The sequence below is a fragment of the Oncorhynchus keta genome, chromosome 32 (genome assembly GCF_023373465.1).
Source record: "Oncorhynchus keta strain PuntledgeMale-10-30-2019 chromosome 32, Oket_V2, whole genome shotgun sequence".
Classification (NCBI taxonomy): domain Eukaryota; kingdom Metazoa; phylum Chordata; class Actinopteri; order Salmoniformes; family Salmonidae; genus Oncorhynchus; species Oncorhynchus keta.
The window spans coordinates 23,988,547-24,058,028 of NC_068452.1; the positions used below are offsets into that span (position 1 = coordinate 23,988,547).

Below are 69,482 nucleotides of genomic sequence, written 5' to 3' on the forward strand. Positions count from 1 at the left end.
TTACTGTCAGCCAGTAAGTTAGGAAGGAATAGTATGTTACCGTAGCGTATTTTACAGTATCCAATAATGTTACTGTAATTGATTTACAGTACCGTGATGAAGTTGGCCGTTACTGTGCACATGAAAAGGTCAGGAACAGTTTTACTCCAAAAATGTATTTTCAATAAATAGATAAATAAAACAACAGCTTATTAAAAGCAGGCTAAGAGCTAAAAGTCTAAAACAAAGATGAAAAGGTAAGAGCATCAAATCTAGAAGACATGGTCTCCTCTATCCTTGCTTCCAACTGTAACGGAAGCCTCCCTAGTGGTGGCGGTTTTATGACTAAAACACACAAATAGCGTTTACCAGCCGAGTGTCCTTAGCACCTCTGAAAGTCATTTGCAAACCTACTGCACACCGATTTTCCATGTAGAATCGGGTGAAAAATGTCGGCAGTCAGGTGTCTAGTGCCATGTGTGAGCCTTTGGTGAGGAGGCAACAAGAAGTGGAAGTGCAAAGTCCAGGTTGGATGTTTATTTACAGTGCAGGAGTGGCTCATTGGGATGGCAGGTATTCCCGAGCTGACAAGGTAAAAATCTGTCTTTCTGCCCCTGAACTAGGCAGTTAACCCACTGTTCCCCGGTAGGCCTTCATTGTAAATAAGAATTTGTTCTTTACTGACTTGCCTAGTTAAATAAAGGTTCAAAAATAAAAAACGCATATTTATACCAACAAAATATCAAAAATATCATAGACAGGTACATAACCTGGTAATAACTGAAAATAAATCAAATAAAGGATGAGCTCAATAAATCAAACAAACCACCAAATAATGTCAGCATGAAGTGACAGGGTTTAAATATAATCCCATCAGGCCTCACCTTGGACTGTACCATTTTCAACCAATCACAAATCAGTGTTACAATTATCTTCAATAAAGACATGAAATGCACTTGGGGCTATGTACTTTAACCCTCTGTAACTTTCTCACTCATCATTATTCACAATTCATTCAGAATGATCCGTAATCATGGTAGCATCCACATTAATGTAGAAGTATTCAGAAATATATTCTATTCTTATTTGCAATAAAAGTGACCCCAAAATGACACAATACATTATTTACCATTCATACCTATTGGGCCTGATTTCAGGCTGCAATTCGCCTAATTTCCACAAGGGGCCTGCGTTTTACATATAGCTGCTATTATATTTGTGCTTGGTTTACTTTTAACAATGGAAAATGATTTAACATGTGCCTTTCTGATTGTACATTTTTACTATAATATAAAACATTGTGGCCACAAACACAGCAATGCATCTAAAATAACAAGACAGGTACCAATTGACTAAGAATAAAATATGACATTGCTTCAGAGGATTTGCTTTGATTTTGTTGCCTTTGTGCTTTTCGTGGGACATTCTATTTTGAATATTCACAAATACAGTAAGTGAACTGCTACTGTGTTTTACGTAGCATTTGTTTTACAGTAATGTTCAAAATGTTAAATATTTCCTGGCTGTTTATTTTTTTCTCCACAATGCAATGTAATTTCAGGTAATCTACTGTATTCAACTCATACTGTATGTTACTGTTGATTATACCATTTTATAAACTGGGTGTTAAAACCCTGAATGCTGATATATCAGACCATATACCACGGGTATGACAAAACATGTATTTGTACTGCTCTAATTAGGTTGGTAACGACTTTATAATAGCAATAAGGCACCTCAGGGATTGTGGTATATGGCCAATATACCACGGCTAAGGGCTGTATCCAGGCACTCCGTGTTGTGTCGTGCTTAAGAACAGCCCTTAGCCATGGTATATTGGCCATATCCACACCTCTTTGTGCCTTATTGCTTAAATTTACCATGACAATTACAGGATTCCCAAATAATTGTGTACGGTACTACTCTGTATGAGTCTCTGTGGGTCCAGAGAAATAGACAGAACTCTGGAAAAGTCTTACTCTGAAATCCTACTTCCTACTCTGAGTCATCGACAGCTAAGCACATCCAGGAAGGGATAGGCAGGTATTTGAGGTAAGTGGAGCATTTAGAGAAAGAAACGACAAAAGATAATAGCCTCAGAATGCCTCGCTTTACAACGTTGGTATTTTTCTTCTGCTCTGCTTCACTAGAGCTCCAAAAGCCTTCTGAAATCAATCTTCCTCCTCAGCTCAGACTGACTGCGGAGTGGAACAAAATCACTGCAGAGGTCATGTGCATCTATCAGCCTGAGGATGTCTTGCCCTGTTTATTGCTGACAAACGTCATTAGCATTTCCTTCCCCTGCTGTCATTCATTCCCTTTCACAAACATCCTGCACCATTCACATTCCCCACACTTCAGATGCAGTGTAGCAGTTACAGCTTTGCTGCGTTGCTAGTTACTGAGACAGACCGTGCATAAGAACACAACTTCATGCAGGGGTAAAAAAAAAAGTTGTAAATGGTCAGATTGCAAAGATTCACTGCCATTCTCACACTTCCTGTGTTGCCTCTCTGCTCCTCTCCCTTTCTGTCCTGGTTCCGGACATACTGTATAGACACAACAGTAGAGTAGATACCACCTTTGAGGCCTTTATCCATTATGTAAAAGCAGTGGCGTGCCATGGGCCTGGGGCCTGGGGCCTGGGGCCTGGGGCCTGGTGCCTGGTGCCATGGGCCTGGTGCCTGGGGCCTGGGGCCTGGTGCCATGGGCCTGGGGCCTGGGGCCTGGGCCTTCAGTGAAGTCCTACACAGTCCCACCCAAATTAATCCACCTCTTATTACCATCATTATGATGCCATGGCTCTAGACACTATACATTTAGACAGAAACGCAGTATAACCAGACGTTGCATCACCTTGAAATTGACATTTTTATTCAGAGAATTGCAGGGGAAGAATACAATACCTTTTCATTGTGCAGCTTCGTTGCCCTGCGCGCTTGTTCGTTGAGCTGTAGATCCACTCGGGTGTCCCCAAAAGTTTTCAAAAGCACCATTGCTTGTAAGTGCCCAGCCGTACTTTGGTGTCTCGTTGCTGCCTTGGTTAGACAACTCAGGTTTGCAAAGCCAGTATGGCTCCAAACACCAAATCGATCACTTGCAAATAATAGGCATTCCCAACAGTACAGTTTGCAGTGCTTCTTGGAGCCTGTGAGCCATTGATAGCGCTCGTAGTTGGAGCTTTGAAAGTGGCGAACGAACCCCTTTCCCGCCTGTGACAGGCTTTGTAGGGTCGGCGTCAACCTCTCCTGAAAATGTCTAACTTTTCTTGAAAAGTTTGTCTTGAGAATGGCGTTATAATTATATCCTCGACCAAATCGATATCTTCTCCTTCCGCCATTGTGGGTTGAAAAAACAGCTTAGTAGTACGCAAATTAATTTGTTTATCAATTTCAGTTTCCTAGTTCTGAGACCTGCCCATATAGGACCTGCCTCTCAATATTGGTAATCCAATCAAAAGACGTGCACGCACTACGCCTGCTAGCTGGCTCCTGTGTAACACTGGAGCCAGCCAGCAGGCGTACAATAGCCAACTCTAAAGCTGATTGGTTGACACTAAATTGTAATTTCCATTCACTTTAAGCTACAAGCGCCCGCACTATTGATTCTGAAGGCCTGAGGGCAGATTTTAGACCCCTGGCAACACATGATGGCTGAATATGATTGGATAAGAGATCTAACATAAAGACCAGCCCTCCAAATCTCAACCTGAAGCAGTGCAACCAAGAGGAACGCTATGAAATGAAGAGTGTAACTCTTACTCTGGGGAATAATTTAATACATATTTGTGGGAAAATATATTTAAAAAGATATATATATTCTAATGATGTTTAGGCCAGCAGAGAAGGCCTTGCTGGCCCTGACGGCCCACCACTGTGTAAAAGACTGACAGCTTCTATCAAAAGCACAACTATTATGTTCAGCACAACGTGACAAATCAGTGCGTCTTGCTTTCTCAATAAACACACCATCACTGCTGAACAAAAAGCTTTTCTGTTTATCTACAGGGGCTTTCACATGGTTCAGCTATACATCAGCTGCCTATTGGCAAAATGTTAGTAATGTTGATGAAGTCTGAAATATTCAGAAGCCACGCTCTCTGTTGGGCTAATGAGACGCTAGTGGGGAAGCACTGCAGAACAGAATAAGTGAAAAATATCTCAGTTCCATATGGATGAGATGAGGAGGAAAACCAAATTATGCAATTGTCAGATTTCAGAATGAATTTGCAGAATTATAGCGGTAGTTAGCTAATCTCCATTAACGCTATAGCTTGATTTCCATTAAATAGCTTTGTTTTCCACAACAACATCAGAGAGGTGTTAAAAGCTCTGGCGGGAGACTGTTTATGACTCCTGTGTAAATTAACGCTAAATGCTCTCATGGCTGAGGAGTAGAATGGGGACATTTGCTGGGATCTTACATGTTCTTCAGTACTGAACCCATTACACTTATCCCCAGAACAACAAAAAAGGTCAAATATGTTTTTCTTTTCTTTCAGTTACTGTATCTGTATGTAACCAGGATAGTCCAATCAGCAACAATTATTACTGTTCTGTTGTCCAGGGGTTTGACAAACATGAGAGTTTGAGTATCTTAGTGACAAAAACCAGGCTTAGTATCTAATCTCTCATGGTGTAACGGCTGTTGGAAGGAGAGGACCAAGGTGCATCGTGGTACGTGTTCACACTTTTATTAATGGAACTTAACACTGATTAAAAAAACGAGAACGAACAAAACCGAAACAGTTCTGTCTGGTGCAGACACAAAACAGAAAACAACTACCCACAAAAACCCAGTGGGAAAAAGCTACCTCAGTATGGTTCTCAATCAGAGACAACGATAGACAGCTGCCTCTGATTGAGAACCACACCCGGCCAAACAACAAAACATTTGAAAAATAGAAAATGAACATAGAATGCCCACCCTAGTCACACCCTGGCCTAACCAAAATAGAGAATAAAAGCCTCTCTATGGCCAGGGCGTGACACATGGACAGATCTACATAAACATAACTGGTACCGTAGAATCTGTCGGAACTGAACAGGATGTGTAGGATAACGAGCAGCAGTACTTCCGGTGTTTAGGTTTTTCATCACTGGTTATTTTAGACAAATCTCATTTCAGAAGGGAGGGGACATTCAGCCCGTAACTTGCAAAGAGAGTAGGTGGAGCTCCTCGTTCTACCATTTCTTGGTCCTTTCCCATAACATATATGGACCCAGAACTAATTGAGCAGCTAGCCAATTACGCAATACTTTAGTTCTGGGTTAACCAAGATGACTTAGTATCAAACATTCACTTTCCATTTGTCATGGTTGATCTATTACTAATGGTGAGCTGCAGAGCTGCAGTACAGAAGAGAAGAGACATGCCACACTTCTCCAAGTGCCCCAGGTGAACGATGGACAGTTCATCTCTCAGAAGACAAGCTCAGTTCCCTTCCCAGACCACTCACTCTGCTCTGTCTAGGCTGCATTGCCACTGCCTCTCTTCTCTCCTGGCCTGGCTACCATCACTGACTGGATAACTGTGATTAAAGATGAAGGCCACAGGGTTTCATTAAAGTCTAATGAAAATGTTCTATAACTGGGCTTCTTGAGGTAATACTACCTCCTCTCCTCCATCACAGGACAGGTTTTCAAATCTCCTGGGCTAGCAGCTACAGTACTTTACTATGCTGAACAAAAATATAAACTTAACATGTAAAGTGTTGATCTCATGTTTTATGAGCTGAAATAAAAGATCCCAGAAATGTTGTCTCAAATTTTGTGCACAAATTTGTTTACATTTCTATTAGTGAGCATTTCTCCTTTGCCAAGATAATCCATCCGACTGACTGGTGTAGCATATCAAGAAGCTAATCATTACACAGCATGATCATTACACAGGTGCACTTTGTACTGGGGACTGCACATTACACAGGTGCACTTTTGTTCCTGAGTGGACTGCACAGTCCACTCAGGAATGTGCAGTTTTGACACACAACACAATGCCACATCCAGCTTCTTCAATCTGGGACCAGCCACCCGGACAGCTGATTAAACTGTGGGTTTGCACAACTGAAGAATTTCTGCACAAACTGTCAGAAAAGCTCATCTGTCTCAGGGAAGCTCATCTGCGTGCTCATCATCCTCACCAGGATCTTGACCTGACTATAGTTCGCCATCGAAACCGACTTCAGTGGGAAAATGCTTACCTTCGATGGCCACTGGCACGCTGGAGAAGTGTGCTCTTCAGAATGAATGCCAGTTTCAACTGTCTAGGGAGATGGCAGACAGCGCACAAGGCGTCGTGTGGGCGAGCGGTTTGCTGATGCCAACGTTGTAAACAGACTGCTCCATGGTGGGGTTATGGTATGGACAGGCATAAACTACGGACAACGAACACAACTATAAAGTAGCTCAGTTGGTAGAGCATGGCGCTTGTAACGCCAGGGTAGTGGGTTCGATTCCCGGGACCACCCATACGTAAAATGTATGCACACATGACTGTAAGTCGCTTTGGATAAAAGCGTCTGCTAAATGGCATATATTATTATTATTATATTATTGATGGAAATGTGAATTCACAGAGATACCGTGACGATATGCTGAGGCCCATTGTTGTGCCATTCATCCGCCTCCATCACCTCAAGCTTCAGCATGATCATGCACAGCCCCATGTCACAAGTATCTGTACTCAATTCCTGGAAACTGAAAATGACCCAGTTCTTCCATGGCCTGCATATTCACCAGACATGTCACCCATTGAGCATGTTCGGTATGCTCTGGATCGACATGTACAACAGCGTGTTCCAGTTCCCACCAATATCCAGAGGAGTGGGACAACATACCGCAGGCCACACTCAACAGCTTTATCAACTCTATGTGAAGGAGATGTGTCGCGCTGCATGAGGCAAATTATGGTCATACCAGATACTGACAGATTTTTTTATCCATGCCCCTACCTTTTTTTAAAGGTATCTGTGATCAACAAATGCATATCTTTATTCCCAGTCATGTGAAATCCATAGACTAGGGCCTAAGGAATTGATTTCAATTGACTGATTTCCTTATATGATCTTTAACTCAGTAACATCTTTGAAATTGTTGCATGTTGTGTTCATATTTTTGTTAAGTATATATGATCATAATCCTAGAAAAACCAAACCATGCTAGCTGAGAAACATCAGCTGATTCGAAGTGTATGAAACATTAAGAACACCTGCTGAGTTGCACCCCTCCCCCTCCTTTGGGTGTTTGACTTTCCTTGATACACACGGGAAACAGTTGAGCATGAAAAACCCAGCAACATTGCAGTTCTTGACACAAACTGGTACGCCTGGCACCTACTACCATACCCCTCAATTGTGTCAAGGCTTAAAAATCCTTCTTTAACCTGTCTCCCCCCATTCATCTACACTGATTGAAGTGGATTTAACAAGTGACATCAATAAGGGATCATAGCTTTCACCTGGATTCACCTGGTCAGTCTATGTCATGGAAAGAGCAGGTGTTCATAATGTTTTGTCCACTCAGTGTATAAAGAACATGTCTTCCCATTTGATGCTGATAGGCACTATAGAGGCATTTGAGCTTGTGACATTAATGTTCAGTCTATTGACACTGTCATGGAAAGAGCAGTTTGTTTTGTACACTTAGTGTATTTGTACTGTGACCTGGAGGACATTCTCTTCTAGTTTTCAGAGCTTAGGGCCAGTGAGTCAGAATGAGGCCCAAAGTAACCACCCTGTACTGAACACTTTATATGAGAGCCAGGCCACAATATAATACACACACACACAAACACACACACATACACACACACTAGACTGCGAGCCAGGGCTCAAAACAAATAAAGAGTCCTACTCCACAGAGAGAGAGAGAGAGAGAGATCCATTGAAGAAAAAGTGCAGGAGGGTAGTAATTTTTCTTAACCTCTTCACTTTCCCTTTTCTTGGAAAAAGTATTTGATAGTGAAAGTGTGTAAGGGAAAACTCAGCCGGGCCAGAGCCAGGGAGAAGGGAGTAAAACACCATATGCCAGAGAACTGGGGAGCTCTCTGAGATGTGCTTGACTCCCCAGCCGTTACACACAGCTTGCACATATACATAATCAAGAACGTACAGACTTGATTTCCTTGATTTCCAGTTAGATTATTTAGGGTAGCTCCTCCACTAATTTCCTGTTTAAAATGGTTTGCTATTGCATGAGAACGTCCTGTATGTTGCAACAGTTTCCCAGTAACCAGGGAGTAAGTAATTTACAGTAAGCAGTTGAAACACCTACAAATGTGTTCATCAGAATCCCTGACTCTCGCCATGAGAGATTTACCATCTCATATCTTCCATCAGGGAACAGCTTTGTTCGCCAGGTTTGTTTTCAGTAAATAGGAGCTGTCACCAGCCACCAGTGGCAGCCATGGGGACATGAAATATGAGCACACGTGCGGACAGGATCTAAACAGGACTTGGCAATCTCACCTACTCTGTAATGGCAACAGTTCCCTCTGTCACATACAGGTTGCCGACATTTAGTAAACCTTCACAGACATGGCATTTGATTGGTGCCTTGATGGTTATTTGCGAAATTTTTATGTTGACTTTATGTCCTTGAAAGGAAATGGTTATGTTTGGGTTTGGATCAAGAACTCTCAAGAGAAGCAATAATACTGTTGAAAATACTGTAGATGCAAAACCCAATATAGAACCATAGTTTAAAAAAATAATTAATAACGTTAAAAATACTTTCTTATGGTTTATATGATACAGTGCATTTGGAAAGTATTCAGACCACTTAACTTTTCCCACATTTTGTTACGCCACAGCCTTAATCTAAAATGGATTCAAATACTTTTTCGCCTCATCAATCAACACATAATACCCCATAATGACAAAGAAAAACAGGTTCTTAGACGTAGTTTCAAATGTATTAAAAATCAAAACCAGAAATACCTTATTTACATAAGTATTCAGACCTTTTGCTATTAGACTTGACATTCAGCTCAGGTGCATCTTATTTCCATTGATCATCCTTGAGATTGATTGGAGTCCACCTGTGGTAAATTCAGTTGATTGGACATGATTTGGAAAGGCACACACCTGTCTATATAAGGTCCCACAGTAGACAGTGCATGTCAGAGCAAAAACCAAGCCATGAGATCGAAAGGAATTGTCCGTATAGCTCCGAGACAGGATTGTGTCATGGCACAGATCTGGAGAAGGGTAACAAAAAAAATGCCATCATTCTTAAATGGAAGAAGTTTGGAACCACCAAGACTCTTCATAGAACTGGCCACCTGGCCAAACTGAGAAATCGGGGGAGAATGGCCTTGGTCAGGGAGGTGACCAAGAACCCGATGGTCACTCTGACAGAGGTCCAGAGTTCCTCTGTGGAGATGGGAGAACCTTCCAGAAGGACAACCATCTCCACAGCACTCCACTAATCAGGCCCTTACTCACCCTTGTCCCAGGATGGTAAGTTGGTGGTTGAAGATATCCCTCTAGTGGTGTGGGGGCTGTGCTTTGGCAAAGTTGGTGGGGTTATATCCTGCCTGTTTGGCCCTGTCCGGGGGTATTATCTGATGGGGCCACAGTGTCTCCTGACCCCTCCCGTCTCAGCCTCCAGTATTTATGTTGCAGTAGTTCATTTGTCGGGGGGCTAGGGTCAGTCTGTTATGTCTGGAGTATTTTGCCTGTCTTATCCGGTGCCCTGTATGAATTTAAGTATGCTCTCTCTAATTCTTTCTTTCTTTCTTTCTTTCTTTCTTTCTTTCTTTCTTTCTTTCTTTCTCTCTCTCTCTCTCAGAGGAGGAGGACCTGAGCCCTTGGACCATGCCTCAGGACTACCTGGCATGATGACTCCTTGCTGTCCCCAGTCCACCTCTCTAGAGACAACATTAGCGGTTGAGATACTCTCAATGATCGGCTATGAAAAGCCAACTACATTTACTCCTGAGGTGCTGACCTGTTGCACCCTCGACAACTACTGTGATCATTATTATTTGACCATGCTGGCCATTTATGAACATTTGAACATCTTCGCCATGTTCTGTTATAATCTCCACCCGGCACAGCCAAAAGAGGACTGGCCACCCCTCATAGCCTGGTTCCTCTCTACGTTTCTTTCTAGGTTTTAGCCTTTCTAGGGAGTTTTTCCTAGCCACCGTGCTTCTACACCTGTATTGCTTGCTGTTTGGGGTTTTAGGCTGGGTTTCTGTACAGCACTTTGAGAAATCAGCTGATGTAAGAAGGGCTATATAAATTTGATTTGATTTGTGGTAGAGTGGCCAGGCTGAAGCCACTCCTCAGTAAAAGGCACATGACAGCCCGCTTGTAGTTTGCCAAAAGGCACCTAAAGGACTCTCAGACCACAAGAAACAAGATTCTCTGGTCTGATGAAACCAAGATTGAACTCTTTGCCCTGAATGCCAATTGTCAAGTCTGGAGGAAACCTGGCACCATTTCTACGGTGAAGCATGGTGGTGGCAGCATCATGCTGTGGGGATGTTTTTTAGTGCCAGGGACTCGGAGACTAGTCAGGATAGAGGGAAAGATGAATGGAGATAAGTACAGAGAGATCCTTGATGAAAACCTTCTCCAGAGCACTCAGAACCTCAGACTGCGGCGAAGGTTCTCCTTCCAACAGTACAATGACCCTAAGCACACAGCTAAGACAACGCAGGAATGGCTTCAGGACAAGTCTCAGAATGTCCTTGAGTGGCCCAACCAGAGCACGGACTTGAATCTGATCGAACATCTCTGTAGAGAGCTGAAAATAGCTGTGCAGCTTCGCTCCCCATCCAGCCTGACAGAGCTTGAGAGGATCTGCAGAGAAGAAAGGGAGAAACTCCCCAAATACAGGTGTGCCAAGCATGTACCATCATACCCAAGAAGACTCGAGGCTGTAATCACTGCCAAAGGTGCTTCGACAAAGTACTGAGTAAAGGGTCTGAATACTTATGTAAATGTGACTTATGTCAGGAAACTAGGCGTATGTCGCGGGTTACTACTTCACACGAGAGCCATTTGAACATAATCTTTATTTTTATCAAAGTGTGTTTTTTTTGGCAGAAATGCCTTCTGGAACATGTGAACTGTCATGTGCTTTAATAACAAATGTGTATGCCATCTGTAAATGCTAATACAATTGTTAGATGATGAGCCTAGTTGGTTTAGCCACAGAAAAAGTCGGCAACCTTCCTGCTAGAAATGATTGGCTGAGATAATGAGAGGGCTGGACATGCCAAGAGATGAGTTTGGATTGGTCTGTCATATAGCACGCTTATGTCTATTTGAGCTGGTTTGTATGTGTAGGTAATCCTGTCTAAGTGTTGATCTCCACTTTCTGGAGGACCGAGTTTTGAAATCAGTGGAATTAGAGTACGATAAGGAGATGGAGAAAACACCTGTCGCCAGATTACATCTTCAAAATAAGGGCAACCATGGCATCCGTGACAGGGAGAAGCATCCAACCATGATGTATATGGGTAGGATAGTCTAGCTAGCTACATGTTCAGATATTACACGTTTCAAATTTTGACAAGTCGTTTTCAAGTTTCTACGTTAGCTGGCTCACTAGCTAAAGTGACGTGAATGATCTCATTATTCATTTCTCAGAGCCATTTGCTTGGCTAGTTATAGCTAATGTTAGCTAGCCTAAAATTGAACCTGGTTGGTTATCTACCTGCAGGTTCCTGCAGGGTAGTAACATCATGAGTTGGGATTATGGTTCATTGTTTAGCTATCTAGCTAGTGTCACAGGCCGGCTCATAGCCTGTGGCAAAAATGAGGGGACGCGAACAACAGGTATCGGCCAATTAAAAAATGTTCTTTATTGAAAACAAAACTATTAACTTAAACTAAGAAAAGGGAATTAGGTGTGGAAGTATCATAATGCAAGGTGTATGTAAAGTGCATGGATGCGTGAATCTGTGTGTGTGAATGACTGAGTGAAAACTATGCAAAACTACAAAGGAACAAACAAAACAGGTTCATACCTGGAGGAGCAGAGAGAGAGAGAGAGAGAGAGAGAGGTGATTAGTGACAGTTTAAATACTCTGATCCCAGGTGACTCCAATCACTAACGACCCTCCTCTGCCTCCAGGAGGAACCGCCCCTGAAATGCAGCGGAGGAGCCGTGACACTAGCTACATATCTTAACAAAAGACTCCACTATGCAATATCCATTTCAATAGAATGTCAATGCAACAACTGTTGATAGACATAGCTGGTAAATTCGCTCTTTGCTATCTACTCCAATTTCCGACCACAGGTAAGATAGTCTAGCTAGCTACATTTTTCAGATTTGACACATCTCTAATTTTGACAAAGTATTTTCATTTCAAGTTAGTGTACTGTTAGCTAGCTAGCTAACATTACGTGTATGATCTTATTATTCGTATCTCAGAGCAATTTGCTTTTCTTGTTATAGCTTAATGCTAGCTAGCTAACATTGAACTTGGTTGATTAGCAACCTGCAGATTCATACAGGGTAGTAACGTCATTAGTTGGGATTATGGTTCATTGTTTAGCTCGCTAACTAGCTACATGTCTTAACAAAATACTCCACTATGCAAGTGTCCATTTTAATAGAATGTCACTGCAACAACTGTTAGCCTGGGTGCTTGACTGCTGTTGTTAGGACAGAACGCTCGGATCAACCTTTAAAGAGATTGGTCTAGTTAAAGCTTAAGAGGGTGTGAGTGATGCTAACTGGGTGTAGACGAAGAAGGGCTCTCCAGTCGGTACCAAGACATTCAAAGGCCATTTTCTCAAATGTGAGGTTACAAGTTTATTAACTTTCAAAGCAGAATCACTTTCCCATTATTCCTCAAACACTGGGTATGATATACAATTTTGTAGCTCTGTGTCTCTCCTTTTATCCAATGTAAAAAAAAACACCAAATCAAATTTTGCTGCATAAGACTGAATCAAGGCAGTCAGTCACAAAAGTAACATTTCAGAGGGGGGGGGCTGGGGCATTATGAAACACAGAGACACACAGCTGTGTGTGGACGGCCTCCTGCCGGCACCCGCTGCTCGGCCCCAGCAACCCTCTAATCCCCCTTATATATGTGCCCATCCAGGCCAGACGGAACTCATCCAGTGGCGCTGTAGCATCTGGTGAACCAAACAACGTAATAATCTTGGCTTATGCCCAGAGAAGAATGGGTCAGGGGGCCCAGGCCTAGAGACATGGGCTGGAGGCCAGGCTGGCGGCCCCGGGTCTCAGCTCTGTTCTTCGCTATGTCTCTTTACACCCAGAGGGAGACTGATCCTGTACACACAGGGGAGGAAATCAAACAACATCCTGGGGTAGCATCCACTTCACACTCCCCGATGCACACACGCACACACACATCTGACATGTAACATCCCAGACACATGTAGTGAGTGTAAAGGGTTTGCGGCACGTGGTCTAGCGGTTAGAGTGTTGGGACAGTAACCGAAAGGTCGCTGGTTTGAACCCCCGTGTCGACAAGGTGAGTGTAATTTGTCAATGTGCCCTTGAGCAAGGCACTTAACCCTAATTGGTCCTGTAAGTTGCTCTGGATAAGAGGTAAAGCCACAGAGTTAGCGGCTACCACAGACAGGAAGTTCTAAGGATATCTCCTGTATAAGAGGTAACAACTGTACTGTAACGTACTACTACAGGGGCCAAAAATCACATTTCCTGATTGTACTTCATCACTTTGCTGATGTTCGAATAGACTGAACCTGTGAAAATACTTTATGACATCTTTTGAACCCCAGGGTTAAGAGCTTATACAGTATATAAAAAGGCTTTGTCACTTTCCAGCTGTTCTCCATCACAGAGCATTTCTGGGAAATAACAATGATGTTCCAATATATTTCTATAACAGACATCAGATTACCATTACCAGGAAAATGCATTGTGTGTCATTCAAATATCACACAAACACAAGCAGGCAGACAACACACACACACACACACACACACACACACACACACACACACACACACACACACACACACACACACACACACACACACACACACACTCACAAATCTCTTGATATGATTAATTAGTTAATTTGTACTATTTGTTCTTCTCGTTCTTGTCCTCTCTATTTACCCTGGATAATCTCCACAGACTTTAGTGCCAATGTTTCAGTCCTTGTAGTAATTCTACAATTGCACAGTCATTCTATGTGCATGTGCAACTGCATGTGAATGCAATGACTGACTCCACAGCATGTGCCGATTGTAGCATGGACATCAACGATCAGCATTAAAACCAACAAGGCTCTCTCTGACAATAAAAGGTCTAAACCCTACAAATTCCTAACTGGATTAGGTGCAAGAGGATTACCATGGACTTTCCTGACCAGGCGGCATTAATAAAAGCTGTGGATGCTGACCTGCTGTAAGGTCCTGGGGTGTTTTATATGATTTAACCTAGATGTGACCACCACCAGGCTGAAGGTGTGGTGTCTGTCTGGCCTGGCTGACCACATAGGCTGGAGTGGTTGGCAAGGGTCAGGATTGGAATTAGGATTAGGGGTTAATCTCAGTTTAAGGTCAATATGTTCTGATAACAGGAGCCACCTGGAGTGTCTCGGGAGCCGTTCTCTGCCCTTACACTCAGGATATGAGTCTTATCCCAAGGTGGACTCCTATTATGTGACAGAAGAGAACATGTATTAATCTCCCCTCCAGGGGATGAAAATGGGGAAATGGGGGAAGGTGCCATAGAAAACACTGTTTAAGAGCATGGCGGAGGTGGATGTTATTGAAGAGGCAACATTACCGGGTTTACTTCAGGTCAGTCTATCTAAGCCTCACTCACTAATGCATCGATCACACTGACAATGTCATTGCATTTTGGTACAACAGAAGTACACTCATTTCCAATGGGCCGCTGTGTTTGCCCTGCAGCATTGCGTTGTAGAGGCAGTTGCAGTGCTTTCTGTGTGGTGCATACGTTGGATTTATAAAACGCATGCGTCAAACTGTTTGCGTAGACGGCTTAACAGAAATGGTAGCAGAAGGTGAATGTTGAAATTTTGTTGCACACATATCCAGATAATGCTGCGTACCATTTTGCGCAATGACGCTGTAGGTATGATCCCGTAAGACACCATGGGTCTGCTTGGAGCTCGGCAGACTCAGAGGACTCAGCTGAGCTGCCAGGTTCTATGTGAAGCTGCTGCCTGACTAACTGACTACTCTGAGCCAAAAACACTTCAACCTCGTGACATCGCTGTGGACACGCGTGCCAAAACACCATCTGCCCAGTTCACTTACTCCAGGAATGTCTCTCTGCAATTGCAGGCCTCTCTTCAGCCAAGTAGTATGACGCATGTATGGAAACCTCCCATCTGTGTGTGAGTTGGTGTTTTCTTGCACGTGTGTATTTGTACGCGCATCTGCGTGCAATCCTGCACATTTGGGATAGGTTCTCTGGGAATTACAGCATCAGTGTTTTGGCTGGGTTGCTAGTTTTTTTCGCCAGAGTAACTCTGCAATTACTCTTTTAACCTCCTTGCTTGATTTTCATCTGACTCTATGTAGCTATGGCCTACAGCAGCCCCCTTGAAGCTTGCTTTCTGCGGGTAGGAGAGTAGAGCCCAACATTGGAGCAGGCTCCCCTTGGCCTCATCCAGGGAGATTAACCCCTCAGTGGAGGGAGGCTCTAGGGAGATGCTGCCTCTCAGCAGAGATGATATCAGCCCCCTGCCACCAAGGCCCACCACTAATTTGAGTATAAACAAAGGAGAGAGTCCTGCCTGCATGGCAGAGCCAGGGATCACCACTGCCCATGACATAATTTGCCTCGCAAAGCACAAAACGCTAATGGGGAAAATCATATGAGTACTACAGCAGATGGGGAGGGGATATCAAAATGAAATTGTATTATCGAAAAATCTTTCCAATGCATAATTTGTTCTGGCAGACAAACACACAAACACAGGCACCACACACACACTGGCTTATGAAACTGGCTTACACAGCCTTATCTTAATCCAGGACCAATGCCATTCGATTCCCTCGCTGCAGTGCCTGGAAATGCATACATACATCTGCCCCCATACACACAGATGCACAACCATGCATATCTGCAAAAACACACAGAATCAAGTGTCAACACATGCACACACACACACACACACACACACACACACACACACACACACACACACACACACACACACACACACACACACACACACACACACACACACACACACACACACACACACACACACACACACACACACACACACACACACACACACACACACAAACACACACAGCCTGTGCATCTGGTCCTAGTCCTACAAACATCAGCAGCTCCATGGGGTCCCAGTCCCCGAGGCCTTTTTCCATGAACCTATCTGACAGGATGACAACCTCAGCGTGGTGCATTCACAGTCGTCACATCTCTATCACCAGGATAAAACACAAGCAAGAGGATGGGTCACAGTGATGTTTGTATCATAAAGCCAATGTCCTCCCTGCAGGAGGCCGGATCTGATAAACAACTTGATTGTTCTGTCTCCATCTGCGATTCCTCCCATGGAAAATAACATTAGGTAACCTTACAGGTTACTAGGCATCAGGCCTGTTGCCATGCAACCTGTTGACGTGCCCTGTTTTACAGTAATAAAACATTATAAAAAAGACAGTTGGCAAATGGAAGACTTAACTTTTTACTAAACAAACAGTAAATGTGTACAATGCATTTTTTGTATGTGTATTTGCAATGAATCACTTTACATAGCACTTATACAAGATCCACAGAACAAGATGAGAAAATATCTACGTTATTGTAACTGGCTCTGCTCAGTGTTCTGCTATACGGCATTAATAAGACATGACTTTCTGCCAGTTGTCTGAATGGGATTGGGATCTGTGGTTACATATTTAAGTCATACTAAATGTGGGGGGGTACTCTCTCTCTCTCTTCCCTGGGGAGGCCACAGACGCTGTCCATCCGCCTGCCCGTTCCTGGGCTGGGCTGGGCTGGCTGCTATAGGACATAATCTCCACCAGACTTAATGGGCTTAATGTGCACTACCATCAGGCCTCTATCTGGGTTTACAGGCCTCTGTGTGTGTGTATGTGTGTGTGTGTGTGTGTGTGTGTGTGTGTGTGTGTGTGTGTGTGTGTGTGTGTGTGTGTGTGTGTGTGTGTGTGTGTGTGTGTGTGTGTGTGTGTGTGTGTGTGTGTGTGTGTGTGTGTGTGTGTGTGTGTGTGTGTGTGTGTGTGTGTGTGTGTGTGTGTGTGTGTGTGCGTCTGTGCTTCTCTGCGCGTCTCTGCGTGTGTGTGTGTGTTTGTTCTACAATCTTTGAAAATGACTTTGTTTATGTCCTCCAATAAAAAGAAGTGCAACTTCTTTCTAATCATCAGATGTTCCTATAGCTAGCTCAGGACATGCCTGACAACACAGTTAGAGTTATGTGATGAGTCAACATACAAGTCCACAAACATAGAGGGATGGTTCTTGCTGGGAAGGCCTTTGCCCCAGCGACAGGAAAGCAGCAGAGAGCATCAAAGGGAAAAGCTAGGCTTCCTGTTCGGGAAATATATGGTATTTCAACAACCCTCCCATTTACCAGGAAGGGCTTTACTCAATTTCTTTAGAATCCAAACAATGAGCATTTCAATGTTTCCAGCACCACCTTGCTTTTCTATTCATTATCACCCACACGTTCAGTATCACCCACACATTCTGTATTACGTGTGTCTGGCCATCTGGTGTGAGATTGATTGAGCAAACAGTTGACACGGAGCCGTGAGCTGTGAGTGGGGCTGATGCTGAGAGTACTGGGGGACTTTCATTTGTCAACAGCCCATTTGTAAACAGTCATTTGGACTGACCATGAATTTAAAACAAGTATTCCTCTGCCATTTTTAAAGTCGTGCCACCCTCCATCCTTGACTTTTCTTAAATAAGTCTATATAACACACTGCTGATGTTAGAATGTTAATATCACAAACAGAACTGGAGTCATAACCAGTTTTATGAGGGCATGTCATTGTCTTTATGGATTTACCTGGTGCCCCTGCATCTCCCGACAGTAGGGCCGCAAAATGCTATTGTGTTACTTGAAATAAAATATAAATCATATTCTAATGCTACCTTAGAACATTGTAAACACAACCAAATTATTATTTTTGCGATAGCATATATGAAATGTATTAATTACACTGTTAGAATGTTGCAGTCAAAATTACTGCTCATTAGCTTGAAAGGGGTTCCCTCGAGGCCCAGCGGTTTTAGTGTTAAAAGGAAGGTGAATGCAGGCCATGGCCTTACAGTGCTGTAGGAGCTTCCAGGAATAGGACAGATTTTAGAGCCTGATTGGGGATAAACAGTGATTAACTCTTCAGGGCCCATGGTGGTTCAATCCTTCCCCCCCCTCACTCACTCTCCCTCCTCAAAGCAAAGGACATGCATAGATATGCTACAAATCCTTCTGCAGACACAGGCAGAAACGTAAAAAACACGGAACAAGTCTCCTCCCAGTTAAGTTGGATTTCTTCTTCTTATCATAATTGTATTATACGAACACGACAAAAATCCTTTCAATCCTCTATAACAAAACATTAGTCCTCCAATTCATCACAGCAACTCCTCCAGGGGTCATACAGTGTAGTACACAGTGTGAAGTTAAGGTTCTAGGAGAGCTAGACAGTCTCTGCTTCATCACTGTCGGTGTTTGGTCATGGTCAATATCAGGACGACTTTCAGAGCAGAACATTCAGTGCTGATTGCATCCTTCACAGCAGCCTGCATGCTCACTGTACAGCCCTCATACCACCAGTGATGATGAGATATGGTCCCATTCATCCTCATTCACAGCAGCCTGCATGCTCACTGTACAGCCCTCATACCACCAGTGATGATGAGATATCGTCCCATTCATCCTCATTCACAGCAGCCTGCATGCTCACTGTACAGCCCTCATACCACCAGTGATGATGAGATATGGTCCCATTCATACTCATTCACAGCAGCCTGCATGCTCACTGTACAGCCCTCATACCACCAGTGATGATGAGATATGGTCCCATTCATACTCATTCACAGCAGCCTGCATGCTCACTGTACAGCCCTCATACCACCAGTGATGATGAGATATCGTCCCATTCATCCTCATTCACAGCAGCCTGCATGCTCACTGTACAGCCCTCATACCACCAGTGATGATGAGATATGGTCCCATTCATCCTCATTCACAGCAGCCTGCATGCTCACTGTACAGCCCTCATACCACCAGTGATGATGAGATATCGTCCCATTCATCCTCATTCACAGCAGCCTGCATGCTCACTGTACAGCCCTCATACCACCAGTGATGATGAGATATCGTCCCATTCATCCTCATTCACAGCAGCCTGCATGCTCACTGTACAGCCCTCATACCACCAGTGATGATGAGATATCGTCCCATTCATCCTCATTCACAGCAGCCTGCATGCTCACTGTACAGCCCTCATACCACCAGTGATGATGAGATATCGTCCCATTCATCCTCATTCACAGCAGCCTGCATGCTCACTGTACAGCCCTCATACCACCAGTGATGATGAGATATCGTCCCATTCATCCTCATTCACAGCAGCCTGCATGCTCACTGTACAGCCCTCATACCACCAGTGATGATGAGATATGGTCCCATTCATCCTCATTCACAGCAGCCTGCATGCTCACTGTACAGCCCTCATACCACCAGTGATGATGAGATATCGTCCCATTCATCCTCATTCACAGCAGCCTGCATGCTCACTGTACAGCCCTCATACCACCAGTGATGATGAGATATGGTCCCATTCATCCTCATTCACAGCAGCCTGCATGCTCACTGTACAGCCCTCATACCACCAGTGATGATGAGATATCGTCCCATTCATCCTCATTCACAGCAGCCTGCATGCTCACTGTACAGCCCTCATACCACCAGTGATGATGAGATATGGTCCCATTCATCCTCATTCACAGCAGCCTGCATGCTCACTGTACAGCCCTCATACCACCAGTGATGATGAGATATCGTCCCATTCATCCTCATTCACAGCAGCCTGCATGCTCACTGTACAGCCCTCATACCACCAGTGATGATGAGATATCGTCCCATTCATCCTCATTTACAGCAGCCTGCATGCTCACTGTACAGCCCTCATACCACCAGTGATGATGAGATATCGTCCCATTCATCCTCATTCACAGCAGCCTGCATGCTCACTGTACAGCCCTCATACCACCAGTGATGATGAGATATCGTCCCATTCATCCTCATTCACAGCAGCCTGCATGCTCACTGTACAGCCCTCATACCACCAGTGATGATGAGATATCGTCCCATTCATCCTCATTCACAGCAGCCTGCATGCTCACTGTACAGCCCTCATACCACCAGTGATGATGAGATATCGTCCCATTCATCCTCATTCACAGCAGCCTGCATGCTCACTGTACAGCCCTCATACCACCAGTGATGATGAGATATCGTCCCATTCATCCTCATTCACAGCAGCCTGCATGCTCACTGTACAGCCCTCATACCACCAGTGATGATGAGATATCGTCCCATTCATCCTCATTCACAGCAGCCTGCATGCTCACTGTACAGCCCTCATACCACCAGTGATGATGAGATATCGTCCCATTCATCCTCATTCACAGCAGCCTGCATGCTCACTGTACAGCCCTCATACCACCAGTGATGATGAGATATCGTCCCATTCATCCTCATTCACAGCAGCCTGCATGCTCACTGTACAGCCCTCATACCACCAGTGATGATGAGATATGGTCCCATTCATCCTCATTCACAGCAGCCTGCATGCTCACTGTACAGCCCTCATACCACCAGTGATGATGAGATATTGTCCCATTCATCCTCATTCACAGCAGCCTGCATGCTCACTGTACAGCCCTCATACCACCAGTGATGATGAGATATCGTCCCATTCATCCTCATTCACAGCAGCCTGCATGCTCACTGTACAGCCCTCATACCACCAGTGATGATGAGATATCGTCCCATTCATCCTCATTCACAGCAGCCTGCATGCTCACTGTACAGCCCTCATACCACCAGTGATGATGAGATATGGTCCCATTCATCCTCATTCACAGCAGCCTGCATGCTCACTGTACAGCCCTCATACCACCAGTGATGATGAGATATGGTCCCATTCATCCTCATTCACAGCAGCCTGCATGCTCACTGTACAGCCCTCATACCACCAGTGATGATGAGATATGGTCCCATTCATCCTCATTCACAGCAGCCTGCATGCTCACTGTACAGCCCTCATACCACCAGTGATGATGAGATATCGTCCCATTCATCCTCATTCACAGCAGCCTGCATGCTCACTGTACAGCCCTCATACCACCAGTGATGATGAGATATCGTCCCATTCATTCTCAGTATGACTCACATCTTGGATAAAATCATAATGGCCATATAAGTGTCCATCTGTTTCCTGTCAATGGAACACCTCTGACATGGCCTAGTTTGACTCATGGAACAGGTTCTTTGTGTGGGAACTGAACTGACAGAAAGGAGATTCAACAGGGAGATTGTTGAGTGAACGTTCAAGACTAAAGCCTCTGAAGTAGCAAACACAGTAACTCAATAACAGTTTAAAAAATGCGATAAACAACCAAATTGACAGTATGTTTGTAAAACCAGACCACAGTACAACTTTCCAAAATGCTAATCACTGGGCAGATCCCTATATATAGTATCATCATATCATACAGCATGCAGAGTTCTTAATATGACTTGTCAGTTGAGTATTGTAGAGATGTAGGATCTTAATTTGAGCCAGTTTGCTACAGCAGGAAAATAATCCAGCAGCAAGAGGAAAATGTAATTATTATATAGATTATAATTAATGGACATTTGTGTAGCCGTTGATGCATTTCTCTTAAGATAAAATTAAGTCTGAAATTTCTAAGTGTAAACTGCAAACTTCAGAAGCCTTTTTAAACCTCAAATACACTACACGTTTTAAATGTCCCGTATTGCAGGAAAGTTCTCTGTCAGTGAGCTCATGTAGTGTTTGTTTTCCCTGCCTTTCATCACGTATACACCCATTCATTATTTCTCACCTCTGAGTCACAGCTGCTCCTGTTGGAGCCGCCAGCAAAACATGTATTTATGTCAGATTAAACAAACAATAGTACATTTTTAATCCCCATCTCAATGATAGGTTGTGATAAGACTCTTGTAATGCCATTATCATGGTGTTAATGTTACTGTAATATATGCGCATGAGATTGAGAGGGGAAAGTCTATGCTTGTGCAAGGTCAAGATCATAAGGTGTTTGGGGGAAATGCAACATGGGCTCTATAATCTTGTCAGAGTTCACCCCTTTGACTTCTTCTTCGTTTACTTGGGAGATAATAAACATTCAAAGGACTAAAATGGGACAGCCCTCCAGTGAATCAACTTAAATTGACACATTTTTATTGCCGCACAAACGTTTTGTGTGTGAGCCCTTCTTCAGCGTGCAAAGGCAATTGCAATCATTGTCACAACAATATCACATTTTCAGTCAGTATTGGCCCAATCAAGAGATCCCAGTGAATTCAAATGTGCATATGTGCTGTGATCCTAACCCTGACAGCAGTGGTGCAAAGTACTTAAGTAAAAAATACTTTAAAGTACAGTCGTTTTTTGTGGTATATGTACTTTACTTTACTATTTATATTTTTGCCAACTTTCACTTTTACTTCACTACATTCCTAAAGAAAACAATGTACTTTTTACTCCATACATTTTCCCTGACACCCAAAAGTACTTGTTATATTTTGACACGAAAATGGTCCAATTCACACTCTAATCAAAAGAACATCCCTACTGCCTCTGATCTGGCGGACTCGCTAAACACAAATGCTTCATTTGTAAATTATTTCTGAGTGTTGGAGTGTCCCTGGCTATCCTTCAATACAAATTGTGCCGTCTGGTTTGCTTAATACAGTATAAGGAAATTTTAAATGGTTTATACTTCTACTTAAGTACATTTGAGCAAATCACTTTACTTTTGATACTTTTAGACTTTTACTCAGCATTTTACTACTTGAGTCCTTTTCTATTAAGGTATCTTGACTTAAACAATGACAATTGAGTCCTTTTTCCACCACTGCCTGACATGGAAAGCTAACAGACACGTGTGGTTTAAATTCCAGCATTACCTATCCAGCACCTCACTCCCCCAGATAAACTGGACAGCTCACAAATCCACTCTAAATTGGAGACAAAAGCCAATCGTCTCATGCTCTGGATACGGATGACCTCCCTTTCTTTACTCCTTCCCTAACTTACGGTTATTAATACAAATGCATACACAAATCATAGCAGAAGAAATAGTACTACGTAACCAGCGTAATCCTTAGGAGTTGTGAACATCTCGGAAGACACCTGGGAGAGACTGTGTTCCAGAGTCAGGAACTGGGTCAGACAGCACGAGACACGAGTCTCTGGCAAGGAGCACGCTAGGCCTGGCTGTCCCAGGGACTTTTAGCAGAAGTCAACTCAAAACGAGAGGCCATTTAAGTGGCTTTATGGTGGCGCTGGAGAACTGCAGGAACTGAAAAATAACCTATTTTTGGTTAGAGTTCCCTGAGTCTTGAACCTGTCCAGCCACAACCATACATTGTACCCTGTAATTACGTGTTAGAACATCCTGGATTTCAGGAAGTTCAACATTAAAATGTGTTTATGTGTTTTTGTTAAATAAATCCCACAGTGCCAAACAAAGGTACACTTGAATCTCTATGAATGGAAAACACCGACGAATCCCAGTCATTTCCCTCACAGCACAAACAAGAAGAGGTAAACCATTATTTTTTTTTTTTTTTTTTTCATGTAAAGCACATTGTGTTCCATTCCATGTATGAAAGGTGCTGTATAAATGAAGCTTGATTTGATTTGATTTAAAACTTTGATATGCTCGTCCATATTCATTGGGGATATGTACTGTAAATATGAGCCCACGTGACTGAGCCTACGTCCCTCAAGCACATCAATCAATAGGATGACGTAAACTCTGCTCTATTTTCCTTTTTAAAAGGTGGAGATCAATACCATAACCTTTCCCCGAGGAGAACATAGTGGTCTGGCACACATATCCTTACTACTATGGTATTCATATACTCCCCTAGTGCCTCTGTACGGTCTTACAGTAACACATTGAGCGGTTCAAGCAAAACATTTACACCAGGGAATCGGCTGCATGGATCCTCTTGGGGCGAACTATTTTGCTATTTACAAAAAGCTGACCTTCTCAATCGTAGTTCACTGTTTGAGTAGAGGGTGTGAGGGATAGACAGGGCGTAAACCAGGAAGTTTCAAATGAAACAACAGCAGCAGCAAGGCCATCACATGCCTCACACCACTGACGACCCAGAGGGTTTGGCCCAGGCTGTTCTTTTGACGTATTTCTTCTGCCCCTCAGGTGCAGAGCAGGAAATGAAAGTATGGCTCTGTGTTCATAGGAGCCCAGCATTAATAAAGACTTATGTCACCATGTCATCAGAAGCCTCTGGTGAAATCTCTTCAGAGAAATCTCAAGGAGCCGTTGAGAGAGGTGAGTTTTAGCAGGACACACAGACTAATGAAATGTAACATGATTGTGATAGTAGATGTGTTCTCTGTGTGATATGGTCTAACAAAGATCAACCAAAAAACAACATTGGTTTCACTATCAAACTGAATATCCAAAATAAAATATATTTGATGTATTATCAACTTAAAAACTACTCTACAATGGTGAGAAGGGCAATCAGTGATTTTTCTCTTAACAAGATTAACTATACCCATCTAAAAACAAGCTTGTAGTATAATAAGTAGGTTTCCAAACAAATTATCATGCTGGCATATCTGGGTCAGAAATTCATCTCTAGATGTTACAACATTGTTATAATCATGATTATAAACTGTGTGGTTCGAGCCCTGAATGCTGATTGGCCGAAAGCCGTGGTATATCATATACCACAGGTATGACAAAACATTTATTTTTACAGCTCTAATTACATTGGTAACCAGTTCATAATAGCAATAAGGCACCTCGGGGGTTTGTGGTATATTGCCGCATTGCATCGTGCATAAGGACAGCCCTTAGCCGTGGTATATTGGCCATATACCACACCCCTCTGGCCTCATTGCTTAATTCATGAACAGATTAGTGTTTATCGACAATCTGATTTAAGATGGAACAGCATGATCAATAATATGTTTCACCCTGTCATTTGTTTATGAGCTTCAACCTTGCTGTTGTCCAATTAGATCACACACCGAGTTAATTGCAAACCCTCTCTCTGTGTGGGTCAGCACATAGATAGAGTATGTGGGTCACAAACAGTAGTGAAGTATTTACAGTTGGCCACTACTTCTGTAATCCTTAATCTTCTTAGCAAACTCCAGTAGTCTCATTCCAACCACAAACAGTGTGTCTTATCATGTAATAAATGTTGTTAGAACTAACAGAACATCCTTCTTATTCATTTGAGTATATGCTTATTAAGAAAATGCTGTTCATCAGTACCTGTTTGTATTATACATCCCCCTCTCAGTTAAAGTAAGCAGAGACTGCTGTTAGATTTCTGCCTGCCAAGTCCTCCAGTACAGACCAGTGGTAGATTAGGATAGATTTGTCTGATTCCGGGATTTCTCCAGTTAGGTTTAAGTTAGACCTGCCTCTATTGGACTTGACAGGGACAACACACAAACCTACCCCAAACCCACAACGCTCTCCTGTCAAACACCAATCACTTCATACCAGACAGTTGACAAACAGACCACAGGGCAGTTCATCCCACCAATATTATTAGCATTTCATGTAGATTTGGTAGATGTATTTATGTAAACACTACCAAATGAAAACACAGAGATGAGGTGTGAAAGATTAGAGTATAAAAATAGCCTTCGCTCCAGTTATCTGATATAGGCATTCCATGTCCAGATATAATCCTGTTACATCATGCATAATCACAATTTCTGTTTATTACTAGCTACATTTCTATTTCCAGAATTAGAACAGTATCCGTTTGGAGTTGTCAGATTTATATTAGAAGCAGGTGATTGTGATGTACATTGCATACATGCACTTTGAAGACAGAGAAATTTCAGTGAATAGTAGGCTATTACTGATTGAGAAAGACAAAAACACAGGACACTGATAACGGCGAACTCAAAGTAAAACTGATTTCCCAACAAACTCTTTCTGCATTTAACAGCATACTGGCCTAAAACTGCTGTCAGGCTCCCTCGGTATGACTGGGTGTTTTGCGCACGTAAAAGCGGGGTATGTTGTTGAGAGTCCCCCCAACTCCCCCTCTGATCTGCTTCGTCCAATGATCGCGTCGAGGGCGAGTCGGGCCTCATCGACGAAACGAAGGAGACGGTGGGGGAGGGTCACGTGTGTATACACTGTAGGGTTCAGTACCACTCAATTCGTAGTAAGTTGTCAACGTCCTCCCCTTTCGAGAACAAACCTCGTCAGACTGGAAACTGTATCGCTAAATGCTGCAGTAGCCTAAGTACCTACGCAAAAAGTAATAGATCTAACTATACCGTTTTTGTATTTTTTTCTTCCGAATAGAAAAGGATACGACGTTTGTTACAAGTGAACACCAAATGTAATTACAGAGAAATGTCAGTGGAAGTACAGCAAAACCCGATGCCTCCGTAGACTTGTCGCCGTGCCAAATCTGTACTTTTCTGGTGAGTTTTCCTAAAATATTTGTATCATTTTTCAGCAGACTGCATATTGAGTTCCACACAAACATATTTCTTATCTATGTTCGGACGAAAGCATTGACTTTACTGTTTCATTTGGCTGTAGAATAAATAGGTGGGCTATGATAAAATATAGCGTGTGTTTGAATGTAGTGGTCAACAATATCCTCACAGATGTTATGTTATCTATAGTTTTATCAACTATAGATGACAGTTATCCTTGCTTAGCTCCCAATGGTCCGGAGCACCCATAGGAAATCGGCGCCGAATAGGTTACAAGCAAATGGATACAATCCGCGAGTCTAGATTCTGTGACCGATATAATGATACATTGCTTTTAGTTTATCAGGATGTATTACATTGGACAGTTCAACAAGTTACGAAAAAGTAATCAGCTTTGTGCTTTAATGTTTCTGGAAACACTTGCACAAATAGGTTTCGTAATCACTAAAGACCCTATTACCAGCAATCTGATTCATGCATAGGTAGATCATACTGTGACTATCATCAACAACATTGATTTGAAGGATGATGTAACTTACAAACATATGAACATTTTACATGAACCTACCGTTAAAGTCAGACTGGTCTCATAGACTAGACATAGTAAACGTAAATCCGGGACACTCAAATTAGTATGATAAACTGCATGACCAAAAGTATGTGGACACCTGCTCCTTGAACATCTCATTCCAAAATCATGGGCATTAGTAGGGAGTTGCTCCCCCCCAGCCTTCACTCTTCTGAGAAGGCTTTCCACTAGATGTTGGAACATTGCTACAGAGACTTGCTTCTTCTATTCAGGCACGAGCATTAGTGAAGTCGTGCACTGATGTTGGGCGATTAGGCCTGGCTCGCAATTGGTGTGCCAATTCATCCCAAAGGTGTTCGATGGGGTTGAGGTCAGGGCTCTGTGCAGGCCAGTCAAGTTCTTTCACACTGATCTCGACAAACCATTTCTGTATAGACCTCACTTTGTGCATGGAGGCATTGTCATGTTGAAACAGGAAAGAGACTTCCCCAATCTTTTGCCACAAAGTGGGAAGTACAAAATCGCTTAGAATATCATTGTATGCTGTAGCGTTAAGATTTCCCTTTACTGGAATGAAGTGGCCTAGCCCGAACAATGAAAAACAGCCCCAGACCATTATTCCTCCACCACCAAACTTTACAGTTGCCGCTGTACTTTGGGGCAGGTAGCGTTCCCCTGGCGTTCGCCAAACCCAGATTTGTCTGTCGGACTGCCAGATGGTGAAGCGTGATTCATCACTCCAAAGAACACATTTACACTGCTAGCTGTGCCACCAGAGACTCTGGGTTCGAGCCCAGGCTCTGTCGCAGCCGGCCGCGACTGGGAGGTCCATGGGGTGATGCACAATTGGCCCAGCGTCGTCCGGGTTAGGGAGGGTTTGGCCGGTAGGGATATCCTTGTCTCATCGCGCACTAGTGACTCCTGTGGCGGGCTGTGCCCAGTGCACACTAACCAGGTTGCCAGGTGCACAGTGTTTCCTCCGACACATTGGTGTGGCTGGCTTCCTGGTTGGATGTGCGTTGTGTTAAGAAGCAGTGCGGCTTGGTTGGGTTTTGTTTTGGAGGACGCATGGCTTTCGACCTTCCTCTCTCCCGAGCCCGTACGGGAGTTGTAGCGATGAGACAAGATAACTACTAACAATTGGATACCACGAAATTGGGGAGAAAAGGGGGGTAAAATTCAAACAAACAAAAAAGTTGGCAGCTCTGAATTAGGATTCAAAGATGCAGAAATAATGGGGTGTCAGCTATAATTTGGCACCTTGAGTTTGAAGAAATCTGTTTTGGTTTATTGAACTACAGTAAGTGATGTGAATGTAATTACATCATGGGTCCCGGATCTGTACTACATAGAAATGCATAATTATGGATATGTCATTATCTTCATGGTGATGTATCCTGAATAGGTACACAAAGGTAGAAATATGCAATATCCTCCTTTGCATTTTGGGGTATTATTCTACACATTAGCTATTATTCTAATGAACTCTGCCCCCAAACAAGACCAAATTTGGTTGTTCTGGACCGGACCAAATTTCAACCAATCCTAGACTTATATGTTTCATAAGTTTGGACATCATAGTTTAGCACAGTAGAGTACAGAGGTACCAATGCCTATAACTGTTAGAACCCCGAATTCACCAATATAGGGCTCCAGATTGTGGTGTGTGGGGCCACGATGAGGCTAGTCGCTCCTAAAGACATTGGACATTGTTATTCTTACTGTACTGTGCTGTCCAAACTTGTGAAACATAGACGTCTAAGATTAGTTAAGATTTGGTCCGGTCCAGACAAACCAAATTTGGTCTTGTTTGGGGGCAGAGTTCATTAGAATCCAGCGACGGCCAGAGCAGATGCTGTTTACAGTAAATGGAAAGAGAGGGGGCTCATGGGTAGGTGTCAGTAAGAGCCGACTTTAACTGGGAAGAGAGAGGCAGAGAGAGGCAGAGAGAGGCAGAGAGAGGGAGGGGTTGTCCAAACTGTTTTCAAACTTTCACTTTGACTACCAGACAACAGAAAGAGAAAGAATGAGCTGAACATAACAGTATGCCAGTGGAGGGTAGGACAGTAGCAGATGACCCAACTCTGGTTTGTGACTACTATGATTTTCCATTGTAGCCAATTCAATTACAGTAATTCTGTTACTGATTTTCACAATTCTGTAATTGATTTGGTGATAGAATTAAAAGTGTTAATAAATCAAAATGTGTATCAGTAAAAACATTCGTTGATAGGTCTACCTTTACTTGTTACATGTGCTAACTTTCATTTATCCTCCCTCCTCATGAGGGCGAGAAATTCAAATCTATCAAAAACATGTGGGTTTTTGGTAACAGTGAAAAGACAGAAGGCAATGTTTCTTAAACTTACAGAAGGCAAATCATTTTGCCAAAAATAAATATAAATACTGATATTAGTTGTCAGAGATCTTTACTTCAACATTATTGTGTTTTGATGTTTTCCTAATTCCTGGTAGATGTTTTCTCACCTCTTTTCATTCTGTTTGACCAGAAATCAAAGTCATTAGTTATGCCTAATTTTTAAGATGGAAAATGGATGAAAAATGTATCTATGCCTTCATTTCCTGAAAATATAGACTGTTAGATTTGATTTGTCACCTAATTTGATACACATGAGTCATTTTACAAGTAAATAATGGGAAACTATTTCACAGGTGGCATGATGTTCAAGAAGACTGACAGGCCATGCTCTCACAGATTACTTTGGTTTTAGAAATGTACTTGCACTGCAACCAACTACACACCTACCTGTCAAACATCATTTTTTCAGGGTGTATTTACATAAGAAGTCATTTGAGAAGGGGATTTTGGTTGTGCTTTGGCATCCCTTGATATAGTAGCCTACTGATATGTAACTTCCATTTTACTCAATTTACTGATATCATCATGTTGTTGTTACTTAATTGGTAACTAATGCATTCAATTGTGTTTATGATATAGATACACTTACTACTCGTTAAAAGTCTCATTGGTGGTTAATTACAGTGTTAAAACATATATTTTGGAAAATATTCACAGATTCCTATGATTATTTTCTCCCTATTCTGCATTAAAACTGCTATTTAAAGCCCCCATGCAGTCTTTTTAATTGTATTCTTAAATCATTACTATATGTCTAATAAATCACTGTGCGTGTTTATTTAAAAACATGTTTTCATTTATTTCCTTAAGGCTCTTTTCCATTGAAATGCTCAGTCTGATCGTGTGGCGTGTTGATACAAATGTAAATATATTTACATACACAGCCCTGATTGGCGGATAGGATCTTCTAGACCAGGGGTGTCAAACTCATTCCACCGATGGCCAAGTGTCTGCGGGTTCTTTTTTTCTCTCCTTTCAATCAAACCCCAGACAACCAGGTGAGAGGAGTTCCTTACTAATCAGTAACCTTAATTCATCAATCAAGTACAGGGGAGGAGCGAAAACCCCCAGACACTCTGCCCTCCGTGGAATGAGTTTGACACGTGTGATCTAGACTCTAGAGCCCTCAAACTCAACTCTGGACCTCGAAGTCAGTTCCACTGCTTTTTTTTCTTAATTGTTCCCCTTTAATCAGGCACTGATTTAGACCTGGGACACCAGGCTGGTGTAATACATTTTCAGGTAGAACAGAAAACCAGCAAGCTCTGGACCTCATAGGGTAAGAGTTAAATACCCCTGGACTAGATCCTTCCCGCTTACCCCTTCAAAGTAGGAGGATACATATGCAAATAAAATATGACTGGTCATTGGTCAGAATAATCAGATCCGATTATGATGTCATGCAATGGGCCAAAAACTCTGGAATGCCAATATAGAACAGAAGTTCATTAGTTTACATGAATTCATGTTTTTTTAGTAGCAGCATTCCCCTATATGAGAACTAGGGGAAGCACTCGGGTGTGTTTTTCCAAGTGTGTAGCTGACATGTTTCTACTGGATTTACATAAGAGACATATCACATTTTCCCATTTCGTCATCAACATTGTCTTCCTTCAATCACTTCACTGAGTGCCGTCCAAACAGGAATTATTGTTTACAGGAATTATTGTTTACAGGAATTGTGCAATATTTAAAAATAATAATTTTCAGGACGTCACTCTTTTAGACTGAGGTTGATCACTGTTCTTTATCTCCTATAGCCTCTTGTCTAGCATTTATAGTACATAGACTGGCTTAGATTAAGGACCGGCTGGACTATCAATAGAAAGCACAGAGTAGATTAGATTAGATAAAATTAACAGAACTATTTACTGCAATATTGTAAATAAGTCTGTTTTTTTTGCACTGAAGTAGTAAGAGAAGCCACCTGCCAGATGACATACAAAAGCAGAATGCATAGTTTTGCTCCTCATTTTGCTGTGATTGTGTAACAAAGTCACGCTAGGCCATTAATTATAATGAGTGAAAATGCACCAGGTTTTACACTGTTGAGCGTTATGGTAAATAACAAACTCTAAGCCTGCGGCACACCAGAGCGGGCACCTTAACACGAATCACACGCCGCTCCCCTCGCTTGTTATGCTACTCTGAGGGAAGCGAAAGCAGCTGAGAATATCAAAGGGAGCTATTCATGAGAGCTGAAGGACTTTCACAGGTGGAATTATTCATGAAACAGTAACGTGTTCTCTCATCGTTCTGAAATGTTCATGTGTGTTCCCTCCTAGCCTCTCCTCAAACGGAAGTGCAACGAGGACAACTGGTGTGAAACCAGACGTGATGCCAATGTTATCCTGTTTGGGAGAATAGCTAGATTTTTGAGCAGAGGAAATTGCTTGTATGGTATGAAATGAGTTTGAATGAAATGTTGTCCTAATCTAATTGCGGTTAGATTCAGAGTTGATTGAATGCTCTGTTGTTAGTTTGCGCAACATCTGAAAGTAAGTCTCCAATTGTGCAGTATGATCCTTCCAAAAAGCTGCTCTTGCTCCAGCTATCAAACACGATTACAGACATGTATGTGCTCTCATGTGACGTCATTCAGGCGATTCTGAGAAATAGCTGTACGTTCCAGAGGGGAAGTGAGGGGTGTGAGCCTATCACAGCGTGTCACACGATTCACATCAAAAACCCTGAGATATCAAACCCATCTGTATCCCTGAACACCTGGTCTGGAGGGAGGTTTCCCCTTTTCTACTTCTGGTAATATTAAACTAACAACATTGAACCTTGAAGATGAGTGAAATGAGAAGATTGTCTTGGATCAGGACACGGGGGAATATCTTGGTGTTCCCATACTAAATGTGTTGTAGTGAGCTCCTATGGTTACAGCATACAATATTGTACCAGGCTAGTGTAATACCACAGTCACGGTAAGGTTTCGTGACATACTGTTGACCGAAGGCTTCTTACAATTCAACCAGGTGTCCTATGAATGACATTTTCCCATCTCAACCAGGTGCCCTTGTATAGTGGAGAAAGCGTCTATGGGATGCCCTGTTGTGTTGATGTGCCTGTTACTGTCAGGGACGCGTCAGCGGCGTAGATGACTTTTTTCACACCCTTAGGAATGTGTCTAACGTCCCAGTCCAAGTTCTGTCATGGTCTCTTGAGAGAGAAAAGGTTCTGGAAAACCGCTGAATGAAAAGAGATTTACAGAGAAGAACTGCAGTCTATTCCAACACGAAGATTGTACTGGAATACAAAAGAAGTTAGTTGTGTTTTGATGTTCGGTGTGGGTAATTAAGAGGGTGTGTGTGACATAAAAGGTGATTATATCTCAGGCACACAGTGTGCTGTGCCTTTTGATTGTTCACACACACACACTCCCACAGCCCGTTAGGCTGCTGTGTTCATTATTAACACACTGCCCAAGTCTCTGGGAGGACTCACACAGTCAACACTGCTGTCCCATGAATATAGAGACATTTCATGTTTTTCACACTGTATTCATACACTGTATTCTTCACATTGCTCATTCTGCAATGTCCCACTGTACATTGCAGTTTTGTTACACTGTTTATACACGCTGCGTATTTATATACTGGATTCATATTTATATGCTGGATTATAAACTGGGTGGTTCGAGTCCAGAATGCTGATTGGCTGTCAACCGTGGTATTCCAGACCGAATACCACAGGTCTGACAAAACATTTATTTTTACTGCTCTAATTACGTTGGTAACCAGTTTATAATAGCAATAAGGCACCTTGGGTTTGTTGTATATGGTCAATACACCATGTATCTATAAGGCCACAAGGCGAGACCCAAATGCAGACACAGGAGGCAGATGGTTGAGCTCCGATATTTATTATAGCAAAAGGGGGAGGCAAAAGGCAGGTCGGGTACAGGCGAGAGTTCATAAACCAGGTCAGAGTCCAAATGGTACAAGACGATAGGCAGGCTCGAGGTCAGGGGCAGGCAGAGTGGTCAGGCAGGCGGGCTCAGAGTCAGGACAGGCAAGGGTCAAAACCCAGGAGGGTGAGAAAAGAGAGACTGGAAAAAGCTGGAGCTGAGACACAAAAAACGCTGGTTGACTTGACAAACAGACGAACTGGCACAGAGAGACAGGAAACACAGGGATAAATACACCGGGGATAATAAGTGACACCTGGAGGGGGTGGAGACAATCACAAGGACAGGTGAAACAGATCAGGGCATGACAGTATCCAAGCACTCTGCTTTGCGTCGTGCATAAAAACAGCCCTTAGCCTTGGTATATTGGCCATGTACCATACTCCTTCAGGCCGTATTGCTTAATTATACACAGAGTGTACAAAACATTAGGAACACGTGCTCTTTCCATAACATAGACTGACCAGGTGAATCCAGGTGAAAGCTATGATCCCTTATTGATGTCACTTGTTAAATCCACTTCAATCAGTGTAGAAGAAGGAGACAGGTTAAAGAAAGATTTTTAAGCCTTGAGACAATTGAGACATGGACTGTGTGTGTGTGCCATTCAGAGGGTTAATGGGCAAGAATAAATATTTAAATGCCTTTTGAACGGAGTATAGTAGTAGGTGCCAGGCACAGGTTTGAGTGTGTCTAGAACTGCAACGCTGCTGGGTTTTTCATGCTCCACAGTTTCCTGTGTGTATCAAGAATGGTCCATCACCCAAAGGACACCCAGCCAACTTGACACAGCTGTGGGAAGCATTGGAGTGCAACTCAGTATTAGGAAGGTGTGCTTAATGTTTTGTGTATCCTGGATTCTTATTCATATACTGTATGTTATGTTAGGATCTAGTAACTCAAGCATTTTGCTGCACCCACTATAGGGACCCATTATAACATCTGCAAAACTGTGTACATGTCCAATAAAGTTTGATTTGATTTGAGGAGAGACAGACTCTAACTAGAGGGTTGATAGCTCAAGATACACACTGTTCTTCCTGTTTGGTACGGCAGGGTGTTATTCCAAAAGACAGGTTACTCACATGCCTTTTGTCTTTAGTCTTGGTGAGCCCTCCCCCACCCCTTTAAACTGGAGCAGAAAACGAGTCACCTGGTAGCTTTAGAGTGGTTTTTACAAGGGGCAATGGCAGCCCCATTTCACCTGTCTCTGGGAAAGGAAAGCATCTGGGAGTTTTTGAAAGCGTAACCGAACACCGCCCCCCCTGCTGCATGCCCCTCCATGCAGTATACTCTCCTTACAGCCAGGTGTGGAGGAGCACACAGGAACTGTGTGTGTGTGTGTGTGTGTGTGTGTGTGTGTGTGTGTGTGTGTGTGTGTGTGTGTGTGTGTGTGTGAGTGTGTGTGTGTGTGTGTGTGTGTGTGTGTGTGTGTGTGTGTGTGTGTGTGTGTGTGTGTGTGTCAAATCTACTCATATTTTTTTGTATGCGCCGAATACAACATTGTCTAGAAATGTTATTCTGTAGTAGTCTGACCAGGTCACCAGGTAAACACTACGTAATATGAGCTTGTAAATATGCTTCCTTACTTTGCGGCTTGTGCACCAGTCGATTCATCCAACCTTTTAAAATCATATGTTTTTTGTCTCGCGCTTTTACGAAGCATCAAACCCCATGTCTCTCTTCGGGGAATCTTATCATTGATTCTATATTTTTCATTTTGAACTATCTAAGCTTGAATACAATGTTGAGAATTCTCCCTGTGTTCCATTCCCTCCTGACATGAGCTCTTTTGTTAGCGTATGCTTTCACTTCTTCCTGAGCAGAACTAATATGATCAGAGTTGGCATGTTACAGTTCAGACTCCGACAGCAGAGTTATGTAACTGCTGTTTTAATGAGCAGCCTCTCACTGCGCCGAGCAGCAGGATGATCCCCAGTCAGGCCCCCCCCTCCATGTGCCCAGGCGTTCTCTCTGACCTTGCCCTGAACTCCAACCTCACGCTCAGTCCACTCCACACTGACCCCTCCCTGGGACCGCGCGACCAGGCACAGGGGGGCTACCCATCACCCGCAACATCCTTCGCTCTCTCTCTCGTCTCTGTTCCTCTCGCACACACACACACACACAAGCCAGTGTAGTAACCTGAACAGAAGGCGCCCATGCTTTGGAAGAGACATGGATGGGAAGAAGTAGAAGCCAAGCGGCCTGCAGAGTCAGTAAAGAGGGAGGTCTTCATCTGGAGGGCAACAAGGGCAACTCTCCGAAGGCAGCCTGGCCCCTGCATGTTATTCTTCCATTGGAACAAGGGATTCACTTGCTCTGGCTGGAGAGGCCCAGAACACTGCAGAAAGAAATCACTTTTTTAAAGGCTGGAGCTGACCAATGAAACATATTGTGAGGAGTTTTTATTCAGCCAGTGAAATGCAATGAAGTGGAATTAATGGTGTAACCCCAGGCATAATAGCCATGCCGTGTGTGTGTGTGTGTGTGTGTGTGTGTGTGTGTGTGTGTGTGTGTGTGTGTGTGTGTGTGTGTGTGTGTGTGTGTGTGTGTGTGTGTGTGTGTGTGTGTGTGTGTGTGTGTGTGTGTGTGTGTGTGTGTGTGTGTGTGTGTGTGTGTGTGTGTGTGAGAGAGAGAGAGAGACTGGTCTTGCTTGCTTCTCTCCACAGCGTAGCACTTTTAAAGAACCACAAGAATGACTCCAATAACATAGATAGTCCTAGAACATGAACAACTTGAAATGAGAAAAACCCATGCCTATTGTTTAGTTTGTGGTTTCCCACATAGAAAAATATATTTCAAGTGATGGATTCATGATGGATTATGACATTGTTTAAAAGAGAATGGAATCACATCTCTTCATATTTGAGTTATTTTAATTCACACAGTAGGAAGGAGAGCGGGAGACCGAGGGTGGAGAACATTCTCTCTTCATATTTGAGTTATTTTAATTCACCCAGTAGGAAGGAGAGCGGGAGACCGAGGGTGGAGAACATTCTCTCTTCATATTTGAGTTATTTTAATTCACACAGTAGGAAGGAGAGCGGGAGACAGAGGGTGGAGAACATTCTCTCTTCATATTTGAGACAGTAGGAAGGAGAGCGGGAGACAGAGGGTGGAGAACATTCTCTCTTCATATTTGAGTTATTTTAATTCACCCAGTAGGAAGGAGAGCGGGAGACCGAGGGTGGAGAACATTCTCTCTTCATATTTGAGTTATTTTAATTCACACAGTAGGAAGGAGAGCGGGAGACAGAGGGTGGAGAACATTCTCTCTTCATATTTGAGTTATTTTAATTCACACAGTAGGAAGGAGAGCGGGAGACAGAGGGTGGAGAACATTCTCTCTTCGTATTTGAGTTATTTTAATTCACACAGTAGGAAGGAGAGCGGGAGACAGAGGGTGGAGAACATTCTCTCTTCATATTTGAGTTATTTTAATTCACACAGTAGGAAGGAGAGCGGGAGACAGAGGGTGGAGAACATTCTCTCTTCATATTTGAGTTATTTTAATTCACACAGTAGGAAGGAGAGCGAGAGACAGAGGGTGGAGAACATTCTCTCTTCATATTTGAGTTATTTTAATTCACACAGTAGGAAGGAGAGCGGGAGACCGAGGGTGGAGAACATTCTCTCTTCATATTTGAGTTATTTTAATTCACACAGTAGGAAAGAGAGCGGGAGACAGAGGGTGGAGAACATTCTCTCTTCAGTCATCAGTGTTAATACTTGACCACACATCAGCACTTGTTTATGTAATGAAAAACAAGATAACTTAACTAATGTTGTTCTCCTCTCTCTGTCTGTCTCCAGCCAGGCCAGTGCACCAGTGCAGCCCTCTCTCAGAGCCCTAGCTATGTGGAGCTGTATGGCTTACAATGAGACGGACTCCAGCCCCGAACACCGGCTCTGCCAGGACTTTGGCCTTGTCCTTTCCGTCTTCTCCTTGTTCTACCTCATGGTGTGCTTCCCCGTAGGGCTCTGCTACAACGCCCTGCTGGTGGTGGTCAACCTCTCCAACAAAATGTCCATGACCATGCCAGACGTCTACTTCGTCAACATGGCCATCGCTGGCCTGGTCCTCAACCTGGTGGCCCCCGTGGAGCTGCTAGGCCCTAGCTTCACACGATGGCCTGTGTGGGAGTACAACAATGAGATCTACATCACCCTGCTCATCCTCTTCAATATCTCCTCCCTGGTCATCATGTACTCCACCACGCTGCTCAGCCTGGACTACTACATCGAGCGAGCCCTGCCGCGCACCTACATGTCCAGCGTGTACAACACCAAGCACGTGTGCGGCTTCATCTGGGGCGGCGCCGTGCTCACCAGCTTCTCCTCGCTGCTCTTCTACGTGTGCAACCACGTCTCCACCAAGATCATCGAGTGCTCCAAGATGCAGAACAAGGAGGCTGCGGACGCCATCATGATGTTCATCGGCTACGTGGTTCCGGCCGTGGCCGTGCTGTATGCTTTCGTGCTCATCCTGCGTATTAGGAAGGAGTCCACCCCGCTGGACCAGGACTCATCCCGGCTGGACCCTTCTATCCACCGGCTGCTGCTGGCCTCTGTCTGCATGCAGTTTGTCCTATGGACCCCGTACTACATGACTCTACTGGTACACACTATAGCCGGGGCGCCGGGGAGCTACGGCAGCAACAACAAACAGCGGCTCACAATTTACTTCTTCCTGAGGTGTCTGTCGGAGCTGCTGGCCTTCTCCAGTAGCTTCGCCATGCCTCTCATGTACAGGCAGATGAACAAGAACTTCTCCCACAAGCTGCAGCGGCTGCTAAAGAGGCTAAACTGCAGGGACACATCCTGCCCTCACGAACACTCCTCAGTGCAGCAGGTGGCGACGTGAGACAGGGCCAGGCCTTACTAACCCCTAACCTCTTACCCAGGCTGCACTTATTATCACAGACCCCACAGAGCCCACAACACGTGGCCTTAGAAGTCAGCCACAGGTCCACTGCTGCCGCTCTGGCTGGAGTCTTGACTTTTAATGAAACTAAGGAATCTTCAGTGACTTTCTAGAACTTAACTTTCTTTGTCCATTTCTGTAGCGAGAGGATGAACCAAGTAGAAACCACTAAGTGCATTAGCAAGCTTGTCACTTGGATACTTGGTTGTGAGATTGGGGGCGCAAAGCCGTTGTAATGCGGTGTCTCTTCTAATACACACATGGGTGATTCACCAACATAGGCTGTAGAGATATTGCGCTGCACACCAAAACGGACAATGAGTTATACTATTGGAGTAACAATTGTTTTTATATCTCATGTGTCAATCAGCATGTTACTACTATGCATGTAGCTGGTAGTAGGTTGGAAGTGGAATACAATCTGTTTATGACCCTGTCAGACCACCCAGTGCCCCGGAGCCTGAGGCCATGTCTCATTGAAGAGTTCCTGTCCAGCCTCGCCCACAACACTCTGGAGGGGTCTCAAATGGCACCCTATTCCCTACATAGTGCATTACATTTGACCAGAGCCCTGTGTGTCCGGTTAAACAGTAGTGCACTATATAGGAAATAGGGTGCCATTATGGACACATCCTCTGTCCTCCACTGTCTTGCACCTGGAAAAAACCTTTTGCCTGCTCGTCACCCTCAGCAGTTTACACAGTACTATACATGTACCTCGTTTAATTTTACACCCCTACGGCATTACATAGGATCATGTGAACTACGGAGAGAACTCTCCACACAGCTTCTATTCAGGGTTCAGGCATGGCCAACTTGCCTCTTGTGTCCTAGAATGCTCTCACTTATCTGGCTGCACACAACACCCAGTCATTGTGTGGGGAACATTTGCCTTGGCTCAGTTTATGTGATGTCTAAAAGCTGCTTAGAGGCACAGAAGTGACCTGCACAGCTGCTTTGCTATCTTGCTTCCCACTAAAGAGGAAGACTGTTTATATATAAAACATGTCCTATTTATATTTCAGCTAAATAATGAACACGTCCAATCACATTTCACTCTTGGCATGCTATGGTGATGTCCGTTATTGCATGTGATTATGTGATGGTTTGAAGTGTTGAAGTCTTTGTTGCTAATATGAAAAGGTCAGTTTAGTCATCTCCACTTTGAAAGAGACAATACAATGATAAGCTGTAACCCATTGTTTAAACATGTTGCTTCTTGCTACTGCTGGTGTATCAGGCCACCTCATGATAAGTATTGACTTAATTAAAAGCTCAGCAAAACCCTTTGAGTTTCGTGCTGAGGAACCCTAAAAATGAGTCCACACCCTGTTAATCATTATTTAAGCTCTGGTCAAAGTCCTAATTTATTACAGTTGAAATGCTCTTTCTGAGCAGTAGAGCAACAGAGGGACAGATATGTCACATGTTCTGCCCTGCTACTACCAGAAACAAACAAATGGCTTATGTCTAGACTTATATTGGCTCATTTTAATTCCAGGGTTGTTGAATGATGGTAGAGTTCACTGAAAATGTCATGCAAGAGCCAGAATCCTTTTTCATTGTATGGTAAAGTTAGTTATACGCAATGTTAATCTACCTTTAGATATGACCGACAACACCAGGAAATAAAGAATGGTTAGGAATAGGAACTGAAATAGGAAACAGTAAATTCTCACAGTTAAAGATTCAGTCTGAGATCTTAGGCACTTCCAACTTCCTAACATATCATACGAAATGGATGACATGGTACACAATTCTTTTCTACTTTCAGGTACCAGTTTTGTCTCAAGAGCACTACTTTCAAAACTACTGGCTGAAATGATAGAAAACCTTTGGCACGTCACTTTAATGTGATTCTTAGTTTTCGAAGGACAGATTCCATCGCCCTTTACCTCCCCTTTATGTTGTGCCGTTATAACCCACCAAAATGAGTATATACTTTTTTAAAGAACCAGTACTGTATGTTTATGGGAAACGCTATTCTTTTAAATCCACGTATATAAGCAGAGATAAGAATGTATTTTATTTCATGAGGTTTAGCTACATAGGGCAAGATGAATCCAGTTTCAGATGTGATGATTTTGTGACTGTGTATATACCAGTATATATGTATAATATGAAATATCTGTATATATTGTATGTTAGAGATTTACTGGAAAAACACCATGTCCTCTCACAAATACAGTATTATTTTCTCAAATATATATTTAGATACTGTAGCTTCAGTAATCTTCTCTATTGTCGGTTGAGTCAAAGACTGATTACACAATAAACTAACACGGGAATTAAACACAATGTCTGTTCTTTTAGTTTCTCTTTGTCTTGATGTTCACAGTGTTCTTTTGACATTTTTTGCTAATGTCAACTGTATCCAGTCTCCACGGTACATTGTCATGAATATAATATAATAAATAATAATGACAAATCCATGTCAAAATAGATGACATTGTAGTCCATTGCAGAGGGTATTCTTGTGTCAGTAAACAATGCCAAACATATTTTTCATTGCTGTTTGAAGCCATGGTGATAGGGCCAGCTATAGAGAGCAGAAACCACACTTGTGTCATCTTACAACATACTGTAATTAGGTTTGGTTGCCCATCTACAGAGCTTGGTAAACCATAGCCATTTATACTGTAAAAAGAGCTTGTTTCTCCCATTGGCAGCTGGGTCTCTTTTTTTTCAAATCAACACACTAATCACATGGGACAGGCTCAGACAATCCCACCTGGGACCCTGTGACCTGGGGGTGTTTCCCCGGGTTGGTCCAAATACAGACCTGTCATGTTTTACATCCATGTGGTTGAAACCCAGCCTCGTCAACAGCAGGATCTACTTAAATCACCCGCACATTTTGAAATGAATCGATGCTATTTATATATTCCGATGAATTTAAGCCCCCTTTAGAGAGATGATGTTATTATGGGTTGATATCCCCTCCCCGATGTCCAATTCCAAGGTTAATGTTGAGCTGCCGTTGTGCGCTATAGAGGTAAAAAAAAAAAAAAAAAAGAATTAGAAGAAGAATCTGTATGACAGCGGGACACATTTCCAACGTTAATTTCTTCATATACTGAGACCTAGAATAGACTCTCTGTCTGCATTGTAAACCCACTAGGGTAACCGTGGCTGTGGCACGTCCCTTTAACCACACTGTGTAAAACAGGAACAATCCAGGCGTTCTGTGAATTCTTTCGACATCCGTGGGCCTGGTTATACAGCCCAGTGTTGTTGCAATTCTCAACAAGAGCAATATTGTTCTAATATACAATAACCGTGTGGGGCAGCTGATGTGGGAGTCGTGCTGGAGATAAAGGAGTCCGAGGAAGCAGAAAAGTGAAGAGATTAAATAGCGAGTTGTTTTGTTAGAATGTCCAACCGAGAGGAGTAGAAGGAGTGTACACATGGTTCTAACGTATTCCAGCATGGGGGAAAGGTGAGAGACATTAGATATAGCCCTGGAGACTTTGGCAGGGTTTATACTCAACAGACCCCTCACACTAACTCAAACCGTCTCAGTGGACATTTGTAATTACTTTTGAGATGATGAAATTTGAGCTTAACCAAATGAAAGCACCATTGCATAAAGGGCAACCCTTTAATCAACTTTAAAGGGATTCCCCGCTGGGGGGAAAAAAATTACTTAATGATCAGTTGCTGCTGCTTCAGCTACTGTTGATAGATACTGTAAATGTTCAGGCTTTAGGAAGTCCTGAGTCTGCACAGTCGTGCAACATACACAGTACATTACACACTACTCGTAGCTATAGGTCTTGCCAAACAGTGCAGCCATAGTTTAAAAGAGAAGGCTTAAAATACTACCGACTGTGCATCTGGAAATGATATGATAATGGAGTGAATTGAAAACGGTTGCCATGGAAGCAGTTCCCTTCTGAGAATAGGAGTTTCTTAAGGTAGACCCAAAATAAAGCAGTATTAAGAAAACAACACACTGACCATCATCCGTTTATGTTTCCCTCACTATGATAACATGTTAACCATTTTAGTTGCTGAAATAAATAGACTACTTTGTGGCTGCATGTCGTCATTTGTAGTTATTTCCATAAATGAACAATGGTCTGTACGATAATATCCATCGGTCGATATACTATATTCTGTGTGTCAGCTGCAAGTTCCAAATGGGAGAGGGAAGCTGTTTCCAAGAACACAGGAAGTCCTATCTAGGTGAAGAGCATTGAAACATGCTGCCAACTAGCCTGAGGACAGACAACAGGACATGACCCTGTGCCTGGACAAAATCAACTAATTGTCTCCCCCTCAGCTCCATTGTCAGAGCTACACATGTGGAGCAGCTATCAAACAACAACAACCTGCTATAGCCTGGCCAGGACAGAATGTTGATGTTCTTGATGAAAAGACATTGGTGAGGTCACCATGTTTGCCACTGACCCCTTTACCCTCGTATCCTATGGTCTATTTGCTGAGTTACTAAATATACATAGCATTTGGCCAGGGGCTCTCTAAGTTCATTGGATGAACAACAAGAGAAAAGCATGTATTTAAGCTATGTTTCAGGTTGCAGAAATAGCATGAAAAGCTATTATACCAGCTAACAGAGGGTTAATGCAGTTAACACGCTAACATAGTATAATGAGCTGCTATGCTATTAACTGTGACCTGCTGTTAATTAGGTTAAACGGGAGCTTACATGTGCCTTAGAACATGCTCGACCACCTATGTAGCTTGCACATTTGGTTTATCACTTAAACCTAGCTGTTTCGGTTGGCTGACACCATGATCCCTCACAAGATCTTTCAAAACACAGCCAGTCGGTTCCTTCAATGACATGTACCAAAATCAAGTGCAAGACAAGCCTAAATTCTGTAACCTCGAGCACACTGAATCAGGCTTGCAGTCGGACGGTATTTCCAGTCTTGTCAGTTGGCTAGGAATTTGCTTATCTCCTATGACAACAGCACTGTAGGACGGATGATGAGGGCAATGACCTCATGATCAGAGTGGAGTTGAACTCTGGCTACACTATTGTCCTGTCCCTGTAACTTCCTCTGACGGCTGATGACAAGCTGTACTACACAACATGGATTTGGGGTGGGGAGGTTAACTTTAGAGACGCTCAGTGAAATCATCCTCCCTGTCCCACCCTATCCTCTCCCCTCCGCTGGGAAGACAACCAGACCAAAGCAGATTTTTGAAACACTATCCACCCTCCCTCGCCTGCCAGCCATACTCTATGATCTCTTCTCCCTCTCCCTCAGATGGGGACCAGAGAATCAAAAATGAGAACAGCGTCAGCAGAATATCAAGCAGGGTCCTGGAACTGCTGGAGGATCCTGTCCGTGTCGGATGCCCCATCATGAGGCTGTGGTTGTGGGTCTGGAAGACTGTCAGAGAGCCAGCAGCATGCCAGGCAGAAAGGCCTGTTAAGTGAAGGCAGATGAATGTGTTCTTCTCCCCAGTTTATTGAAGCCCAATAGACCTCCCACCTCCTTTCCCCCAGAACCCACAGACAGAAAACTGGCACGGCACTCCACTAATAACATTTGGATGCTGTTCACATTGTCTTGTTCGTTACTTGTTGCGGTATGTGTTGTTGTTCTTTCTTTGATGGTGAGCCTTTCTTTTGTGCTGCTGGTACCAAGGGGTATGAGTTGTGGAAGGATTACTGCTTTGACATGTTTTTGCAAGAATCACAACAAATCCCCCACCCTACCCCTCTTTCTTCATCCTATTATCAAACACCCACTCAAACTGAGAATCTAAGCAGTAGGTCATTATCCGTCAGGGAGTACTATCAACGTACATCATATCATCTGTCTAATTAGCCTGTCAGACAGCCATGAACAATGACTCATTGTTATCAATAAACAAGGAACATCTTTACATTATGGCTCAAAGGATGTCCAATGTGGCACACAGATCAGTCATTCTTTCAGATAATGTTGTTCTTTCCAAATGCAACACCAACAACAACGTGTGTGGCACACACACACACACACACACACACACGCACGCACGCACGCACGCACGCACACACACACACACACACACACACACACACACACACACACACACACACACACGCACACACGCACACACACACACACCTCCTCCTACTCCTCCCAACACACCTTTGCCAGCGTCGGTGGGAGCCATTGGGGTGTCACCCAAGAAGACTAGTGCACTGTTCAAGGAGGCAGCTGGACCTGCTTTTCAGAGCGCACGTGCACAGTTCACTGTGGGTGTGTCACAACAACAGCCACATCAACTGATCCCAGGTCAGTACACTCTGACCTCTGCCAGGTGGGGATATGAAGTACACCATGATCTCTTCTAACACTCGCTTTGCCAGGGAGGCACAAACAAGTCTGTTGTACTAGAAAAAAGGTGCTATCTAGAACCTAAAAGAGTTCTTTAGCTGTACCCATTGCAGGCCCACGGACCAATAAAAAAAGAAAAGAAGCTCAGTCGGGGTCTCAACTTACTGTTGAGAGTTAGAGTAATAGAGTAGAGTAAGCACAAATGATACATTTGGTTGTTCATCAGCAGTCACTCAATTAGCCCATGTCAGCTACATTTTTTTCTAGATTGGTAAGTTAGCAGCCAGCTATCTAAACTTGTAATAAGATGGTCGAATTATCAACCGGGGTGGGGCCCATTGATCATCAGTAATCATATTAAAAACTGTAAACATCCACCCTATTGGCAGAATTCGTCGAATTGCCTGAAACTAGTTATAACATTTAAAAATGATCTTTGCCCTATGGCAAAATGTGTAGAATTGCAGAAAACTTGCTTTTAAATGGAAACATTTTCTCTACGCCCCATGGCAAAATGTGCAGAACAGAGGAAATTAACTTGATTTGTTTCCTTCTCTTTGCTGTCAAGATGAGGCTACTAAAATGGTGGGGGTGGTGAGTTCCATTTTGTTGTGGCCCCTCCCCCATCAGCGTTGCCCATCCCTGCCATAGGAGAAACCTTTGAAGAACTCTATTTGCGTCCAGGTAGAACCTGGAACTAAAAAGTGTTCTACCTGGAACCTAAAGGATGCTCCGATGGGGACAGTCAACGAACCCTTTTGGAACCCTTTTTGTCTAAGAGTGTATGACCACTGTGAATCACATCTGCAGTAAACACACATTTTGTTGCTATTTTTCATAATATACAAGCTCTCTTGACTCTTGACACAACTATATCCACAAAAAGGATTTTGTTTTTGTTAAGTTCATAAATCATCAATTATTAATACTAGTGTGCCTCCCAGTGGTCATCTATTGATGATGCACCAGTATTTGACAACAGTTTTTCTCAGTTGCTACAAACAATTTTTGGATCTGTGTTGAAACCTACAGAGTGCGAATTACACTGTGACATTCAGGGGGTCTCTATTTTTCTTATTCTACAACAAGTCATGAGGTTTTCATCTGATTGCCGAACAAATCACTTAAAAAAGTAGGCTACCTGCAAATGTTTGTCAATTCCAAAATAATTCCAACTTCCAAACAGTACACTTTTTGCATGTCTTAGACCACCTTTTGCAAAACTTTAAATACAAATGTCATCAGTGAATACAAAATTCACTGCTAAAAACCTACTCCAGCCTCATTGTGACCTGTTCATCATGTGTTTTTACTTGGCCTTTCACACGTGGCTGGAGAAGTGTGCTGGTTTCTAGTATTTGTTTTGTTCACAGAATACTTACACATTATTTTCCATATTCCCTCACTTAGTTACATATTTTTTATCATAAGAGACAAGTGCCAACTCTGTCAGGAGGAATGGGCCAAAATTCAACCAACTTATTGTGGGAAGCTTGTGCAAGGCTACCCGAAACATTTGAGCCAAGTTAAACAATTTAAAAGCAATGCAACCAAATACTAATTGAGTGTATGTAAACTTCTGACCAACTGGGAATGTGATGAAAGAAATAAAAGCTGAAATAAATCATTCTCTCTACTATTATTCTGACATTTCACATTCTTAAAATAAACTGGTGATCCTAACTGAATCTTCACAAACTGAATCTTTACTTAATCTTTACTAGGATTAAATGTCAGGAATTGTGAAAAACCGAGTTTAAATGTATTTGGCTAAGGTGTATGTAAACTTCTGACTTCAACTGTAGCTTTTCTATTCTAGGTGGACATCCAAATGGGATGAGTTGCCTAAATGCAGAATGAAAGGATGTTGTTAAGAGATGCTACAGCTGAGAGAAGAGGGTCAATACCTCTGAATTTGTATGATGTGGTTTTGGTCATGATCCATTCAATGGTAATAAAGTAAAGGATAGGAGAGATGAATGACCCCTGACCTGTCTCACTCCAGACTGCACAGTGAACCACTTACAGAGAGTACTGTCAAAGAGAATATACATGAAGAGGTCCAGAAACTGCTTCTCCAATAGAAATACCTATCATGTCTGTAGTCGATGTCATAGCGACTTTAGCTAGCTTACGCTCATGCACAGAAACACGCCATCGGGTCGAACGGTCACGCAGGCCGTCAAATCAAAGGGACTTCTTCGATATAAATATATATTTTTGACAGAAATTAGAACATGTCGCTTTCACAAGGTTGTTTTAATGACATGATGAGCTACTTTACATTGGCTTGACTCTAGGTTGTGCCTTCACAGAATAGTAACTACTAAGGAAGACCATTTTCTTTCTCCCAATGACTCCACAAACCCCACATTGGTCACTTGGAACTCTGGGTGTGAAAACTCTTTGGGATTACCCATAATGACTCTGCATTTGAAGTAGTCAAAAACATGTCCATGATTGTAAGAATACCATAGAATCTCAGAATCTGTGGAGAGACCATACATCTATTGCATCCTTGTCATGTGCAGAATCATGCTTGCTCCTGCCTTAGCTTGGCTGACTCCGTACATACATTTTCCGTAAAGCAGAATAAAAAATGATTGATTCCGCATTACTCCTAAACTGGGCTTCAAGTCGCACTCCAGTCTCCGTTTCATTTTATTTATCAGCTGATTTACTTAACAAAAGGCACATCTCAAGGTGGTCCAGATATCCTCATGACATGGCACAAGTGGAGGGTTCGGTCTTTCCTCTTTTGTCCTCTTTTGTTCTCTATTGCTCCTCTATTGTTCCCGCAAGCAAGGGGGAGGCCAATGGCATCAGAGGGCACCATGAGACCAACTCCTTGAATGAAGTTTGCAGTTATGTCAACAACAAAAAACTTTTTACTCAAAACATATTTCTTTAATTAATAAGAGTGTGAATACATTACTGTATTTACACATGGGATATTGTTTTTCAATGGGAAAGTTTTTTTTTAAATAGCTGGAGTGCGTCTTTCAAGTATGAGGTTTCTCAAAACATATATATATTTTATAAATCAACAACATAAATAATATGATACAGTGTATGTAGTCAGAAACTGTGATTTCATTGGATTTGTTCACATGGCTTTACCATGGCAGTCCACAATTCTATAATAAACTGAACTGTTTTTTTATGTTGAGCATGGCATCACGTTGTGCATGGCTCCAATCAGGCCTTTATGGTAGAGTGGCCAGACGGAAGACACTCCTCAGTAAAAGGCACATGACAGCCCGCTTGGAGTTTACCAAAAGCCACCTAAAGACTCTCAGACCATGAGAAACAAGATTCTCTGGTCTAACTTTTTTCCTTCCCTGCAGATCCTCTCAAGCTCTGTCTGTTTGGATAGGGAGTGTTGCTGCACAGCGATTTTCATGTCTCCCCAGTGATGTGCAATCGGGTTCAAGTCCGGGCTCTGGCTGGGCAGCTCAAGGACATTCAGAGACTTGTCCTGAAGGCACTCCTGCGTTGTCTTGGCTGTGTGCTTAGGGACGTTGTCCTGTTGGAAGGTGAACCTTCGCCCCAGTCTGAGGTCCTGAGTGCTCTGGCGCAGGTTTTCATCAAGGATCTCTCTGTACTTTGCTCCGTGCATCTTTGACTCGATCCTGACTGGGAAATGGGAGGGACACCGATCCTGTAGAGGTTTTAAGGCTTAAACATCCTTCTTTAACCTGTCTCCTCCCCTTCATCTACACTGACTGAAGTGGATTTAACAACGGACATTAATAAGGGATCATAGCTTTCACCTGGTTTCACCTGGTCAGTCTGTCAGAAAGAGCAGGTGTTCTTAATGTTTTGTACACTGAGTGTATAATTTAGTGTGGAAATAGTTTGTTTATGCCAACAGGATCTTTGTGTGTTAGCCTGTGCATCTGTACTGAGATCAGTTACACAATGCATAAAGAAATAAGCCCCCTGTGAAGAAGAGCTTCCTGTTTGTGTGTCAAGGCCAAAATGAGCAGCATCAGTCTGCCTGCCTCAGATACACGGTGTGAATGGCGATGTAGAGCAGTTAGTATGGTAGTTACATGAGCAGTTCCGTTCCATCCACCAGATGGCCATGTCTAAACACAGACTGGCTCTGTACACTGTCAGATAGCTCAGCTGTCACTGAGGCACTACACTATCCACCATCAACCGCAATAGGAAGAGGGACACAGTCATAATATATTTAATAAAGTCTTCAATTGGGTCTACTGTCTGTGACTGTCTGTGACTGACTGTCTGTGACCCACTTGCTGATGTTGAGGACCAATCTCACAGGAAGTGTTCAACTATAAGCCTAATCTAAGCATCGTCTGGTGTCCATCCTTCTCTGTCTCTCACTCCCCCCTTTTCTCTCGTCAAAATGTATTCTGCTCGGGAGGTTAATTATCTTCCTTCTTTTTTTGCTTTCTCCCTTTACTCCTCCTTTTTTTCTCATCTTGATAACAAAGCCGTGTTGAAGAAACCAGAAGCCTCTAAAGGGCATCAAATGTAATTATGAGGAGAATGGGGCAAACTCACAACTCACTTTGCTTTTAATACATAGCAGGGTCAACTAATACCTGTAAAATATAAGGAAGCCATGCTTGGCTGTCCTCATTTGGCCTCTTGAAAAAGATCTGTTTATAGTCATGGGTGTTCACTAACAATTATCTTCTAATCTATGAGTATCCTATACAAAAACAGTTAGTGACTAAAACGTTTTGTGATTGAGAGCTCTGCATACCCTTTTGGGACTAACAAATCTATTTACCATCTACCGCCGGGTAAGCTTTCTTATCATCTGTGTTTTCCTTGGAAGCAGGCTGGTAAAAGTGGCATCAGTGGTATTTACTAGAGTTCCACATTAAAGCCACTCATGCCAGATTCCCTCCAGTTGGACCCAGTTAGGCTGTCCTATGCCAAATGTTTTTCAGTGCTTTTCGAAACTAGTGAAATATGTTCACTATGCAAAGGAAACATTAAACAGATCTGCTGTGAACAGGATGTCAATGCAAACTCCTTTGAAAGGCATAACTAAGAGGAATGAGGTATATGCCTATAAAGTATATACAGTACAGTGATGTATGACTATGACCTTATACAAACGATATACTGTGTTCTCTGACGGGATGTGTACAGCGCTGTGTTTTCCTTGCTCAGACTAGATGGACTATAGCTGGACTATAGACTATGTACATAGAGACCTGGGCCAAGATACATCTGGAACCTTAAGAAGATCCCATAGCATCCACACACCTCGCTGGGTTAATAATTAGGTCACAGAACCTGAACGCCTGAACGCTTTGAGCAATTCAGCTAGGGTTCAGGGAGAGAGGCGTGAGGGAGGAGGGGAGAGGAGGAGGAGGGGAGAGGAGGAGGAGGAGGGGGTAGATGAGTGAGGGAACAAGCATGATCACAAACAAAGCAAGTTTCATGAGGGAGGAGGTCTAGTGTTTGCGTTTTCTAGAGCTCTCTCTGCTCCTCTTCTTCTGGCTCCCCTCTCTCTCTCCCTCTCTCCCTGGGTTGGGGTGAACAGCAGGTGGCGCAGGCAGGGAGTGCAGCCTCAGCTGGACACAGGGATTAGAAATCGGTGACACTCCACTGTCTTCTGCACTGGAGCTTCACACTGGATGGACAACAAGCCCACCACGGAAAAGTAAGTGGTTTTCTCTGCTCTCCATCCCTGTGTGATATTGCAGCTGTTTTATGACTATTACAGAGTTGAAGAAAATAAATGGTCTCAGATATTAGAAGGAGAAGGTGCAAACTTGAATTGGATGGGAGGTTTCAGTCAATCAGGACCAGAGATTAATGGGATTTTCCCTCTGCTCATTGTCAGATTTAATTTCACTTCGATGGTGTTACGAATTAGACAGTTCAAGTTGTTATTTTTCAGATTTAAGATTATGTAATAAATGGGGACATTCGGGAGTCCATTCTACAAAAGAAAATGAACATGTGTAGACTGGAGTGGATAAGCTGCCTGTTGCTTTTGGGGTTGATGGACCATTTGTACCTTCATGCCCAGTGAACAGAAAGTGATTTGTGATGTATCGTTTTCTTAATCCTCTCTTCATTTTTCCACACTAACCTACATGTCTGAACTGGTAGATTGACATCCTGTTTCCCTAGAGAGACAGGAAGCTGTCAAGTCTCATGTCTCACTAGCAACATGCATCTCTTCTTTTGTCCACAACAAAATAACCCCTCTTCAGTTTCTAGAGATAGATGCCCAGCTTGATTGCAATGGGGCCATTTGGGGAGCTTTTTGCCTGGTGCTTAAGCTTTTTTAGCTGGCTTATAAATGGGGTGTTATGATAAAAACTGTATAATAACGCAAAATGGGGTCACCAGCCTTGCTTATAGACAGTGCAGATGGAGGATAAACAAATTACATATCAAGCTAATTAATACAGATAGAATGCCTCACATCATTCTGCCCCAGGCTATAAAAGTCTTGATAACAGGAGTTTTCATGTATGACTGTACTAAACGGCATAAAGGGTCAAATAAAATGTACCAGTATGTTTATCTTTTGAATTATACAACTTTCTTTATACGGGAATTATATTAATCTTAGCTTTCCTAATGTGGGTCCTGTTGATTCTTGATCAGCCATCCATCTTGGTCCATATCAAAATAAAGTCCCCATGTCTAATCTAAGTGGGCTGGCATGTCTTTCTACACTTATCTGCCTTCTAGGGCCACGAGTGCCATTTAATTGGCAATATGTTCCAAAACCATCACAGCAGTTTGAGACTGAATTGTGAAAACATTAGATGATGTATTGCTCCAAGTGTCAAATCCTTCATTCTGCTGGAAGTCAAAGCAGACAGTCAAAGTTTGTTTGCCAAAGGATAATGGTAATATACTGCATGGTTGGGTTAGCAAGGCTTCCTGGGTGTTTCTCAAATGGCTCAGAGGCTATTCTCCCTGTGAGATGAGATCCCTAGGTCTCATTTATCCAGTTTTCCTGTGCATACATGCTTCATGGCTGAGATAGGGCTGTGAAAGACGGCACTCAGGGGAGAGGAGGCAGCATTAATATTGCAGAGGTTTTCCTTTTTGTAAATGAAAAGACTTGAGGGTCTGAGTGTGAACGCATGCTAAAGGTCAAGGTTCCCTCTGCACTGGCGGAAAACAGGCAACGGGAAGTGTCATGATATTATTTACACTGTAAAGGGGTTGCTGTGAATTGATCAGTAAGTTACAGGCAGCAAAGAAGCATGTAAGTTACTGTATTTCATATTGCACACACCACATACCAGTTAAATTGGTACAGCACTCTTACTAATAGGTGGAACAAATGTAGCCTCTTACAAGGCACGCCTCAAAATATTTTAATGGGCCAGAAACAACAATACCATGCACCTAGTAGTGATTAAAAGGGTTTTGGTGCTCCAAAAAACACAGTACAGGGATGGATTACAGTACCGTTCGAAATACAGCAATTCTTTCCCCTCCTACATCACTTTCTCACAATGCACCATAATTTACAATATGCTGCAGTAAAAGGTTTCATGATATTTTCCTGTTGATAATATCCCAAAATGACCATATAACTTAGTTTTCCTTTAAAGTGTTGCTGAGACTATTAGCTAAGACCAACGTGGGGAAATTAAAATTGGGATAGTGTGCAAAACAGTCAGGGTTATATTAGCGTTGTATTTTTGTAAATAACAGCTGGTGCGCGATATCTAAGGAAGTCTCAAGGTATCCCATGACAAGCTAGAGAGTTTTCATCTGTATTTTTCGTAGCTGTATTCTGCCATAAGCAAACAGGAAAACGCTCACCCAGAGGTGGCTCTCCTAGTGGCCGGGGACTTTAATGCAGGAAACTTAAATCCGTCTCACCAAATTTCTATCAGCATGTTAAATGTGCAACCAGAGGGATAAAAACTCTGGACCATCTTTACTCCACACACAGGGATTCATACAAAGCTCTCCCTCGCCCTCCATTTGGCAAATTTGACCATAATTCTATCCTCCTGATTCCTGCTTACAAGCACAAATTAAAACAGGAAGCACCAGTGACTCGATCAATAAAAAAGTGGTCAGATGAAGCATATGCCAAGCTGCAGGACTGTTTTGCTAGCACAGACTGGAATATGTTCCGGGATTCCTCCAATGGCATTGAGGAGTACACCACATCAGTCATTGGCTTCATCAATAAGTGCATTGATGACGTTGTCCCCACAGTGACTGTACGTACATACCCCAACCAGAAGCCATGGATTACAGGCAACATCTGCACTGAGCTAAAGGCTAGAGCTGCCGCGCTCAAGGAGCGGGTCTCTAACCCAGAAGCTTATAAGAAATTCCGCTATGCCCCACGACAAACCATAAAACAGGCAAAGCCTCAAAACAGGAATAAGATAAAAATCATCCTACACCGGCTCTGACGCTCGTCGGATTTGGCAAACCATTACAGACTACAAAGGGAAGCACAGCGGAGAACTGCCCATTGACATGAGCCTACCAGACGAGCTAAACTACTTCTATGCTCACTTCGAGGCAAATAACACTGAAACATGCATGAGAGCTCCAGCTGTTCCAGAAGAATGTGTGATCACTCTCTCCACAGCCGGTGTGGGTAAGACCTTTAAACAGGTCAACATTCACAAGGCCACAGGGCCAGACGGATTACCAGGACGTGTACTGCGATCATCCGCTAACCAACTGGCAAGTATCTTCACTGACATTTTCCACCTCTCCCTGTCCGAGTCTGTAATACCAACATGTTTTAAGCAGACCACCATAGTTTCTGTGCCCAAGAACACTAAGGTAGCCTGCCTAAATGACTACCCGACTACACGTCTGTAGCCATGACATGCTTTGAAAGGCTGCTTAGAAAGGCATTATCCCAGAAACCCTAGACCCACTCCAATTTGCATACTGTACCAATAGATCCACAGATTATGCAATCTCTATTGCACTCCACACTGCCCTTTCCACCCTGACCAAAAGGAACACCTATGTGAGAATGCTATTCATTGACTACAGCTCAGCGTTTAACACCATGGTGCCCTCAAGCTCATCAATAAGCTAAGGACCCTGGTACTAAACACCTCCCTCTGCAACTGGATCCTGGGCTTCCTGACAGACCGCCCCCAGGTGGTAAGGGTAGGGAACAACATATCTGCCACGCTGATCCTCGACACAGAGGCCCCTCAGGGGTGCGTACTCAGTCCCCTCCTGTACTCCCTGTTTACTCATGACTGCACGGCCAGGCACGACTCCAACACCATCATTAAGTTTGCCGATGACACAACAGTGGTAGGCCTGATCACCGACAACGACGAGACAACCTATAGGGAGGAGGTCAGAGACCTGGCCTTGTGGTGCCAGGAAAACAACCTCTCCCTCAACTTGATCAAGACAAAAGAGATGATTGTGGACTACAGGAAAAAGAGAGCCGAGCACGCCCCCATTCTCATCGACGGGGCTGTAGTAGAGCAGGTTGAGAGCTTCAAGTTCCTTGGTGTCCACATCACCAACAAACTAACATGGTCCAAGCACACCAAGACAGTTGTGAAGAGGGCACGACAAAACCTATTCCCCCTCAGGAGACAGAAAAGATTTGGCATGGGTCCTCAGATCCTCAAAAGGTTCTACAGCTGCACCATCGAGAGCATGGTTGCATCCCTGCCTGGTATGGCAACTGCTCGTCCTCTGACCACAAGGCACTACAGAGGGTAGTGCGTACGGCCCAGTACATCACTGTGGAAAAGCTTCTTGCCATCCAGGCCCTCTATAGCAGGCGGTGTCAGACGAAGGCCCTAAATATTGTCAAAGACTCCAGCCACCCTAGTCATAAACTGTTCTCTCTGCTATTGCACGGCAAGTGGTACCGGAGCACCAAGTCTAGATCCAAGACGCTTCTAAACAGCTTTTACCCCCAAGCCATAAGACTCCTGAACATCTAATTAAATGGCTTCCAAGACTATTTCCATTTGTCCCCCCCTCTTTTACACCGCTGCTACTCTCTATTGTTATCATATATGCATAATCACTTTAAGAACTCTACCTACATGTACATATTATCTCAATTACCTCGACTAACCGGTGCCCGCACACATTGACTCTGTACCTATACTCCCTGTATATAGTCTCCACATTGACTCTGTACCTGTACCCCCCTGTATATAGTCTCCACATTGACTCTGTACCTGTACCCCCCTGTATATAGTCTCCACATTGACTCTGTACCAGTACCCCCTGTATATAGTCTCCACATTGACTCTGTACCTGTACCCCCTGTATATAGTCTCCACATTGACTCTGTACCGGTACCCCCTGTATATAGTCTCCACATTGACTCTGTACCGGTACCCCCTGTATATAGTCTCCACATTGACTCTGTACCGGTACCCCCTGTATATAGTCTCCACATTGACTCTGTACCGGTACCCCCTGTATATAGTCTCCACATTGACTCTGTACCTGTACCCCCTGTATATAGTCTCCACATTGACTCTGTACCGGTACCCCCTGTATATAGTCTCCACATTGACTCTGTACCTGTACCCCCTGTATATAGTCTCCACATTGACTCTGTACCGGTACCCCCTGTATATAGTCTCCACATTGACTCTGTACCGGTACCCCCTGTATATAGTCTCCACATTGACTCTGTACCTGTACCCCCCTGTATATAGTCTCCACATTGACTCTGTACCTGTACCCCCCTGTATATAGTCTCCACATTGACTCTGTACCGGTACCCCCTGTATATAGTCTCCACATTGACTCTGTACCTGTACCCCCTGTATATAGTCTCCACATTGACTCTGTACCGGTACCCCCTGTATATAGTCTCCACATTGACTCTGTACCGGTACCCCCTGTATATAGTCTCCACATTGACTCTGTACCGGTACCCCTGTATATAGTCTCCACATTGACCCTGTACCGGTACCCCCTGTATATAGTCTCCACATTGACCCTGTACCGGTACCCCCTGTATATAGTCTCCACATTGACCCTGTACCGGTACCCCCTGTATATAGTCTCCACATTGACTCTGTACCGGTACCCCCTGTATATAGTCTCCACATTGACTCTGTACCTGTACCCCCTGTATATAGTCTCCACATTGACTCTGTACCGGTACCCCCTGTATATAGTCTCCACATTGACTCTGTACCGGTACCCCCTGTATATAGTCTCCACATTGACTCTGTACCTGTACCCCCTGTATATAGTCTCCACATTGACCCTGTACCGGTACCCCCTGTATATAGTCTCCACATTGACTCTGTACCTGTACCCCCTGTATATAGTCTCCACATTGACTCTGTACTGGTACCCCCCTGTATATAGTCTCCACATTGACTCTGTACCTGTACCCCCTGTATATGGTCTCCACATTGACTCTGTACTGGTACCCCCCTGTATATAGTCTCGCTATTGTTATTTTACTGCTGTTCTTTAATGACTTGTTCCTTTTATTTCTTATTCTTATTTGATCATGTTTTTTGGTTGTTTTTTTAAACTTCATTGTTGGTTACGAGCCGTAAGTAAGCATTTCACTGTAAGGTTGTATTCGGCGCATGTGTTTGTGTTTGATTTTGATTTGAGATTGATCTAATCTAGACTCTAAATAAATGATTGTACATGATCTGTTATCAATAATAAAACTAAGCAAATGTAAAGTGAAGAAAAAACAGCGACTGGAAAAGGCTGCAACAAACACTCAAAGTGGACCGTTTTATCTCAATCTCAATCTCTTACTTACAGTTGTGGCTGCTTTGCGTGATGTATTGTTGTCTCTACCTTCTTGCCCTTTGTGCTGTTGTCTGTGTCCAATAATGTTTGTACCCTGTTTTGTGCTGCTACTGTACCATGTTTGTTCTGCTGCCATGTTTTGTTGCTACCATGTTGTTGTCATGTTGTGTTGCTCCCATGCTGTTTTGTCATGTGTTGCTGCCATGCTATGTTGTTGTCTTAGGTCTCTCTTTATGTAGTGTTGTCTCTCTTGTCGTGATGTGTGTTTTGTCCAATATTTTAATTTTTAATCCCAACCCCTGTCCCCGCAGGAGGCCTTTTGCCTTTTGGTAGGCCGTCATTGTAAATAAGAATTTGTTTTTAACTGACTTGCCTAGTTAAATAAAGGTTAAGTGAATAAAACATTGATTGAACATTGATTTATGAAATGTCTTTACTGCGTCACTGTTTAGGAATATAAACATATCATCTCACGGATTAATGATATTTGCTTATCAAGAATATAACAAGGGCTGTCTCTTACTTGTATAGAAATCATGTGCCCTGCTCTAGCCAAAACATCAGATTTAGAATGGTTTTGTTCAATGTTAATTAGCTTCAAATCTATTTTCCCACCATCCCACCAATTAATAAAAATTCAGTCTGGAGCAGACTGATCTAGGATTGGCTGAAGATTTCAAAGCAGCTGGTTTTCAATGAATCTGTTTAAGCCTGAGAATGTGCATTTTAATGTCCTTTGGTAACCACCAACGAACTTCGTCTCATCTCGGAATTAGTAGAGACAAACGGTTGAGTTCAACCATCATATATGATTGATTGCTGTGTATACAGTTCGATACCAGTAAATCTTTTTTTTTACCTGAGATGAAACCTCTGGTCCTTTGGAGTTTGATATGTGCTCAGTCACTAGACAGACAACCAGACATATGTCATTTGACCAAAGGCTGCTGAGCACATAATCCTTCTTTCATGTAATGACTTTCTTCTTCTGTCTTCTCCACAGCTCAGGTGTCACAGCAATAGCGTCACAGGCTGAGGTTGGGTGAATAAACATGCACATGGACTGGATGAGAAAATCCAGCACTGGAATCAGAACGTGTGAAAAACAAACGGCTCAAAAAAAGAGAAAGAAGCAAAGTCCCTAAGTACATGTTGGTCCTTAGGTTGAACCACATGGATCATGTAAGCCCTTAGGTTGAACCACATGGATCATGTAAGCTCTTAGGTTGGACCACAAGGATCATGTAAGCTCTTAGGTTGGACCACATGGATCATGTAAGCTCTTAGGTTGGACCACATGGATCATGTAAGCCCTTAGGTTGGACCACATGGATCATGTAAGCCCTTAGGTTGGACCACATGGATCATGTAAGCCCTTAGGTTGGACCACATGGATCATGTAAGCCCTTAGGTTGAACCACATGGATCATGTAAGCTCTTAGGTTGGACCACATGGATCATGTAAGCCCTTAGGTTGGACCACATGGATCATGTAAGCCCTTAGGTTGAACCACATGGATCATGTAAGCCCTTAGGTTGAACCACATGGATCATGTAAGCCCTTAGGTTGAACCACATGGATCATGTAAGCTCTTAGGTTGAACCACATGGATCATGTAAGCCCTTAGGTTGAACCACTTGGATCATGTAAGCCCTTAGGTTGGACCACATGGATCATGTAAGCCCTTAGGTTGAACCACTTGGATCATGTAAGCCCTTAGGTTGGACCACATGGATCATGTAAGCCCTTAGGTTGAACGACATGGATCATGTAAGCCCTTAGGTTGAACCACTTGGATCATGTAAGCCCTTAGGTTGGACCACATGGATAATGTAAGCCCTTAGGTTGAACCACTTGGATCATGTAAGCCCTTAGGTTGGACCACATGGATCATGTAAGCCCTTAGGTTGAACGACATGGATCATGTAAGCCCTTAGGTTGAACCACTTGGATCATGTAAGCCCTTAGGTTGGACCACATGGATCATGTAAGCCCTTAGGTTGAACGACATGGATCATGTAAGCCCTTAGGTTGAACCACTTGGATCATGTAAGCCCTAGCAGCCTCTGCCGATAAGAAGGGGTGATATCAAAACATGGAGGTGCTGCTCTGTGTCTGTACCCTCTGTCATCTATTGCTAGGCAAACCTTGATATAAACATGGGGTCAGATAACCCTTAAACTATTTCTATATTATAAGAACTGACTTCTGTCAGCATGCAAATGGAGCATAGATGAGAGAACCTTTCGAGACAGAGAATCGGACACTGACACGATTGAAATATGTAGGCTATATGACCTATGATTCAAGACCTTCAAAGCAAAGACACAGGCAGTATGGAAGTGCAGACCACCTGTCTGGTTCAGGCATATGTCAACGGTACGGAGCAACTAAACACCTCATATGACTACAACGTCACGGACGGGTCTGAGAACCCAGACACCTATCAGTTCTACACCATCGGCCTCTTCCTCTCCTGCCTCTACACCATCCTCCTCTTTCCCATCGGCTTCATTGGGAATATACTCATCCTGGTGGTCAACCTCAACCACAGGGAGAAGATGACCATCCCGGACCTTTACTTTGTCAACCTGGCGGTCGCAGACCTCATCCTGGTGGCAGACTCCCTCATCGAGGTCTTCAACCTCAATGAGAAGTACTATGAGTACGCTGTTCTGTGTACCTTCATGTCCTTATTCCTGCAGGTCAATATGTACAGCAGCATCTTTTTCCTGACATGGATGAGCTTTGATCGCTACGTGGCTCTGGCCAGCTCCATGAGCAGTAGTCCTCTGAGGACCATGCAGCACGCCAAGCTCAGCTGCAGCCTCATCTGGATGGCCTCCATCCTGGCTACGCTGCTCCCCTTCACCATTGTCCAGACCCAGCACCGCGGCGAGGTGCACTTCTGCTTCGCCAATGTCTTTGAGATCCAGTGGTTAGAGGTGACCATCGGCTTCCTGGTGCCCTTCTCCGTCATCGGCCTGTGCTACTCGCTGATCGTGCGTATCTTGATGCGGGCGCAGAAGCACCGGGGACTGTGGCCTCGCAGACAGAAGGCCCTGAGGATGATCGGGGTGGTGGTGCTGGTGTTCTTCATCTGCTGGCTGCCTGAGAACATCTTCATCAGCATCCAGCTGCTGCATGGCACGGACGACCCGGCCCAGCGCAGCACCTTCAGCGGCCACCTGTGGCACGACTACCCGCTGACGGGCCACATCGTCAACCTGGCCGCCTTCTCCAACAGCTGCCTCAACCCCATCATCTACAGCTTCCTGGGGGAGACCTTCAGGGACAAGCTAAGACTCTTCATCAAGCAGAAGGCCAGCTGGTCCGTGCTCTACCGCTTCTGCCACCACACCCTAGATTTACACATACCTGTGAGGAGTGAGGTGTCGGAGGTGTAACGCTGCAGGATCAGCAACATCTTTGTATGAAAGGTTAGGATGTAACAGAAGTCCAGGGGGGAGGAAGAGCTATGTGCTGCTGTGTCTACCCAGCAGGATCCTGGGAATTATCTTCATGACACACTCAAGGCTTCCAGAATTCAGCTTCTTATAAGTGGTAGAGATACCATGGAGGAAAACTGAAACTGACCATGAGGCAGCCATTTTGTCTCCTGTAAGCGCGGGTGGAGAACACACTGTGTATCTTCATTAGATTGAAATAATGATATTAGGGTAATAAATAAACATTTGGAAAATGGAGAAGGCAAATTGATGAAAATACCAGGTTTGGTGTTCTTTCAATATCTTCTCTTCGCTTATCAAAAGACAAAGTCATTATTCTAATGTAACAAAGCTATACCTGTCATGAAACCGCAACAATCTACTCAGAGAAATGACAGTGTGGGAACAAATTAAAACAGACACATCAAAGGGACCAGTGACTTGCTTCTCCTTGACCCCAGTGTGGTTATTGTAACACTGTATACTGCTCAGAACTGTTTGGGTAACCCATAAGACTGCTAGACACACCTGTTGTTGGATCGTTTTTTATGTACTGACAATTCACTGTATTGTAAGTAGATGTCCTTTTCTTTGTTTGCCTGTGCAAGCAATTGACCACTAACACCACTTTTATTTAAATAAATAAAATAAACATTTGTTTTTTAGGAAGCCGTTGAGAAGCTCTTTGCTGACTTAGTACTGACAACCTTAAGTGTATTACAAAAAGTGGAAGTAAAAGACAGGATATGCCTTCCACAAATCTAAACAAATCATTTTTCTACATATGAAAACAAATGGTAGGTGGTGACCTGCTGCATGTGCCCAGACGTCAGAAAAAAAGCTTCTTTGCCTTTGATTTTCTCCTATGTTTACAGAATTCATTTGAAATGTTTTTAACAAAAATATTCTTCAAATCAAGGTCGATAGCAAAGGAAACATGAATGCTCATTTTCCTCAAGGATACACAAACAGTTGTATTTGAAGAACGCTAAATATATCTATAGTCAAGACCGATACTCATTCTAAAGACGGATGCTATCCACAGTATTATGACCCTAGTTGTCAACTCCTGTTTGCCTGAGGCAGAAACAAGGAGGCAGGTGTTGTTCGGAGAGGAGGAGATGGGATTTATATGTAAAAACATTACTCAGCGAAGACGATGGAGGCGCTGCTATCATCTCTTGTGTTTACTCTCAGTCTCCAACAGTTTCAGTCATTCTAAAACTACAGTGAGCAGGGACAGATTTATTTACCAAATGCTTGTTTATTTACCAAATACTATTTTGGGTAAGCGATGAGGGTAAGGGTTAATATCCCTTTAAGCATCCTTTTCTGTCTTTCTAATCTGTCTGTGAAATAAGGCTGAATAAAGACCAGATCGTTTAGTTCTTGTTACAGTTGAGAGTATGTACAGTAGGCTACTGTAAGGAGTCTCACCTGCTCCTGTTTTGCTAGAAAAATCTCCTCAATTACAGGAACCCGGCAAAAGGACTGCTCCCCTCAACTATTGTTCTCATTCACTGTAAACACGAACATTCTGCAGAAATACACCAATCTTTGTAAGTTTATGCCATGACCCTGTTAACCCTTATTGAACTCAAGACCCTCGCCTGAAAAACAAACAAATACATTGGATTCCAGTAATTGCAGTTCCCAGCAGTTAGGTTTTTGTGCTATTTGTTTGTGTTTGTGAATTACTCCTAGGTTACTCAAATTGTAACAATCCATTCTATCTCTAATTTGAATCTGGGGAATGATGGATTAGTGCATGTGTCAGATATCGTTTGACTAATAGGCCTGCTTACTGAAACCACAACAGAAAAGGCACGGTATTTATTTTTAATAGACATCATAAAATATCTTATAGAATCTGCCAACAAGCCCTTCTATGTGCGCCTGAATTCCCACACGTGAACCACCCATAACAAGCAAACTAATTTATATCAAGATATCAATAATAGCATAGTCTGGGTGTTGCTTCCGTGGCATTTCCTTTCCACCAACATGTACACATCGATAATCTCGAGATTTGAGATGTCGACGTTTGGAACCAGTTCAGCTCATCATTGGAATATGTGCTTGGTAGTAGTGTGAGGATTCGGAGATAAATAACTTCACACAGTGTGTAACTGCCATTGCTAGTCATAGGCAATTTGAGGTTATGTACTTCGGGATTATGCAACAGGCGGGGGCCACTCAAACAGGATGGCAGTGGCTCATTTGGGTGCCACCACTTTGTAACATTTATGGCCTAACCCATGTGCGTTGCACATTGATTTTCTTTTAGAGTGTCTGGCTAAAAAAAACAGGGCATCAAAAGCTGGGTTCCTAGTTGGAAGTAGACAGACTATCATGATCAACTTGTTACTTACCTTGTAATAAATACTAACAATACACACTATCAAAGGAGAAATAAGGAGTAGTACTTAACAAACGATTCCTAATAATTACAAGGCAAATAAATACTGGCTACTAAGCAACACAAGAGGAGGTGAAAAACCTTTGGACAGTGCCATAAACGTATTCATTGTGGCTCCAAATCTTCTGACGTAAATCCACTTTACAGCCTCTGTTTATATCATTATCAGATAGAGCAAATCAATAAACAGTTAATGCATCAGGTTGAATCTGACATGGCTAAAAGTGATCTGTCTTTTTATTACTATCTCATATTACTGTGAATTGCACCCTCTATCCTAAACAACATTTTGGGATGAATATTTCCAAAGCTACAAGCAAAAAACTACTTTGGTGTCATTCCAGAGAGCAAATAGGTTCCCATTGAAAAATGGTTTCAAGGATGATACAGGGCACGCCTGCATGTACTGTAGTCGGATCCTGTGGTTTAATTATTGTTCCTGTGGGTGTTGCTGAGACAACCTCCCTGTGGGTCTGTTACAGTAATGCCAGTGAGAGTTCAGTAAGTTACATTGTGTGTGAATGGGAAAGTGTGCTGCTGGGCTGGATGGCCAGCCTGTGGCTGTGGTAAGGCTGGGCTGGGTGGTTGTTAGGGCTCCATGGCCAGCCTGTGGCTGTGGTAAGGCTGAGCTGGGTGGTTGTTAGGGCTCCATGGCCAGTCTGTGGCTGTGGTAAGGCTGGGCTGGGTGGTTGTTAGGGCTCCATGGCCAGCCTGTGGCTGTGGTAAGGCTGGGCTGGGTGGTTGTTAGGGCTCCATGGCCAGCCTGTGGCTGTGGTAAGGCTGGGCTGGGTGGTTGTTAGGGCTCCATGGCCAGTCTGTGGCTGTGGTAAGGCTGGGCTGGGTGGTTGTTAGGGCTCCATGGCCAGCCTGTGGCTGTGGTAAGGCTGGGCTGGGTGGATGTTAGGGCTCCATGGCCAGTCTGTGGCTGGGGTAAGGCTGGGATGGGTGGTTGTTAGGCCTCCATGGCCAGCCTGTGGCTGTGGTAAGGCTGGGCTGGGTGGATGTTAGGGCTCCATGGCCAGTCTGTGGCTGTGATAAGGCTGGGCTGGATGGATGTTAGGGCTCCATGGCCAGTCTGTGGCTGTGGTAAGGCTGGGATGGGTGGTTGTTAGGCCTCCATGGCCAGCCTGTGGCTGTGGTAAGGCTGGGCTGGATGGATGTTAGGGCTCCATGGCCAGTCTGTGGCTGGGGTAAGGTTGGGATGGATGGATGTTAGGGCTCCATGGCCAGCCTGTGGCTGTGGTAAGGCTGGGATGGGTGGTTGTTAGGGCTCCATGGCCAGCCTGTGGCTGTGGTAAGGCTGGGCTGGGTGGTTGTTAGGGCTCCATGGCCAGCCTGTGGCTGTGGTAAGGCTGGGCTGGGTGGTTGTTAGGGCTCCATGGCCAGCCTGTGGCTGTGGTAAGGCTGGGCTGGGTGGTTGTTAGGGCTCCATGGCCAGCCTGTGGCTGGGGTAAGGCTGGGCTGGATGGTTGTTAGGGCTCCATGGCCAGCCTGTCGCTGTGGTAAGGCTGGGCTGGGTGGTTGTTAGGGCTCCATGGCCAGCCTGTGGCTGTGGTAAGGCTGGGCTGGGTGGTTGTTAGGGCTCCATGGCCAGCCTGTGGCTGTGGTAAGGCTGGGCTGTATTTGTGGATGGAGCTGCTCAGCGGGAGATGGCGGCTTGGCGTAGTCTGGGAAAAGCATGAGCCCAAACCACAAACTGTTTTTCCAGCTGTGATAATCCAGGCAGCCTGGGAAATCAGCTCAGAGCATTGTTTGAATAATTGTTTGTAGGGGGTCTTTCGTGAAAATGTCAAACTTCTTGTGGTACATGATACAAAGATCTGTCCTTTTCACACAAAACACGGCATATCCTTTCAGAGTGTACCTCATCTCTTTTGGGTGAAATAGCATGTTAAATTGCTTGAACATGAGAACATACAGGTGATCCTCTCTGTGTACACTTGTGAACCACATATAGCAGAATGTTCAAAAATACTAGAACGGGGCTCGGTATGGGTTATACAATGTTTGTATGAGATTTAGTAATAAAATAAAGATCCCTGTGAGAATGACCTGAGGATGCGACTATCAAGGAAGGCGACAGAAGGGACCAAGGACGACTGACAAGTTCATTAATATACAAAAGCGGCGGCCAGACGGACAAATCCAAAAGCACCCCAGGTCACCCATCCCCTGGATGAGGCAGAGCTGGACCCGTTCGGCACACGTGTGGTGTACACACACACACACACACACACACACACACACACACACACACACACACACACACACACACACACACACACACACACACACACACACACACACACACACACACACACACACACACACACACACACACACACACACACACACACAGGGAAATATAGACTGTGAGAAGAGTTTGACAGGGGACTGTGTGCGCAGCTGTCGGGTTGAGTAGGGGTCAGAGTTGGATGTGACTGACGTCATAGAAAGCAGAAATGGTGTGACTTTTTCCTTTGATTTCTCTTCCGCATTTTTTCTCTTTGAATTTTGGTTTGGTTAGACCCTTGCGCATGCTTGGGCAGTATAACTTGACTTTTAAAGATGACCAGAGTAATACACACTGACATTCTATTGCAAATTGAAGAAAGGTGAAACACATTTACCACAGCCAGTGTTGGGAAACTACTCCAAAAATACAGTTTACCAAGCTGCCAATTGCTTCACACAAGAAGTTAAGCTACACTAAAGCAAATTTAAGAAAAATATATTTTACTTAACTAAAGTTACATTGAAAACTTAAATTACAAATTGAATGACATGGAGTTCACTACTCCCCAACACTGACCACTCCAAGGAGTGAGAGAAGGCTGCTGCCATGTCAAAGTAATTAAGACTGGATAGGGCTCATGCATAATTGTATGACAATGCACGCTTGTGGCGCTCGGTAGATGAATAATGGATCTGACTCGTAATTGCATTTGTAAATTAAAATTATTCACAGAAAAACGAGAGGTGAAAAAGAAACGTTGCATTCTGGGTGATAGAAGGGGCAAAGGATGATTTTTGAACGTATGCTGAGATACACAAGCGTGCATTCAAGCAAATGATTGGCTGATTTTGAGACAAGTTCAATTTAGACAGCAAGCATACATAAAATGAAGAGGGCACGTGGTGACGAAGTTTATGTACTTTATCAGAAGCTGAGCGAAAGCTTAATGTGTTTTCCTCCCTCCTCCCCCTTGCCTAGCAGCACCCCTGCTCTACTTATAGATTTGACCTGCTACAACATCTGCACACACGCACGCACACACACACACGCACGCACACACACGCACGCACACACACGCACGCACACACACACACACACAGGAGATATAGTAAACATGGTTATGGATATGTCCGAGGTAGATCAGAAGAGTATGTGCTGTATGCAGCCACTGATAAGTGAGAAGGGTTGAGCAGGGTGGATATGGGCTTCATCTCCATCTTCAGTTCTATTTGTTTATATTATGCAACGTGATGAATCCCTGGATAAAGCACGGTCAGATAATACTACTCTTCCCTCTAGTGGCATACTAACCTAGCACTATTCTCTCTCTCTTTCTCTTTCTCACTCAAACATGCACACACACACTACAATTGATAGAACATCCTGCGTCTGTTACGAATAAATGAGTGAAAGGTGTGGAGTCAGGCGCAGAGAGCAAAAGATGTGGGAAAAACAACACGCTTTAATGTCCCGGAAACATAACATGAACAAAAGTGGAAACACAAATTAACAGAAATATAAACGGACAGCGTGAAACTCAAATGCCCAAAAAAATACACTCAAACAAGGAAACAGGAGGATGAGCCCGCACGAAACAGAAGCGGGCTGAACAGACTATATATAACCCTATCCTAACAACCAAACAAGAAACAGGTGCTACCAATTAGACAGAACTAAACGAACACAGAACAACGGATCGGCGATAGCTAGCAGACCGGCGACGACGACCGCCGAGCGCCACCCGAACAAGAAGGGGAGTCACCTTCGGTAATATTCGTGACAGCGTCACTTTATTTGGATGAAGAAAATGCACTTTATGACACTGTTAAGTAGCATTATCACCATCCTGTGTCACTTTACTTGGACTAAGAAAATGCACTTTATGACACTGTTAAGAAGCATTATGACCACCCTGTGTCACTTTACTTGGACTAAGAAAATACACTTTATGACACTGTTAAGAAGCATTATGGCCATCCTGTGTCACTTTACTTGGACTAAGAAAATACACTTTATGACACTGTTAAGAAGCATTATGACCATCAAAATTATATAATCCAGCAGTGGTGAAAAAAGTACTCAATTGACATACTTGAGTAAAATTAAAGATGCCTTAATAAAACAAAAGTCCCCCAGTAAAATACTACTTGAGTAAATGTCAAAAATAGTATAGTGGTGGAAAAAGTACAACATTGTCATACTTGAGTAAAAGTACAAAGTAAAAGTAAATGCTATACTTCAAAATCGTCATATTACATTTTTTTCCAACTGCTTACACGTTTTTCAAAATGGTCTCCTCCTACACACAATTCCCCAAACTGCACACACAAAATGCAAAATGCCTCATATCTCCTTCAAAATGTAACACTGCATTCAAAATGCCATAAACACATGTCAGAATGAAGCATTTGCATCAAATGGCAAACACTGCTTTCATTAGAGTACATTTTTGGATATACCATGTAAACACTTTTGTTCTAAATCTAAAGCTCTTTGGTCTTTCATAGGCTTATATCTACATTTCAATACAATGTTCTACAGTGAAAGTCATCTGCTGAGAGGGATAACAAGTACACTGTAAACACCAATGCAATGTAGAAACAGAAAATATTTATTAGGCCAAACATTACTGTTGTATACAGTAGCATACAACAAAACCATAAACATATGGGGGGGGCAGTCACCAGTGCTAAGCTACGCTTCATCTCTTCTCCGGCCTGAGTCTGGCCACAATACTTCGTCCACATCACAAGATACGTTTTCTCTTGCCAAACATCGAGGGAAGTATCTCCTAGATCAGGGACAAGCATTGTGTAAATTGCATCCAAAAAAGTGAGCATATTGTAGGGACCCAGTGTGGCATTGTGATGGAGGACCCCGTTTTGAGTGATGGCAGCACACAGTTATATTACCCCCACGCTGTCCAGGGACATTGGTAATTGCCCTCTGTCCTATTACATTTCTTCCGCGGCGCCTGGTTTTGGTGAGGTTGAAGCCAACCACATCCACATAAATAAATTAATGGCGAATTACATGGGCATCCAGCTCCAATACTCTCTGTAACAGACAAAAGGATATACAGATGAGTAAATATGGTATGTCTGAAGTACTGGAAGTAGTGTTGCATACATACCTCTACAAAGTCATGTCGCATATTGTTGACTGTCAGAGATTTCTCTCAAATGGCACCTTGTAAAGTTGTTTCATCGTCACTCGGTGTCGTTGGAGGATGCGTTGTATGGTCGACAGGCTTACAGCATTGATGTTGTTAAATATGGTGTCATTATTCAAGATATTCTCTCTTATCTCTCGAATCCCAATTACATTGTTGGCCAAAAACCATATTTATAATTGCAGTCTCTTGTACATCTGTAAACAAGCATCCTCGTCCTCCATGATGTCTTTGCCTTTCCACTCTGTATAGAATTCAAACACAGTTCAAACACAGTTTCAGCATAGCTGTAAACAATGTACAAAAAAATGTAGTACAGCATGATAACCAACCTCATTCATTCAATGCAGTGCAGTAAATGGATGGCTTGGAGTTACAAATGTTTATGCAATACTATGCAGTCATACGTATTTTACAGTACATTACTGTAATGCTAAAATAGTCATTAGATAGTTGATTACCTGTTCTCATTTCTGAAGGTTCGAATTATGGACGCCACTGTAAATCGACTCAAGTTGGGCTGGACTCTCAGTCCAGCATCTCTCATGGTCAAACCGTGGTTGATCACATGATCAACTAGTGTTGCCCTAATCTCATCATAGATGGCTCTCCTTCCTTCTCTTCTTTGCCCTCGTCCTCTTCTTCCTCTTCCTCTCCCTCTCCCTCCTACTCCTCTTGCTCTCTGTCCATTGTTGGCATCCATTGTTCAAAACAGGTCATCTAACCTTTGACCTATTTATAGGCCTATACTACAGTAAAGCAGTGATTGGTTAGTGATCAGTTAAGCTATTAGTGTTTGCACATGTGAGTAGTGTGTGTGTGACCTGGTGAATAAGTGCAGCATTTCGTTTGGTTGTGTTTGGAAAAGGAAGGCAAGTCACTTCCTGTTAGATTTTTGTGTTTTAGGTAGAGAATTGTGTGTAGTGTCTTGAAAAAAGTGTTTTATGCAATTGACAACTGAGTCAAAAGGCTGAGAAATAGCTTATGGTTTTGGATATTTGGTGTGTAGTTTTGCACTTTGAGTGACAGGTTTCAAAAATTGTGTGACATGAAAAGATTTTGTGTGTAAGCAGTTGGACAAAACTGTAAGCAAACCAGATGGCACTCTTTTTTTTCTGGACAGACAGGGATACATTCCAACACTCAGACATAATTTACAAACGCACTATTTGTGTTTAATGAGTCTGCCAGATCAGAGGCAGAAAGTATGACAAAGTGTTATATTGATAGGTGTGTGAATTGGACCATAACTCTGTCCTGCTAAGCATTCAAAATTTAACTAGTAGTTTTGGGTGTCAGGGAAAATGTATGGAGTAAAATGTACATATTGTCATTAGGAATGTAGTGGAGTAAAAGTAAAAGTTATCAAAAATAAAAATAGTATCACAAATAGATATCACAAAAAAATGACTTAAGTAGTACCTTTTTTGCCTAAGTACTTTACACCTCTGTAAGCCAGATAGGCCTATCACGTACATGCCCTTATGCCAATCATCAGTCAAAAAGAGGGTATCTTGTCCTGCTCTTGAAATCTGCTTCTGCTTCTGCATTCATCACAGTCATCTGAAACAGAGCATTGGGGTAGGTGCATGTCTGACATCAATCAGTGCGCAATTACAGAAATAATTTAATTGATTAGGTTTCCCTCTCCAAAATTACAATTGAATGTAGGCCCTACACATACAACAAGTGAGCAAATGTTTACAGCAGATGGTGTTAGCAAACTGTTGCATATCCTACCTGT

General features: G+C 43.3%; 2 protein-coding genes across 52 annotated transcripts; both read left to right on the forward strand.

Moving 5' to 3' along the window:
- The first annotated feature begins 14,644 nt into the window (after positions 1–14,644).
- Positions 14,645–40,882, forward strand: LOC118384522 (probable G-protein coupled receptor 146). 2 transcript variants are annotated; one of them, XM_035771127.2, is made up of 3 exons: positions 14,645–14,746; positions 24,405–24,536; positions 37,328–40,882. In XM_035771127.2, the coding sequence occupies exon 3, from the start codon at positions 37,371–37,373 to the stop codon at positions 38,376–38,378; it is 1,008 nt and encodes a 335-aa protein (XP_035627020.2). In that variant the 5' UTR covers positions 14,645–14,746; positions 24,405–24,536; positions 37,328–37,370; the 3' UTR covers positions 38,379–40,882. The 2 variants fall into 2 exon arrangements, with proteins under 2 accessions (XP_035627020.2, XP_035627019.2); XM_035771126.2 differs by lacking the exons at positions 14,645–14,746; positions 24,405–24,536 and adding an exon at positions 26,086–26,671.
- A 9,282-nt stretch (positions 40,883–50,164) lies between these two features.
- LOC118384521 (G-protein coupled estrogen receptor 1) lies at positions 50,165–60,340 on the forward strand. Of its 50 annotated transcripts, none has more exons than XM_052490949.1 (8): positions 50,165–50,390; positions 57,465–57,717; positions 57,873–58,058; positions 58,090–58,120; positions 58,152–58,213; positions 58,245–58,275; positions 58,307–58,368; positions 58,400–60,340. In XM_052490949.1, the coding sequence occupies exon 8, from the start codon at positions 58,763–58,765 to the stop codon at positions 59,867–59,869; it is 1,107 nt and encodes a 368-aa protein (XP_052346909.1). In that variant the 5' UTR covers positions 50,165–50,390; positions 57,465–57,717; positions 57,873–58,058; positions 58,090–58,120; positions 58,152–58,213; positions 58,245–58,275; positions 58,307–58,368; positions 58,400–58,762; the 3' UTR covers positions 59,870–60,340. The 50 variants fall into 50 exon arrangements, with proteins under 50 accessions (XP_052346909.1, XP_052346916.1, XP_052346915.1 ...); XM_052490956.1 differs by lacking the exon at positions 58,307–58,368 and having other exon boundaries at positions 58,400–58,430; positions 58,493–60,340; XM_052490955.1 differs by lacking the exon at positions 58,245–58,275 and having other exon boundaries at positions 58,307–58,337; positions 58,400–58,430; positions 58,493–60,340.
- The last annotated feature ends 9,142 nt before the right edge of the window (positions 60,341–69,482 follow it).

Coding starts and splice junctions, on each gene's coding strand:
- LOC118384522 (XM_035771127.2), top strand. CDS start 37,371: ATGTGGAGCTGTATGGCTTACAATGAGACGGACTCCAGCCCCGAACAC.
- LOC118384521 (XM_052490936.1), top strand. CDS start 58,763: ATGATTCAAGACCTTCAAAGCAAAGACACAGGCAGTATGGAAGTGCAG.